This window comes from Nycticebus coucang, chromosome 1 (genome assembly GCF_027406575.1).
Source record: "Nycticebus coucang isolate mNycCou1 chromosome 1, mNycCou1.pri, whole genome shotgun sequence".
In the NCBI taxonomy this organism is placed as follows: Eukaryota; Metazoa; Chordata; class Mammalia; order Primates; family Lorisidae; genus Nycticebus; species Nycticebus coucang.
In genome coordinates this window covers 178,707,668-178,779,756 of record NC_069780.1, presented here as the reverse complement: position 1 = coordinate 178,779,756, position 72,089 = coordinate 178,707,668, and the positions used below count along the sequence as shown (strand labels likewise).

The following is a 72,089-nucleotide window of genomic DNA, read 5'->3' as shown; positions in this document are numbered from 1 at the left end:
TTAAGACAGTAAGAAAATCTTGAACAAATCCAATAAACACGAGAGAAAACTAATACATTAGGTCAGTTATGAACATAACTGCACATTAAAAGAATACTACTTTACAAATAGATCACATGGGGAAAATGGAAGTATTATCACTGTAGAAGCAGAAAAGTCATTCAATACCATTCAGCCTCCACATATAAACAAATACTACTGTAAAACCAAAGGGTGAAGTTCAGTTCCCCAAGCAATATCATCTTTTTTTTTTTTATTAAATCATAACTGTATACATTGATATGATCATGGGGCATCATACACTCGCTTCATAAACCATTTGACACATTTTTATCACAGTGGTTAACATAGCCTTTCTGGCGTTATCTCAGTTACTGTGCCAAAACATTTACATTCTACATTTACCAAGTTTCGCAAATACCCCTGTAAGATGCACCAAGGAAATACTAAAAACATTCATGTTAAAATTGGTGCCAAGGAAATACTAAAAATGTTCATGTTAAAATTGGTGTAAGATGTCTTTTTATCTCTATTTTAAAAACTGAAGAAATACAGGTCTATACTTAAATAGTTGCCTTTTGTTATATACAGATTTTTATATAAACTTGAAAATGGTGGCATCACCTTCTAGAAGCAGAAGTAGCAAGGATTTTGGTAATATTAGTGGTGTCCACAGTGTGAGCTATGTTTGGCCCAGCTACTGGGGACAGCAGGTCTCTACAGCTGAGCGCTCCACATGACTCTGGCCATGAGAGCTCCTCTCATTCTTGAATACAGAATGATCTTCAATAAAACTATGTATCTATATCTATTTATCTAATGGATTTTCCTCTTGAACCTGAAAACTCTGATTTTTAAAATGGGAATTTGTACCAAGATTCTTTTGAACAATAGATTCTAAAGGAAATGGAGATAATATTTAACTAGTATTTCCAGTTTTTAAAAATTGTTATCCCCTTTTAAATTTCAAAATTGACTTACCAATTTGTAGAAAATAGCATTTCAGATTTTGTTTATAGGATTTACTGTTACATACTAGTTTGGGCAATTTGGTTATAATATTAAATCTTTACATCCAAATTCTGTCTCAAGCTTCAAGCCAGGTAGACTTTCATAACCTCTACAGCTTTCTCTTCTCTGGAGAAGAGAAATTTCTTCTCTTTTAAAGGGCTAATGTGATTATATTAGAAAATCTGAGATAACCTCCCTTACAGAATTCAAAAACAATTAGTTGGTAGCCTTAACTACATCTGCGAAATTCCTTTTTCTACACAACCTAACTAAAATTTCAGTTTGATGAGTTCTGTTGGCAGTTCCGAGCGTTAACGTGGAAAAACTTGCCATCTTAGCCCTCTGCCTGCCGTGGTATTATACTTTGAATTGCCTGTCCGCAACATCAATTGAAGTCCTAACCCTTAGTACCTGTGAATGTGATGTGTTTTAGAAATAAGGTATTTGCAGATGATCAATTTAATATCAGGTGATTAGGATTGGCCCCAAACCAATATGATGGTATCATTAAAATGGATTATTTAGAATAAGCACGCACACAGGGAGGGTGTGATGTGCGCGTGTGAAGCTGAAGGCAGAGATCATGGTGATACATCTGCAAGACAAGCTCACCAAGATTGCCAAAAAGGCTCAGGAAGCTGGAATAGAGGCACAGACCAGGCTTTCCCCCACATCCCTTAGAAAGACCCCATGATCTTGACCTCACACTTCTAAACTCCAGCACTAATAGATGATAAATGTCTTTTCCTTTTAAACCACCCAAGTTCTGGTATTTTATTATGGCAACCTCAGAAAAACAATATCCACAGTAACAGAGTTTGGATTTGACCATCTTACTCAATTGATTTCTGGTATATTTTCCAGATATATCATGTAGATGACATTACACTTTCCAAAATGATTGTATTGTATGGAAATAACAGTCATGTACCTCCTTTATGATTTTATAAGTCTCAAACTTCCTTTTGTGTTGAGATGGCTCTGAGGATCAGGGATGAATTCAAAATCCTTCCTTTGTTTCTCTCTAGAATGTTGTCAGAGAATTAGTCTGTCCTTTGAGTCTCTGAACCAGGACTGACTTCTCTTCTCAAGCCATGAAAGCCCCAGATGCCATTGTTTCTAATGAAATCCATTTCCTAGATGCTGAATATCTGTTGTTTAGTGTAGTCAGCTTCTTCAAGGGTGTTAGCGAGATCTTTTGAATAACTTGATACAGTTTGTACATCAATACTCGGTGCTTCATCTCGCACTTCTATGCTATAAATACATCTTCTCCTAAAACTTCATAAACCAGAATCTGTTAGCTTCACACTTTTCCTCTGTGGCTTCCTCATGTCTCTCGGCTTCCATAGAATTAAAGCGAGTTCATGCCTTATTCTGGATTAGGCTTTGGCTCAGAGAAGCATTGCAGCTAATTAGATCTTCTATCCTGATCACTAAAATTTTCTCCGCATCAGCAATAAGGCTTTTTTCTCTCCTTATCCCTACATGGGTTCACTAGAGTGGCACTAGTAATTTCATTCAAGAGTTTTCTTTGTATTTGCAATTTGGATGATGGCTTGGCTATGGCAAATAAAACTAGCTTTTGAGCTATTTCAGCTGTCACCTTAACTTCCTCACTAAACTGAATCATTTCCAGATTTTGATTTAAAGTGAGAGGCACGTGACTCTTCTTTTCACATTAATACTTAGAGGCCATTGTAAGTTTATTGATTGTCCGAATTACAGTATAGTTGTATGTTGTACAGTGGGGAGGTCCCAGGAGAGGGAGGGGGATGGGGAATTGCCGGTAGTTGGAGCAGTGAGAACACACTTGACCTTCACCAAGTCTGTTGTTTCACGTTTTTCATGGCATCCTTGAACAATACTATAGTAACCTTAAAAATCCCACTGATCATACATCACTGAAACAGATATAATTATAATAAAAACATTTGAGACATTGAGAAAATGACCAAATACATTCTAGTGACATAAAGTCAGCGCATGTTACTAGAAAATTGGTATTGAAAGCTTGCTCGATGCAAGGTTGCCATAACCTTCAGTTTGCGAAACAATGCAATATCTGTAAAGCATAATAAAGGGAAGGTCGATAAAATAAGGTACTACTAGAATATAATCCCCTTCATTTAAAATAAATAAATTGGATAAAGTGTTATAATCCTTTTTTGGTTAATATTTATCAGGCTATATAACCTGTTGGTCAAATTGCATTTCCATTAGAAAACAGGAAAAAAATGTTTCAAGAAATACTTTCTTCTCTTTATCTTGAATTAAAAATAACTAGCCCTCCTCTCTCCTGAAAAGTTATTGTTTAGGTTCTAAAGAATAAAAATTTATATAAAAATTCTGCAGATTAGCTAGTGTTCTTATAAGAACAAGACAATTGTGGACGTCATGCATACATTTGTGAAATAAACAGAAGAACGTACATGTCATTCAGGCATTTGCACCCTGAGCAGTCTCTGAAGTTACCATTTGATTTTTGGCCATGCATGTGCCTGGTGTGCATTTCCATGTTTCCGTTATGAAGTTCAGAGCATAAGGAATGGCAGAGCCTAGCACCAGGGTCTGCTTATGATAATAATTGGAGTGCCGCACAAATCCCTTCTGCGGATAGCATCCTAGACCCTTGATTTGATGCACCCTTACTCATGCTTTCTTCATCTGTATCCTCTAACATTGCTTTATCTTCACCTTCCTCCGCATTACATACGTCTTTTGAATTTTATTGTCCAGCTAGCTTACTATTCCTTCTTTCATGTTTGGGAAGTTTCCTTTTCAGTTCAAACCGAGGCTCTCGTTCTCCCTCCTTAGACAGAATGTGACTATCCTTCTTCTCACTGCCTTTTTTATTCCTCAACAACTTGGGCTTCAGCTTTCATCAGTAGCTAATTTCTCAGTTAAGCAATCTGGAGTTACAGCTTCCATGGCTTTTGTGTAATTCAGTGCATCTTCATTATCACCTATCACACTATGGTGAGGAGAGTTAGGTTCCTTTATTCTCCTAAACATGGCCTTGCTGATGCTAGGTTGTAGGATATTCATTTGATCCCACTTCTCTGAATATTTACAGAGACCCCCATTGACACTTCAGTGGGGCTGCCCGAGGCTGCCACAGAGAAAATCCTGGAGCCCTTTTTCTTGGGGAGTGGCTGCACTGCTGTCTATCAGGCTCCTGCTGTGGCTCGGTGATGTGGCTGACACTGGAGTCAGAATGGGATGGGTGGGAGCAGCAGAGACACTGAGGTTAGCTGTGCAGACAGCTCAGGGCTGCAGCTGCTGTTCTTGGGGCTGCAACACTGGGGACTTGCTTGACTGAGTCTACACACTGACACAGATGCTACTGCTGATGCCAGTTCTGTGGGTATTATTTTTTGTAGAGACAGAGTCTTACTTTATGGCCCTCGGTAGAGTGCCGTGGCCTCACACAGCTCACAGCAACCTCCAACTCCTGGGCTTAAGCGATTCTCTTGCCTCAGCCTCCCGAGTAGCTGGGATTCTCTGGGTATTTTTAAATTATTATTATTATTTTGCAGTTTTTGGCCCGGGCTGGCTTTGAACCCGCCACCTCTGGCATATGGGGCTTCCATATGTATTTATATTTAATTCAATTCATTTTTTAATTGAATTAAAAAGTGATTACAGATGATGGACAGAAGGGAACAAAGTCAGGAGAGAAGTGGATTCGAGAGACTCTAAGCCCATTGCAAAAGAGATCTGTCATTTTGAGGTGGATATTTAATTTTACAGGTATTATTGTAGGTTTTTTTCTACTTAAAGGGCCCTCTGCGGACCCTTTAAGAAACTCAAACTGTCTTCCTGAAGCTGCACCCTTCCCCCAGTGTGACTGGCTGCAGAGGTCACTGAGCTGGCAAGGGGATGGGGCTGCCCTCTCAGGGAGAGTGCGCGCTTTGGGGAAGTTAGGGAATGAAGAATGTTTAAATCTTGATAAATACAGCCAGTGTTGCACTGGACCAGATAGAGAGAAAAATATGTTTTTTCTTCTGTCACCTTGGTGTGACCAGAAGCGTTCATCTGTCTGAGCACAAGGCTTCTAGAGTGGTAATTGTCACTTCTCTGATTTGTGCACATGGCCTAATTGGGGTCGGTGCTCACATTCTGCTTCTGGACTGTGTTCACTGTCCCACGTTCTGTCTGTGCTAAGATCATAAACACTTAGAACAATAAAAGTAAAAATAAATCTATCCAATTAACATCCTTAGTTAATGAAATAGTTTAGTTCAAATATTCAAGAGCAACAAGAACCATAACTGTAATTGTTTGCCTTTCCTTTATGAGATTTATGATTAAAGCAATGGTGTATGCAATAAAAACAGAGCTAACCCAGAACAAGGGGCTGTCCTCTGGTCCTCCCGCTTTGAAGGTGGTCAGCCACCTCAACTCAGCCCAGCTCTTCTCTCATCCTCTCATCTCCACCAGCTGGTGGGAGGGAACCCACAGCAGAGTTTGAGGCTGGTCCCTGACAAAAGTAACCAAAAATTATGATTTATAGCTGTTTACAATTTAAATAAAGAAAAACTCTCTAGATGAAAACTTGTATATTGCAGTGAGAGGCCTTCTAGAGTGGCTTATACAATACTAGAATGCCTTCTAGCATTCTTCTAGAGTCCTAGATACACAGGTGAATACACTCTGATAAGTCATTTTTACACTAGGCCATCTGTTCACTTCAGGTATGTACACTTTACTTAGTAGCAGCATGAGTTACTTATAGTTAAATAGAACAAAATACTACAAAATTTGTATACTGTGAATTATAAAAATTCTTAAGAGTGAAATTAAATAACTAAATTATGGAAAAAATAATGTTAATGCAGCAGAAGATCATTTTATAAAGTTACATTCCTTCCACATTGATATGCACATTAAATGTAACCCCAATCTAACTACAGCGGGAAATTTGGTAGAAACTGATAAGCTAATCTAATATTTATTTGAAAATTCAAAGAACTAAAGTAGCTAAATTATTTTGATAGATACGAACAAATCTGAGGGAATTATTTAGCCTCATTTCAATTTTTTAATATAAATGAGATACATGATAGAATAACAAAGAATCTGGGAATAGACCACAGATTATTTTTATGATAAAGCTATCAAAATTACGTTATGAAAATAGTGTCAAAATAAGTCAATTGAAGAAAAGATAGGATCTCTGCAATAATGCCAGTAAAATTAAATATCCACCACAAAATGATAGATCCCAACTGCTCTATAGAAATATGGATTTAAAAAAACTAAAAATGAATTATAGAAATAAACCAAAAACCATGGCTATAAAATTTTTCAAAAGAAACAACCAAAAACCAGAGAAAAACCTTTGCAACATTTGAAGTTAAGAGATGGCAAAAATAAAACATGAAGGAAAATATTTCAAAAATGGTCTTTTTTAAAATAAAAACTACCATTTCTCAAATATATTTGTGTGCATGTATGTAAGTGTGTGTAATATTGTATACACAAATATAAATATGTATATAAAGATTAATCAAAGACTCAGAGTATGTATTTTCAATATATTTCCTTAAAAGCATCTCTACTCAGCATGTAAAAATTATTCAACCCACTCTTAAAAATTGATAAAATATTTGAATTTATGATTCCAAAAATGTATGTACATGTATAAATGACAATTAAGTACAAAAGTGTGGTCTACATTGACACTATTGTTCAGCAGGAAAATGCAAATTAAAATCACAAGGGGATGCCACTTCATATTCACTAGAATGGTTGAAAATACTTGTAAAGGAAATCGTAATAAGAAATGTTGCAAAGGACACAATTGAAACTCTCATCCTTTTTCAGAAGGATTATAAGATCCTACACCACTTTATAAGTTCTTTACAGAGCAACAGCAATTATTTACAGCTTTATAAAGTTAAATATCAATCTCTTTTGGGACTCAGGAATTTCACTCTTAGATATTTCCCCAAGAGGTCTTTTTAAGAAGACCATAAAACATCTTATACAAAAATGCTTATAAGCATCCTGATTTATTTTACTTTCTTTATTTATTAATGTATTTATTTTACTACCTGAAACAAGAAACAATTGAACGTCCTCAGGAATAAATATAAGGCAATACAATCATACTATCGAGTAATATTTCATAATCCAAAAGAATAAACTACTGATACCATACACCCCCAAAAAATAATTGGATTTCAAACCATTTATGCTGAATGAAGAAAGCTTGACACTAAAGAATGATAATTTTCGATTCTATTTGTATAGAGCTATAGAAATGATAAACTTAATCTATTATGAAAAAAGAATAGACTTGGGAGTCACATGGGATTTTTGGGGGTGGGGACCATATTTGAATGAAAAGTAGTAGTGAGTAAAAACCGTGTACTGTACTTACTTTTGTAAGTACTATATTACATTTACCAAGAACAGGCTGTTTCTCACAAGACGCGGGAGAGTCCTACAGTCTCCTTCACTAGGCTGCCTCTCCAAATACCAATGACTGTTTTCCAGAATACTCCAGTCATGGTGGAGGGAAATTTCTATTTTGCTAGCAGAAGTGCCTGAAGTAAACAGCACATCAGTGAAATCAACCCTAAAACCCACTCCGAATTCAAGACTGAAAGTGCCTTGTGTATTCTGCTTTCCGTTCTGCGTTGTTGACTATCTATTGCCAAGTGCAAAAAAAGTGGTTCTCAATATTGAAATGGTGACATTAAGATTAAATGCAAGGATGCAGGAGAGAGAGAGAGAACCAATCCCTAACTTCACAGTGGCTCTTTCAGGCCGATGTTACCTTGCAGATGACAGTAGCAAGAAAGTATGGTTACAGTGAAGGGGCCATTGTCTTACCTAAGTGGCCCCCTGTTTATGTCCAGTGAAATTAGACTCAAATTGGGGGGGAGGAAGAGAAAAAAGAAAACTTCTACAAGAAGTTAATATTTGAATTCTGCATTCACTACACATATGTGGGGGGAAATTTTGTCTAAGCAGCCCATATTTATCTCTCAGCGAGTCCTGTTAGGAATGCTGTTGTCTAGCACAGTTTTAAAATTGTGGTCACCATCAGTTCTTTGTTGAGGAAAATGTCTTCCCTATTTTTCATCATCACACCCTCATCAATTCCATTTCCTCTTATATGCTAAGTTCCTGGGATCTAGAACCGCTCCACTCTGCCTCTAAGTAGTCGTGTTTCTCCACTATTTTATTATTATTTATTATTATTAAATCATAGCTGTGTCCATTAATGCGATCATGGGGCATCATACACTGGTTTTATAGACCGTTTGACACATTGTCATCACACTGGTTAACATAGCCTTCCTGGCATTTTCTTAGTTATTGTGTTAAGACATTTACCTTCTACATTTACTAAGTTTCCCATGTATCCTTGTAAGATTGTGCCCACCCCAGTGTTTCCACTGTTGTTCGCTGTGGAGTTGCTATGTCCGTAAAACCCAGGAAAGTTTCTTCCTTACCTTTACATTTATTTCTCCTGCAGAATTACACTCGGAAGATTTCTGAGCCTAAGTTGTAATCAATGCTTCTGAAACTTGAGTCCCAGTGGTCCCCCCGGTTTCTGAAATTGAATGACTGCATTCCTTCCTTTGCTCTTTCTTTTCTGTCTGATCCAGAGATTTGTATTTCTAACCATCTCTTCTTCTAGATTTGGCACTTTGGTGTCTCTCTTTGTAATAAATATTCAATCAACTCTATGTTTCTCTCACAATCATCTGTTATTCCTCACTCAGTACTTCCATCAATGACTTATTCAACAACTGGTCCAGCCAGGCAAACACTTAATGTATAGCTATTTTGCCAGAGTTTTCTTTAGTATCCTTTATCTAAAAGTGCCCATGTAAAAGATTTAACTCTGTACATTTCTCTGGCAACTCATAAAACTCAATCAATATTACAGTATCCACATCTTCGGTGATGCCATCACCTTAACAACATACAATATTGCTAGAATATTGTATACCATCCTCCATCTTAAACTTGTATATATTTTCTATAGCCATTTGAAACAGTTGTTCCCAGCATGGAAGGGTATTTTTTATATAGTAATGGAATTGTCTGTTTCTTATCTAATGTTCTCTTCAAGAGCAGTTTGACACATTCCCCTCCACCCCTTTTAGTTTTTTGGATTGTCATGTACAGCTTAAAGTAGAACTTTCATGTTTTTTACAAGTATCATTCTCCCTCTGATACTTCGAGGGCATGCAGATACTTCTTTGCTGTGCTCTAACACCTTGCCTTAGACAAGCAGGTTTAGGAAAATCCGTGCCTGAGGAATGAGCAGTGGAATTCTGCAAGCTGAGATCCTACCATTGGTTAGGACCTGTGGTTCCTGTCTGTGTCTTAAATTTTCTACCTCACTATAAAGAGAATCATTTAGGGGAAAAAAAAAAAAAAACTTCTTTGATCTGCAGTCAGCCCCTAATCATTAAAATACTCTTTGGTCAGGTTAAAGTCCTTGACCCTGGTATTGAAAAATTTCAAAAACATAAGAATCCCCTTCCTTATCAAAAGACCTAAATAATATAAGTGTGCAAAAATTAAAGTTCAGCCTCTGAAATGCCAGCAGCATGTGCCGGTCTGTACCGAATACTCTATATACGTACTGTGCTTTCATGAATTCCATTCTTTCAAATTTTATTTGTCAATATTCTTAGCCCCATTGTTAAGGATTCTAAGGAGTTCTAGAAATTAATACCAATCCTTTGTACCCAGCCTGTGTTATCAAAGAAAGGATCGAGATGATGCTAATTACATAAATTTGAGACTGACAGTCTAATGGAGAATTTGGGTAAAATTTCCCCTCCACTTCCCCCATCCCCCATGATGCCTGGGCTTGGTTGGTTCAAGTTTCTGGGAGTTCCTGTTATTTTCCCTAAATTTAATCATTGAGTTAGTTTCTCTCCCTTTGTAGGGTAAGTAAGTGTAATGGTGTAGATGGAGGTCTGGAATGTGTTCGGGAAAGAATTCCCTTTTTCTGATAAATCAAGAATGGGAGGGAAGCAGTAAAAATACCATGTAACTGCAAAAGATAGAAAGAGAGAGACCAGAAGTTAATATAATAATATCATGGACTAATAATGCAGGAGTACATATCACAAAACCTAAAATTTTGACAAGAGAGAATTAAATGATATGTGTGTAGATTATCATTGAAAATGAGGAAACATGGAGCCAATTTCATATTGCCGATAGAAGCATAAATGGTGATAGCCTCTCTTGAAAGACGTATGAAAGCACTTAATGTAATTAAGTCTGTATCCACTTTACAATACAACCGTTCTTTTCTTGAATATTTACTATAGAGAAACATACACTCCTGGTCATATGCGTCATGTACAGTGATGGTAGAGAAAATTAGCTTGCAAGCATAAGATGTGATAGAAGTCTATACTGCAGTTATAGGGAACATGGAAATAAAAAATCAGAGATGCCTATGGTAACATGCACTCCTCTTTAAAAATGTAGTGCTCAATGATATATGAGAGAAATAAAATCTGTAAAACCATATAGTTTATGTTGATTAGAACAAATAAACACCCCACAAGACAGCACTATCTATATTATGAGGATGTGTACACCCAAACGTACCTCAGATGGTGCAGTGTGAACGCCTAGGGGTGCAAACAAAACAGAAAAAAGAATAGTGTCATGATTGGGGGTAGTAATATGCCAGGAACCAGAAAAAGTGATTAATGACCTTCACTAAAAAATTTTCACAAAATAAATTGAAAAAACAAAAAGAAAACAAACGGCAAATACACAATAGAAAATGAACTATGCAATTAATACAAACAGGAAAGTAACAAGTAAAGAAAGCACATGCCAAGCAGGACATTAAGAAATTCTCAAAATCATTATTATTCAGAGCAATGCAAATAAAATCAATGAGATGTTAATTCATAGCTTTTCATTTGTTGACAGAATTCAAATTTTAATGTATTACATGTTTGGAAAAATGTACCGCAAAAAAGTGATTTTCTCTGTTCCCTGAAGTGTAAATTACTATACTCATTTTAGAGAAAAATAATGGAAGCATTTGTTAATACTTAAATGATACTGGTTATTCAATTCCAATACTTACTTATATGGTAAACACATGCATAATGGATAAAAATGACTATTAAATTTTTGATTGTAATAATACTCAGAAATAAATGTATGGTGATCAATATGGGAATAATAAAATAAATTGAAGTTTAGCTAATTTGAAATATGATAGGGTGGAAAAATGAACTTCGTCCATATATATGTCCTGAGAAAGTTTCATAAGATAAGTAATACGGCATTTTATACAGTTTATAAAACAAAACAATATAATATCCTAGGTATTTATGTGTATGCAAATGCATATTGCCTAAAAAGATACACACCATATTGGGAACATTTATTCTATCTAGCAAGGAGAATACAGTTGAGTCTGTTGCAAATAGGATTACATAGAAGTATTGAAACGCACGTGGATAAACTTGTAAAAAAAAAAAGAAGAAGAAAAGTATGATACAACTAAGATGAATTAAATTGAGAAATATGAAAAATATTTAATGCATTTATCCTTTTGTTTTATTGAGTTAACTAACTTATATGGCAACAATTTCACTCTTGTGTAGCTGTCTCAGGTCACATATAATATGTATGTTCGTTTTCTCCCTGGGGTACTGGTTATGCCTGGGGAAATATACACATATTATTCTCATACATAAACTTGTGTGGTATATTAATCAGGTTTGGCTAGGTTACAACTGCATGATAACTAACTCTCAAATCTTGGTGGCTTACAGAAAGCAAAGTGTATTTTTTTACTTATTCTCCATCTACCATAAGGCAGGTGCTCGTCGTCATGCCTTAAAAACTCATGCTGATGGGACAGTTTCTACAGCCTCAAGTAAAAAAAAAAAAAAAAAAACAAGTTTTCATGGAAAACTGTGCCCTGGCTCTTAAAATTCCTTCTCAGAAATGTCACATTTACACTCACATGTAATTGGCTAATGAAAGTTACATGGAAACCCTAAAACCAGTGAAGTGGGGCAGTACAATTTTTCCCCAGACAGAAGCCCTGATTTCGGCAAGAGTACAGTTTAACATAGCTGGTTTATGAAAGGAATCCGTACTAAATGGAAATAAATAGAATGCTGCAGCCTGATTTACTTAATTCAGCACTTTAAAAATTATTCTAAGCCTAGTTTAAAATGCCTATATAACACAAGTTATAACAAGTACTATACCAAGTTTACATTAAAGGCACTTGATATGTGAGTCATCAGCAACATCACTTGGAGCTAATGATGACAGTGCTTCATGGATGACACTGTCAGGTCTGGAATGATGCTGAAAATATGTCCAGTAATTTACTGTTCATTGGAGTTAATTGTGCTAACTGCTAATTCTTTTATTTTCTATTCTGAATGGTATTGGATAATAATGGATGATTGCACATTGAAGAGTTGTCTGCTGCATTCCAGGAAGAAAATAAACATTTTGGGGAATTTTTCCTAGAAGGGAAGATGATTTATTTCATAATCACATAATTGTTCTTCTCTAGTTTTCTCATAGAATATAAATTATTTAGGAAAGTTATATTTCCCTTTTCTAGTATCTGAGAATATTTTATTACTTTTTCTATTCATTACCTTTATTACATATTCATTTTATTCTTTTCTATGTATTCCTTTTTATTTTATTCCATATTTATTTTGTTCTCTTTTACATTTATTTATATATTTATTTTACTGCCTTTTATTATGTCCATTTTATAGCTCTCCAAGATTATCTATTCGTACATTTGTGTGCCTAATCAGTAATCCCCAGTGATAGATAAAAGTGCTCAGTTCGCCTTTGATCCACTTAGCCTGTATACAGTCCTATTATTTTAAGAGGTATTTATTGTAGTTTAGTTAATGGGCTAATAGGCATTATCTGTGCCATAACTAATAAAAAGGTGACTGCAGATAAATACTTTTGATTACAAGAAAGAAAGAAAGAGAGAGAGAGAGAGAGAGAACCAAATCTATCTCTGCCAAAATATATAGGAGAATTAGTATAATTTGGCTATTTTTATAAATATAAAAAGATCCCTGGATCAAAATTGGTCATAAGAACAAAATGAAACATATCAACAACAATGAAACAGCCATGAATTCTCTGTTATGTTTTCACTGAGCCCCGTGGTGCTAAGGAAGAGGAGATTCATGACACAATCACACAATCGTGCCATCCTAGGGAAACTGACACAACACTGACTTACTAGGTCAAGTGTCAACTCTTCCATGAAGTGAAGAAAATCTCTTTTCCTCCTCCCTGTAATAGTTCTTTTCCAGAAATTGAGTTTTCAGAAATCCGTCCATCCTGCATGTTCCTCTATGACCATTTAACTTCCTTGTTCCTCTGGTGGTCAAGGGTGAGCCCTGCATGTGTAATGTTAATGACCCTTTCCTTGGGTTTCTCCTTATGTGGTCAATAATGCTAAAAATTAGTTACACTTCAGCTTCAGTGAAAAGTAGAAAAAATAAGTATATTGAAATAAAATCATTGTATGGTTTACACTTTTCAGTAAGTTTTGAAAAGACATTTTTAACTCTGACCAGAAGGAAGGAAACCCAACATACAGCTATACTTTTTCCCTATGACTTTGAAAGTTAGATCTAGTGAAACTCGTTTAAAGGCAGAAATAGGAAATTAAGGTGAAAGGAGAGTGAGGGTTAAAATTTACCTGTCAAGTACAAGGTGCATTATTCTGGTGTACCTGAAAGCTCTGACTTCAGTGCAATACAATATGCATGTAACAGAGAACGCTTGTACTCTCTAAATAGCGTTATGTTCAAATAGTCTCTTGAGCACCATGTTAGATACTTCATAGAATTAAATCTGGCAAAATCAGTGATTTGTTATATCTCCTTCAAATTATATTTATTTAACAGATTATATACCTATTGAAATATGTTTTACGTAATCTAGGTTACATTTCCTAAGAGTAAGAAAACCAGGAATTTGAATTACTGGATTGCAAATCATTCTGGGATTGTTCTTATTCTACTGTTTCCTTTTTCTTTACTCCACTCCTTATCTTATTACACTCGCTCTAGAACTGTTCCTAACATGTTCATGTTTGTCTTACGTCTGAGTCACACACAACCCTACATAAACAAGGAGGGTACTAATGAAGAGAGATGTACTTACTAAGGGTGTGTGTGTGTCTCTCTCTGTGTGTGTGCCAACCAAAATTATTAATTATTTTCTTTACTTTCCAGCTATAAATCTAAGTCTTGGATGACAACTTACCAAAAGACATCGACACGAGTAATTGCAAAGCAGTTGTGGATTGTTTCATAAACCTGAGTGTCAGTAGAATGGAAACAATCTGAGAAAGATCCTGGATAGGGCTTAATTTCCGTGACAATTCAGTGGCTTTCCACTTGTTAACATGACCCAAAGGGTGTTGAGTGTTTCTTCCACATAGGTAAGATGTACTCTTTTCTTTCCTGGAACTCAAAATTATAATTATAAGTAAACTTATGAGCTCTTTTTCCCACAGTATTCTGGAGAGGGAGAATTATTAACATAATTTTATACATATCTTGTATTTTAAAGGATGCCATAAAGGATGCTTTTCTAAAATATATACCCAGATCACCATTGTCAAATATAACCAGAAGAAAATGTTAGGATTATAAGAAAAGAAAATGTGAAGAAGCTTTTTATTTTAAAATAAAGAATTAAAAACAGTTCAAAAATAAATTGTAGAAAATATATTTGGAAAATTTTTTGCTTGGGAACCATTTTCCTATAAAAATTACTGTATATCTTAGTTCGGCTCCATTTTATTACCCATTCTGTTATTTTAAAATTATTATTTATCACTTACTATTATGCCCTTGAATTGTAACTGAGGAAAGAAAAACATTTATCATAATTAAATTACCTTGTAAGCTTTTCTAATTATCTTAAGGTATTTGGTCAACAAACATAAATTTACTTGTTACTTAAATTTTCCATTACATTTCAAAAAAAGTCACTTCAGTGAAACAGATACAGGAAATTAAGACGTTAGTAGTTATTTAATTTCACATTTCATTAAGAAAGGAAATAATTTCTTCAATTTTACAGATTTGTTATTTCCTTTTTTGTCTCTTATCCTGACTTTGGTACCCTCTGTCATTTAATGAGCATCAAACATATCAATGCCTAAACAGGTCTCTTCTGCTGTAGCACACACAGTTTTACACATTTTTTCTATTCTGTTCTCAAGATCTTTCATTTTCATAACTTGCCATTACGTGTTAGAGTTGTTGTTAATTTGTTTTCACCAGGATATCAAACAGAGGTTTATACTAATTTTGTTCACTTTTGTTTTGTTTTTTTATTTCAAAATATCAATTAAGGGGTACAAGTGTTTATTCTATAAGGATATATGTATCTTCTATAAGGCTTAAGTCATGGACTTTGGTTTGCACATCACCAGAATAGTGTTTGCTGTCTCCAACAGTTAAGTTTTTATCCCACACCCACACTCCAACCCTCCGCCTTCTTAGTTTCTTACATCCTTTATGTCACTAGATATCTGCCTATAGCTACATATTAGCCTCTGCTCATTAGTGAGAACATACAGTTTTGGTTTTCCATTCCTAAGACTTCACTTAGCATAATACATACCAACTGCTTCCATATTGCTAGAAATTACATCATTTCACTTCTTTTTATGACCGAATACTATGTCATGGTATAAGCAATACATACGTTATTTTCTTTATCCACTCATGAATTGAAGGGCACTTAGGTTGATTTCAACATCTTTATAATGTGAATTGTGCTGCAATAAACATTTGAGTGCAAGTGTCTTTTTGATAAAATGACTTTATTTCCTTTGAGTAGATACCCATCAGGAGGGCTGCTGAATTGAGTGCTAGGTCTACATTTCTTTCTTTTTTTTTTTTTTTTTGTGATTTTTGGCCGGGGCTGGGTTAGAACCCGCCACCTCCGGCATATGGGACAGGCGCCCTACTCCGTGAGCTGCCCTACATTTATTTCTTTGAGGAATCTTCATAAAGGTTTTGATAGGGGGGTTGTTAATTTTCTCTCCCATCAACAGCATATAAGGATTTCTTTCTCTCTGCATTCATGTCAGCATGTGTTGTCTTTTGATTTTTTAATAATCATCATTTTGATTGGGGTAAGGTGGTATCTCATCGTAGCTTTTTTGATTTCTTTTGTTTGTTTGTTTTTTCAGATTAATGTGAAGGTACAAGCAACTAGGTTACAATATTTGCATTTGTTAGGTAGAGTCCCTCTTGTAGTTGTGTCCTGCACAATATACCCTTACATTGTGCTCGTTACCTGGAAACACACCCATCCCCCTTTCTCCTCCCCTCTCCCCTTCTCAACTTGAATAGAATTGAGATTTTCTCTTATGTGGGCATGTAAACAGGAGTCTTCAAACTTTTTAAGCAGGGGGCCAATTCACTGTCCCTCAGACCGTTGAAGGGCTGGACTATAGTTTAAAAAAAATAACTATGAACAAATTCCTATGCACACTGCACATATCTTATTTTTTTTTAAGGTCCATTTTTTATTATTATTAAATCATAGCTGTGTACATTAATGTGATCATGGGGCATCATACACTGGTTTTATAGACCATTTGACACATTTTCATCACACTGGTTAACATAGCCTTCCTGGCATTTTCTTATTGTATAAAGACACTTATATTCTACATTTACTAAGTTTCACATGTACCCTTGTAAGATGCACTGCAGGTGTAATCCCACCAATCACCCTCCCTCCACTCAGCCTCCCTCCTCCCTCCCTTCCCTCTCCCCTTTCCCCCTATTCTTATTTTGAAGTAAAAAAAAAAAAAAATGGAACCAAATTCAATCACACTGCCTCATGTGGCCCTCAGGCTGCAGTTTGAGGATCCCTGTGTCTAACGGCTTCATATTAGTAAATTATCACAAGAATGGAAGCAAGTATTCATTGTAGTTTTAATTTGCATTCCCTGATGATTGGTGGTATTCAGCATTTTTTCTTATTTGTTGATCATTTGTGTATCTGCTTTCAAAAAATTTCTGTTCATGTCTTTTGTCAACTTTTTGATGGTGTTATTTGTTTTTTGCATGTGATTTGTTGAGTTTTTCGTAGATTGTGGGTATCACTCTTTGTTGCATGGACAATGTGATCATTTATCCCCAATCCTTAGGCTGTGTCTTTTAATTCAGATATACTTTATTTTTTTTTTTCTGTTACCTGATTGCCCTGTCTAGGACAACCATTGCTATGTTGGATAACAGTGGTGACAGTGGGCAATTTCGCCTTGTTCCAGTTCTTAGGGGGAATGTTTTCAACTTTTTCCCATTCAGCATAATATTGGCTGTGGGTGTCATATGTGAGTTTTATAATTTTGAGATATATTCCTTCTATGCCTAGTTTGTTGAGTGCTTTTATCATGAAATTATGTGGGATATTGTCAATGCTTCTTTCAGCATCTATTGATATGTTCATATGGTCTCTGTATTGATATACGTATATTAAACCATCTTTGCATTCCTGGGATGAAACCCACTTGGTCATGGAGGATTATTTTTTTTTTTTTTTTTTTTTTGGCCGGGGCTAGGTTTGAACCTGCCACCTCCGGCATATGGGACCGGCACCCTACTCCTTGAGCCACAGGCGCCGCCCATGGATTATTTTTTTGATGAGCTATGGAATTCAGTTTTCATGCATTTTATTGCGAATTTTTGCATCTGTATTTATCAGGGATATTGGTGAATGGTTTGCTTTTTTTTTTGTAGTGCCCTTTCCTAGCTTTGGTATCAAGGTGATTCTGGCTTCATAGAATGAGAGGGGGAAATTTTCCCTCTTTCTTAAAGTTATGAAATAATGTCTGACAGAATTCAGCTGTGAATCTGTTTGGTTTGGGGGCTTTTTTTTTTTTTCAACTCGGAAGACTTTTTTTACTACTGCTTCAATTTTGCCACTTGCTATTCTTCTGTTCAGGAGCTGTATTTCTTCCTAATTGAGTCTTACTATGTTGTGTGTTTCTAGGAATTTGTCGATTTCCTATCCATTTTTTAGTTTATGCACTGCTGCTGACCCAGTGGCAGTAGTAGACTCTCAGGGGTGGGGTCTTGGGACCCAGGAGCAACTCTGTAATTTCAGAGGTGAAGTCCTATGCCCAGTGGGGGCCCTGGAGTTGTAGGAGCAAAGCTTCACACTTAGACACTGTGAAAGCTAGAGCTGAATCTGGGGATTATGGGGCAGAGCTGTGCAGATGGAGGGCTGATCTGTCCTCATGGAGACATGGGGCTAATTCCCAGTCATATAGGCAAGGGTTTTTCATAGCTCCCCAGGGACCACCTAGGGAGGCTGGAGTTGCTGGTTAGCCATGATTCTCTTTGTATCTTTATAGCTAATACACACACCCACATATAGTTTTGTTTGTTTGTTTCTTTGTTTTCAGAGAGAGTCTCACTGTGTGCCCTAGGTAGAGTGCTGCGGCATCCTAGGTCACAGTAACCTCAAATGCTTTGGCTCATGAGATCTTTTTGCCTCACCCTCCTGAGCAGCTGAGCCTATAGGTACCCTCCACTATCCTGGCTAGTTTTCCTATTTTTAGTAAGATGAGGTCTCTCTTTTGCTCAGGCTGGTCTTAAACTCCTGAGCTCAGGTAATCCACCTGCCTTTGCCTCACAGAGTGGTAGGATTGCAGGCATTAGCCACCATGCCCAGCCAATAGATATATATTTTCAGGACTGAACAGTTCTCTTTCAATCAGGGATAAGAGATTATTGAGATTGAACAGTTGATGTCTTTGGAGGGAAATTAAAGCAATATATATTTGAATCATCATCATCATAATCATCATTCTCTCTGGTTTTCTGCATAATTTCCACTTTCATTATGCATTATGTATCACTCATATCCTCCACTCTGTATTATTTTTGAGATTTATTTCTTTTTTTGTAAAATTTTCTTTTCCATTTCAAATATATTTCAAATCACATTCAATTGATCAATAATTCTTTTATTGAATACACACTTTTAGTTTTTGTATAGCAGAATGCTTTTTGTGTCATTATAATTGTAATTGTTGATATTTCTATCATAAAATTAAGTAAATGAAGAAACTGGAAATTAAAACATTCTATGAAGTAATGATATTGGGAAAATAATTAAGATAATTGATAAAACAAATCAAATCAAGTAAAAAATGATGTGTGGCAATTTTCAAGAAGTGTTTAACCTCACTGTTGGAAAAGTAACAATCTAAAGAATTTCACTCACTTTAACTTATACACTTTTGTTAAAAAATTGCAATCTGTGGTGAATTAAAGTAGATGAAATATCAAAAAGAAAACTTACACTTCCCCATAGAATGTCATAAAAACAAAAACACATAAATAAGGTGTATCCTTTATTAAATTTTCATTATGTCAAAAATTTGCATATTTTTATTGCAGTATATGCTAAAACTCTAGACGCTCAAATATTACCTTAATGTACAATTTTGTATTACAGTATTTCTCTACCATGTTCTATTTAAATACACTTGCCCCAGGACATAAAGGTAAATAGTAAGAATTTTTAAAAGTCTACAGATAAATTGTGGTGTGTCAAGTGAAAAGTGCACTAGCATTACTATTTGACCAATTTTATTTGTTCAGTGGTTTTTGCAAGATTATTGACATTTCTGAATTAACTAGCTTTGGGAATAAGCAAAAAGAAATGATATCTGAATATATTAATACAAATTGCCTTCTTTGAAAACAAAGATTATCATTGACTTTGAATATGTTTTATATTTTTTCTGTTTTCCTTTCTGTTTTTAAGTGCTGCCAAGTTTAGTTCTGGTATTACACTCATTACTAGCTAAAAATACATAGCTGGAAAATTTACCTATATTAAGTAGATTTAAAACTTGGCTAAAATATTTTTTAAGTCACAGTAATTCATTTCCATGTCATTGTGAATGCATCTGTAGTCACGGACTTGATGTTTATTGTCTTATCTGGCATAATAACATTTCTTGATTACCTGATATTTTCCTTTTTATTTATAAAAAGAAGCAGATTTATAAAATAAATCTCTCTCATCTGTACTTGGAATTTGTTTTAAAATCGGGCTTTCTTTAAATGTAATATACTCATCATGAATAATAATGTTATTTACAGATAAGAAAAATCAAGAAATTCTTTTATTAGTCATTTTTTTTTTGCTCCTCTATATAAAAGAGATTTGGTTTTATTACTCAAGCTGTGACAATATTTTTTTAAAGAAGTTATTGGCATGTAACCTATCTAAATATAACATATCAAATAATTTTGCAAATAATCAATAAAAGGTTTGCATAAATAATTATCTATAAATCTTATTCTGCATTTTAATTTAATAGAGAAATGAAACTGTGATTTGTTAGAGAATGAAACATCAAGGAACTGCACACTGTTTCTCTTTTAACGGAGTAAATTCTTGCCTGTAGCATTTATTTATTTATTTATTTATTTATTTATTTATTTATTTGAGACAGAGCTTCAAGCTGTCCCTCTGGGCAGAGTGCTGTAACATCACAGCTCACAGTAACCTCCAACTCCTGGGCTCAAGCGATTCTCCTCCCCAACCTCCCAAGTAGCTGAGTCTACAGGCACCCACCACAATGCCCGGCTATTTTTTGGTTACAGCCGTCATTGTTGTTCGGCCAGCTGGGGCTGGATTCGAACGCACCAGCTCAGGTGTATGTGGCTGGTGCCTTAGCTGCTTGAGTCACAAGTGTCTAGCCCCTGTAGTTTGTATTTTTATATAAAATATTTTTCTTTGTTATAAGTCGGCCATCTTGACCTTCTTTCCTGAATCTCCTCCTTATTAAAGGACTATCATCAAATACTAATCTCTTATGCATTCAGGTAAAATACTGCTGTGAGATCCATACTCTTTTAATCCATATAATTTTAAAATTTCATTTCCAAACACTGCCTTTTATTTGTACTAAAGTTAAATTAGCCATTATCAAAATAAGTACTTTTTAAGCTTTTCATCTGGAATGATCTGTCTATGTGATGACCTATTATAGAAGAGTAATACCTCTGACATTTTCAAATCATGACTTCCACATCTACAAAATGACTTCCATGTACAAAATTCAATAAAGACGGCTTTATATTCAATAGTCACCCCAACTTAATCCATGCAAATGATTATTGACATAAATATACTAAATCTTATTTTAACAATATGATGTGTTAATAATAGTATTGTATGTCATTTATTTGGTAAGATTTGATTAATTTTCTATATTTATTTAAGAAAACTTAAAACATTAATCTAGGCCTCCAGAATTTTTAGATCTATCTTTAATAAAAATAATTCTATAAGGCAAATTTGCTTATAAGTTAAAAAATGTTTGGTTGTTTGTATTTATGTATTCAAATCTCAACTCATCTAGCTATTAATAACAACAACAGTAAAAATAATAACAATATCTTGCTTAAAAAGCAAGGATAATTAGCTAAAGAAATAACAATATTATTTATTTCATCATGCTTACATACTGATTTTATTACTATAGAAGTTGTGGTTCACAAATAAAAAATTTCTCTCTTCTTAAATTTCACACAAAAAATTAAATTTTGTCTTTATGTTTGTCAATTCAATTAGCTTTCCTAGAAAATGTTGAGAGTATTACATTACGGTTTAATCTTGATGTTGGACATTATATGAATTTTGACAAATATGTAATTACATACGTCTCTTGTTACACTATCACACAGGGTATTTCTGTGCTCTACTAGCTCATGTAGCTCTCCCCTTTAACTGTGGCAGTTAATGATCATTTTACTGTCTCCACAGGTGTACTTTTTTCCTAAAGATCATATAGTTGGAATTATACAATGTGTAGCTTTTATAGATAGGCTTCCTTAGTAAAATGCATTTGAGTTTCCTCCATACCTTTTTATAGCTCAATAACTCATTTTCTGTATATGCCAGCAATTGATTTTTAAGAAAGAGCATATATATGTATATATATATATTCATTATTATTTCCTCCAAATTCTAATTTTTTGACATATGTATGTAATATTATTTACTTAAAATTGTGGATAAATATTAAAATTTTCACATGAACTTGAGAAAACACATTTTGCTTTGTCTCTTTTTGATATTATAATAAAGAAAATAGAACAAGGGTAAGAGACATTTTTATAATACATTTTATGATCACATTTAACTAGTATAGGAAGGCTTCATAAAATGATGATTAGTCTTCCTGGTTATTTTAATTCCGTATATCTCTCTCATTTTATTTCTAAATAATAATAAAAATCAGGTATATGAATATTTTGACATTTAAAATATTTATAAATATTGAAGCAATGCTCTATTTTATACTGTCTACATAGTATAAATTAAAAGTAAAAATATTGGAGAGATTTTTGAAAAGATATTTAGATTATAGTAAAACAGTTATGTGAATTTTAAATATTATTTATTCTATGAAATTAAAGTAGAACTTTAAATGATACAAATTTACAATTAGGTACCATTTTTTTCTGTTTTTTAAGGAGATACCACTATTAAATTGCATGTGAAATGATCTACATTATAAAATTTGATGGTGTCAACATACCACTGTTGATTTTTGTTTTATTAAGGAACATAGGAAAATAATGAGTTAATGAAAGTCATAAGGTACTGTTGATTTAAAAGTATTATTTTACACTCTGATCCAAATTCTATTATTTTAAAGGTCATCCTCTTATTAAAAGGCTGTGTATTTAAGAGAAAATATTTTAGCTAGTATATTAAGTCTAATTTGAAGTGAAAATAACACAACTATGACCGTAGATACTTCCTATTTGTAGGTATCATATATATTGACACACAGACAGATAGAAAAATGGAGAAACAAATAAATAGAATTTGTGAAAGAATGTGATCATTTCTTTATGTTAAGGTGATAATCCTCTATTTATATAAATACATAAATCAATACATAAAAATAATAAAATTTACTAGAAACTAAAACTGTCTCCAGTTTCTAGAAAAGGGAGTTAACACCCCCAAACCAAAAGAAAATCTTGCTGAGAATTTATTTTTTTTTTAAATATTAGCCTGTCTTATTCTTTGTTCATTGACTATGGTAAATATTTAAAAAATGAGAGGCATATTATTATTTCCTCAAAAATTACAGCCAGACTTTTGAGGTCTGAGACATGTACCATTGCCAGGATCAAAGTTGGAAAGAGAATTAAGGTAGACTTATTTGGTGAGATGGAGACTTTACTCTTTCATGTTTACATGGATGGAGCTGGAACATATTTTTCTTAGCAAAGTATCTCAAGAATGGAAGAAAAAGTATACAATGTACTCAGCCCTACTATGAAACTAATGTATAGTTTTCATATGAAAGCTATGCCCCTTTGTAGGACAAGAATATGTGGAAAGGGGCAACGGTGGGTGGAAGATTGGTGGGACTACATCTATGGTGCATCTTAGAAGGGTACAGGTGAAACTTACTAAATGTAGAATATAAACGTCTTAACACAATAACTAAGAAAATGCCAGGAAGGCTATGTTAACCAGTTCGATGAAAATATTTCAAATTGTATATAAAACTAGCACATTGTACCCCATGATTACATTAATGCACACAGCTATGATTTAATTAAAAAAAAAGTCTTGCATTTTAGTAACATCTGGAAACAGAGTCACTTTTGAATGATAGGAAGTCAAATCAAGGGAAAGATGCACAGGACACTGAGACGGCGGAGCTGCATGATATAAGAGAGAAACACCAAAGTTGAATGAAGTAAACTGAAAATAAGAAGAGTTTTATGGAAGAACAACAACAGGAAATTGCAGCTTGTTTTGACAGTTTGAGGGTAGTGATAACAGCAAGATTCTGGACTTAGAAGTCCCCAGACATAGTCCTGTTACAGAAATATAGATTTCATAGTTATAACAGATATATTGGCTTTGTGAGAATTCTAGAACCCAGGAGGGTGGTTAGAGTACCCTGACACAGCACAAAAATTGACAAAAAACACATTTAAAAAAGTGAAAACAGGCTAGGCACAGTGGCTCATGCCTGTAATCCTATCACTCTGGGAGGACGTGGAGGGTGGATCACTTGAGCTCAGGAGTTGGAGACCAGCATGAGCAAGAGTAAGATCCGTCAGCACTGAAATAGAAAAACCAGCAGGTGTGGGCTCTCATGCCTGTAGTTATAGCTACTTGGGAGGCTAAGGCAAAAGGATCACTTGAGCCCAAGAATTTGAAGTTGCTGTGAGTTATGATGTCATGACACTTTACCTAGGGTGACTGAGTGAGACTCTGTCTAAAAACGAAATGAAACAAAAAGTAAATAAAAACAAAAATTTGCTTGTCCACATCAACCCTCCCCAAGCTAAGTGCGCTCTTGAGAAGGATATCGTCTGCCTATAACTTCTCTAGTGAAGGAAAGAAGAACAATTATTTGGGGCATTTTCCTATAAGATCACTTCTTGACTCATGTAAAATACTTGGGGTATTGTCATGTGTAGACCACTTGGGAACAGCTAGGATCAAATAAAAGAGGTGGGAGTTAGCAGTAGACTGCCTAGGCCTCATCAGTCGCTTTGCCCAGTCAGTTTCCACAAGTGACCTTGTCCCAATAGCCATATTTTTCCTACACAGTGCCAAATCAGGTAACCCTACCAGGCCACAAATTTCTTCCAATCATAACCTTAGTCAGAGGTCCTACCCATCACAGAACAGATCCCAACAGCAAGCCTCTTCTACCCAGGGATAGTGCCAGCTGGCCCAGTTAGAACTTTACAGCAAGGCCTGGAAGCTGGACAGGCCCCTGGGCAAGCAAGGAGGTGGGGAGGAGGAGGACAGACCATTTGTTTGTGACTATGATGGCTGTGGTGAAGCCTTCTTCAGGCACTGCCATCATAGTCACCACAGCCTGACTTGTACTGGAAAAAAGTCATTCGTTGCTACAGCTATTGGCTGTGACCAAGAATTCACCACAAAATCAAACTGGAAGAACCATTATGAATGCAAATGTGAAAATCAATCAAAACAATACATATGCAATTCTGAAGGTCATAAGAAGAACATCAGCAGCTTAAAACCCCTCCGTGCCATCATACCAATAGACCTCTTTTCAGGTCTACCCAGAAAGGATGTGGGAAGCACTTTGCCTCACCCAGCAAGCTGAAATGACTCAGCAAGACCCGGCAGGGCTGTATTTGTCAAAAGGATGTTCTACTGTGGGAAAAACATGGACAGAACTTCTGATACACCTGAGAGAAACCCATAAAGAGGAAGTAACATATGAAGCATGTCAGAAACATTTAAACTCAAAGATTATCTGAAGCAACATTTGAAAACTCACGCCCCCCCAAAGACACTATGTCCAGCTGCCACAGGAGGCTGCGGAAGAACCTTCACACTGTGTCTGATCTCCAGAGCACAGCCCTCTCCTTTCACCAGGAAAGGGGCCCTTTTGTGTGCGAATGTGCTAAGTGTGGCAAAACATCTGCAATGAAATTTAAAGTCTCAGCAAGCATGCTGTTGTGCATGATCTTGAAGAGAAGAAAATGAAATTCAAAATAAAATATTTCATAAGAAATGGAGTTTGGCCTCTCAGTGGATCTATCTCTTCTAAAAGTAAACATGAAGTATGAGGCTTATTTTTGTCTAAAAAGGGAGGGGTGCTGAGCTGTGTGAAAGACCAGGTGCTCTTGACAGTCACAATACTTCCTCTCAAATATATCAGTGCTGTGTTTAAAGGGCTGCCGCCAAGTAAGCTCAGTTGTTTTCTTTCAGAAGCACATTTTTCTTTATTAGAATCGTGGATGTGGAATCCATAGAGAGATACATAAAAGGTAAAAATGAAGAAGAGGTTGATGGCCCTGTTGCACTACACTGTACGGAATTTCTTCTTCAGTAGGTCCTTGGTCTCAGGATAGGAAGAATGAATCCATGGACCACAGATCAGCGGTAAGACAGGGTTTATTTTACAGAAAAGAATATAGGAAAAGCACCAGAGCTTCTAACCAAGGGAAAAACTCATGTCAGAAAAAAATCTCCCACCTCTCTGCCTGGGATCTTTGTCTAGGAGTAAGCATAGTTGCCTGAATCCTTTGTGGTTACATCTGGCCAGGACTTGGTGACAGATGACTGGATACCGTCCCTTCTGCTGGGGTAAGTTGAATGCATGCCTTAATGGGATACAGGCCTTTCGTGAAATCGTCCAGGCCTGGGAAATGAGGGGTCTCTGTCTAGCTCTAAATGGGGGGAACCCTGTATCACACTTGGGCTGGTAAAATGCTCCCAGCAGAGTAGTGCAGCCAGAGGAGGTTCTGGGGTTGGCACTGGCAGCAGTGCGGGCTGTGCCACGTGGGCCCCCCCCAACTACCTAGGCAACCCCAGGATTGTGCCGTGCTCCCCTTCTCTGCAGCACTTGGTTCTCCAGCTCTCACCTCTCCTCAACTGCTGCACCAAGAGACCTAGCTAGATGCAGAAGGCTTGGCAGGTGGTCCAGACTGGCTGGCGCTGACCAAGCGGGTTGCACCCGCCCTGTATCACCATGGCCAAGGAAAAATCCATTGCATTCAGAGGACTAAGCCACTCATCTTCCAAAATATCATTCACTTATCAGCAAAGAACTCAGTAACCAGCATCATGGAATAAAAGAGATAGTTCTCCTCGCAGAAATTTCTTGTGCCATTCTAGAAAAAGAAATTGACCTCTAAATATGATCAGAGGGAATGCTACATCTTGGATATGAAGACCAACTGAATAGATTTAAATTAGAAAAACAAAATAAATATTTTAACCTACAAGCAATTCATAAATAGAAACATTTATTTGCAGTCATTTAAAGAATGACCTTATTCCTTATAACTTGAAATTGCAATGTTTTTAAAGGGCACTATAAATCATATTCAAAACGATCATAAAGTTGTTTATACTATTTGAGCCAAACATACCTAGAGGCATGAATTTTATGAAAAATGCAAAGGATTTCTTAAATTATGGTTTTTGAGAAAACACTAAAGAGTTATAACACTGTGATGTATGTTTTTTCATTGTGGAAAGTTTTGTGTTTGTACTTACTACCAAAAATGCCGGGATCCCCATAAAAAGCACTGGACTGCTTTTTCTTCTAATCGCATTCCAGGGCTACACATGGAGAATGGATGTCTACACACAGAGAAAATTTTAATTAGAATTTAGGTGACTGTGGTTTGTTACAGCTTCCGGCCACTTCGTGGATCTCAGTTTACAGAGTTGAAAAGAAGTAAACACAAAAAATTGTTTCTGGTCTAATCTGAAATATTATGTTGCATGATAATATTTACAACTTTCTTTCTCGGAAAATTGTACATTTCTGAAAAAGTAAATAGGCAATTTTTGGATACGTTTCATGGAATGGAGAGCACTTCTAGAAGGATACCCAAATTGAAGCAGCACATTTTGTATATTATTGAAATACTTTTTCCCACCTTGTTTATAATCTAATGGTAGTTATCTAAAGTTTCTATTTGTATACCTTCTTATGAAGAAAGCATCTTATAATTGGCCTCTAGAGTTCTCTTTTTGGTTGTTTGTTTGAAATAAAACTGTCGTTATTTATAGTTACTCAAAATTTTGAGTTTTTTTCTTTGATTTGAAGCAAGAGCAGTATTCACTAAAGCTCTAAGGAGCTGTGGCTAGAACTGGAACACAACGCAAACAGGAAAGGAAATTTGTAAACGTGGGTTCAAATTGTTACATCTTCTACTGAGATGATTATGTTGTATTACAAGAATTCTCTAGCCAATTTGGACACTTCCAAAACATATTTTCAGAGCATTGGATAAGCTAATATAAACTTAACTTATTAAAAATGAGACTATTTAGAAGTACTTTGGGCAATGTGTTATCTTCATTTTGATATTATAGTTTTATTATTTTAAAAATATTATCAATGTCCATGTGTCAGTTTTCTTGTGAATATATTTTTAAAAATCCTAATTATACCACGATTTATTAATCCATTTGTGGATCGATGGGCACTTGGGCTTTTTCCATGACTTAGCAATTATGTATAGGGCTGCAATAAATATTCTGATACAAATATCTTTGTTATGATGTGATTTTTTTGTCTTCTGGGTATATGCCCAGTAGAGGGATTATAGGATTGAATGGCAGATCTATTTTTAGATCATACACCATGGAATATTATGCAGCCTTAAAAAAGATAGAGACTTTACCTCTTTCATGTTTACATGAATGGAGCTGGAACATATTCTTCTTAGTAAAGTGTCTCAAGAATGGAAGAAAAAGTACCCAATGTCCTCACCCTTATTATGAAACTAATGTAGGACCTTCACATGAAAGCTATAACCCAGTTATAACCTAAGAATAGGGAGAAGGGGGAAAGGGAGGGGAGGGAGGGGGGAGGTTGGTGGAGAGAGGGGGATTAATGGGATTACATCTGCGGTGCATCTTACAAGGGTACATGTGAAACTTAGTAAATGTGGAATGTAAAGGTCTTAGCAAAATAACTAAGAAAATGCCACAAAAGCTATGTTAACTAGTGTGATGAAAATGTGTCAAACGGTCTATGAACCAAGTATATGGTGCCCCAAGATCATACTAATGTACACAGCTATGATTTAATAAAAAAAATAAATAAATAGAAATAAAAATCCTAATTAGTTTGCACACAAATAGAAAACTTGGATTCTTTAACCTTTGCTGTCTGTAATAAATAGTGGAAAATCCATTCTCAGCAGAGGCTATGCCTCACAGGTTGTTACCACAGTGGCGGGCCCTGAGGGTGGGCCTGTAGGTCATGTTGCTATTCTCAGAGAAATGACACAGCTGTTTTTTTAAATCATTTTCAGGGATGCCCAACCCTTTTTTATTCCTTTGTTGCACATTCTAAGAATAAGAGTTGTCTTGGGTTACACATTAAACATTAAATACACAAACATTAATGAAAGTTTATTAGGAAAAAAAAGGTCTGAATATATATTTTTGGTAATATCTGAGCACAGATAAGCAAAAAAAGTCCTCACAAAATCAGTGTGTGAGGCCCCAGCATGATCACACCCAAAATAGACATGAATCTTGTATTTGCTTATTGTCCAAGGATAGTATTTTTCATAAATAACTAATTATTTTGAAAGCTAATAACAGTAATCATTTTAAAAAGTTTAAAAAAAAATCCTCTCAGATTAACAATTATGGAACTCAAGGAAAAATAAAACAGAATTAAAATTATACATAAAAAACACTTTGTATAGGAAACCCTTTATGTCACATTATTTTATTTCTAAAAACAATATGTATATGTAACATTAAATGTTTTTAGAAGATGCTATCTTCAAAATTAATGTATCATATATGAAAATATTTTGGTAGCTGCATTCGTCCCAACTCTTTTACCAAATTATCAAATAATTTAATTATTTTCTCTTCGTAACTTAAAAAAGAACACAAATATATATTATATATGTTACATCTGTTCGTCCCCATCTATAGGCAGTTTTTATATATAACTGCATTATATATATATAATATATATAGACATTATATATGCTTTAGCTTGAAAATGTCTCAGGACAACTATATATGACTTACATTTGTTAGAATGAAAGAAAATGCTATTGACATTTTTAAACTGACAAAGCATTTTCTTTTCAATTAAGGTCGTTTCTATGCAAAGACAAATAGTCCTAGTTTTTCTGCATTTCTTTGTGTAACTCTTATTTGTTCATAGGATGAAACAAACTTGGTTTTTCCTTGTAGGTGAGAATAATAAGATATTTGCAAAGTACAGCTTGGATCTTCTTCTTTTTTTTTTTTTTTCCTAAGAGGTACGATGCATTTTCTCTATTGAGAATGGATTAGAAGAAAATCTTCAGCATATGTTTTTTCCAGATTGTTTTAATTTTTGTTTGGTTTGATTCTTAATTTTTTAAGGAGGCTTTTCTTTTTTCAGGGGAATTGATTTTCAGCAGGCACTTACTATAATAAAAGCCCCATAGGAGAAGGGTCTACTTGAATTCTTGTAAGTACTTAGGCAAACTTCCCTTTTGTTGTTGTTTTGCATGAGGGCAAGTAGTTGCTAGAAAGATCATTTCTATTTCTTTTTTTTTTTTTTTTGTAGAGACATAGTCTCACTTTATGGCCCTCGGGTAGAGTGCCGTGGCATCACACAGCTCACAGCAACCTCCAACTCCTGGGCCTAAGCGATTCTCTTGCCTCAGCCTCCCGAGTAGCTGGGACTACAGGCGCCCGCCACAACGCCCGGCTATTTTTTGGTTGCAGTTCAGCCGGGGCCGGGTTTGAACCCGCCACCCTCGGTATATGGGGCCGGCGCCTTACCGACTGAGCCACAGGCGCCGCCCCGATCATTTCTATTTCTATAGTTTTTATTTTCAATGAAATATTGGTAAAAGGAGTTGAGAAGAGGATTTTCCCCTTTTATATCCAAATAAAACAAAGAATTATGCTGTATAAAATCCTGTGAGATTTTATACGTGCCTTTTAATTTCCTTTAGATGCAATGTTGAATTTTAAGAGAACTCAAGAAAAAAATCAGAACTGAAATTACACTTAAAATGACTATCTCTTTATACAGAAAATCATTTATGTCACACTATTTTATTTCTAAAATCAATGTGTATGTGTAACGTTAAATATTCTTAAATATAAAATTGAATGAGTTTTTTTAAATATGAATGGGAAATTACTTTTCCTTGGGAATTAATAGTCACATCAAATAGGAAAAAATGTGCACTTTTCTTTGTGGAATTTTCTATAAGACTGAATGTTGTATGTGCTTTGAAAAGTTTATGATTGAAAAAACTTAAAGACCTTTTCATAGCTTTCATAAAAATTGCTTTATAAAAGTATAGCCATAAGGAGATATAAATATCATAAAAAAGTGAGGTAAATAGCACATTTTATAAATAGAACCAATAGTATCATACATTTATGGGATACTGCAAATCATCTGAATTTTAGCTCTCAGAGACAATAATCACTTCAATTTTTCAACTCAGTATTACACAGTAAAGTCGTTTTGTTGTATTTTTAAAATATGCTTCCGCTTATACACTTTTCAGCTTCTTTCAATATTTTCAAGGACATAGTCCTTCCACCTACAGAAAAAAAGTATGGACAAACAACATTTTCATGGATTTTATATAAAAATCATAACATTTCAATGGTTAACATTATTTTAGATGAATATTTTCTAGATTTACTATTAAATAATGACTCTCAGAGTAAAATTAGCCTTAATTACTAACATCCTATAGTTTGCAATCTGCACAACTGCATTAAAACGTGTACTCATTCTTCCATGACACTACAATTATAAATAGTAGTTGATCACTACAATTAAATAGTAATTACTAGGTTAATAAAATTCAGACTAACCCTTGGACAACCAAAAACTCATGCTAAATGAATTAGCAATAAGACTCTAAAGTCTTTGGATGTATAATGGTACCATGTGGTGACAGAAGATCCAGCTTTGTTATGGATGCTGGAGGAGAGAACTGGTATTCCTATGGGTACCATGAGTCCTGGAAAAAAAAAAAAAAATGATGTCATTAATCCTCAAATTTGGAATGTACGTCGAGAATTTTATTTAAAATATAAAAAAAATTGGCTGAAAAAACTCATTTCATTTGTCCATTCTTAATGGGTCTATTTTTGAGTAGAGTTCCTTGTAGACTCTGGATATCAGTCCTTTGTCACATGCATAATTTTCAAATATTTTCTCTCATTTTGTAGGCTGCTTTTCTGCTCCATTGATTATTTCTTTTGCTGTGCAGATGGTTTTTAATTTAATTAATTCTCATTTCTCTATTTTTGCTCTTGTGTTTACTTTTGAGGATTAGTAAAAAAATTCTTTCTGCATACAATTATCCAGAAGAGTTTTTTTTTCTGAGTTTTATTTTAGGATTGTTGTAGTTTCACATCTTACATTGAAGTTTCTAATGTATCTTCAGTTTATTTTTTGTATAAGGTGAGATATAGGGATCTAGTTTTATTCCTGTGACAATCCAATATTCCTCGCACCATTTATTGAACTGGGTGTCCTTTCCCCAATGTATACTTCTGTCAATGTTGTTGAAAACCCATTCGCTGTAAGGACATTGTTTTTATTTCTGGGTCCTCTGTTCTTCCCCCTCTATAGGCTATATTTATAGCAGTATCGTGTTGTTTTGAAAACCATAGATTTGCAGTAGAATTTGAAGTCAAATAATGTGCTATTTCCAGCTTTGCTCTTTTTGCTTGGGATTGCTTTATCTATTATGGAAGCTTTTTGGTTCCATGTGAATTTTAGGATTGTTGTTTCTAACTCTGGAAGTCATGATCTTTTGATCTTTTTGATGTAGGCATTTAATGTTATTAAGTTCCCTCTTAGCACTGCTTTTAATGTATACCAGAGGTTTTGTTAGGTTATGTCTCTATTTTTATTTGTTTCAAACAAAATTTTTAAAAAATATGCCTTTCGTTTATTCAAAGAACTTTCAGGCAGGTTGTTTGATTTTCATGTATATTTGTATAATTTTGACAATTCATCTAGGTTTTGATTTATAGATTTGTTCTCTGTAATCAAAGACACTTGACATATTTTCAAATTTTCTGAATTATTGGGACCCTGTGGTGAAGCATATGGTCTTTTTTTGAATAATGTTCCATGTGCAGATGAGAAGAATGTAAATTCTGTGGTAGTCAAGTGGAAAGTTCTGTTAATATCTGTTAGGTCAGTTTAGTTTACAATTCAGTAAAAGTCCTGAGTTTCTTTGTTAATTTTCTACCTTTATAATCAGTCTCCTACTGTCAGAGGGGTGTTGAATTTCCCCACTAAGATTGCATTTTACCTAGTGGTATTTGTTTTATGAATGTGAATGTTTTGGTATTGCATGCCTGTACATTTAGGACTTTTATAACTTCTTGTTGAATTTATTCCTTCACCATTATATAATTATATCTTTGCATATATATATATCTCCACATAATGATATCTTTGCCCTTTTTTTCCTGTTTTTAAAGTCTGTTTTATCCAATATAAAAATAGTTGTCCCTGCTTGCTTTTCTTTTTTGTTTGCATGGAATATCTTTTCCCACCCTTTTTTACTTTGATGCTATAAATATCTTTACCAGTCAGGTGGGTTGTTTGATTTTCATGTATATTTGTATAATTTTGAGAGTTCATCTAGGTTTTGATTACATATGATGCTTATAAGCATCATATGTTTTGAATGTTTTTAACCCATTCTACTATTATATAAATTTAAGTGGAGCATTTTAATCCATTTATGCTCAGCGTTAATATTGAGAGGTTCTGTTCCATTTATAATGTTAATTGTTACCTAGTTGCTCTGTAGCCTCAATTGTATAATTGCTTTATAGGATCTGTGGATTTTATAATTTTGTGTGATTTAGCATTTCTTATAGAGCAGAATTGGTGATGATCAATTTCCTTAGCATTTGCTCATCTAGGAACTACTTTATTTTTCCTTAATTTATGAAGCTTACTTTAGTAAAACCAAAAATTCTTGACTGGCAGTTTTTTTTTTTTTCCTTTAAGAAGACTAAAAGTAAGATTTCAATCTTTTCTGACTTATAATGTTTCTACTGAAAAGTCTCCTTTTAGTATCATGGGATTTTATTTGTGGGCAATTAGACACATTTTTCCTTGCTGCTTTTGGGATATTTTCCTTCATCTTGACGTAGGATAGACTGATGACTGTTCATCTTGTAATGTGTCTCCCAGGAGTTCTCTGACTCCTTGTATGTGGGTGTCTAAATCTCTAGGCAAACCAGGGGAATAGTCCTCAATTTTTTTCCTCTAACAGTTTTTCTAAACTTCGTATCTCAGTCTCCCTGCTCCCTCCTTGGCCCTATGGCAGCAGCAGCCCCAGGGCAGGATGGAGACCTCTGGGAGCTGATCTTTCTAAATGACACCCAGCTGTAACTGTTCAGAACACAAATGCATGTGGGATTCACACAAGTTTGAGTAATGTCTTTGTGCAAACAGTAGGCTGCTCTCTATATTAGTCTGGGGATCTGTGAACATAGTGGGGATACCCTGTAACTAGAGGTTGTATTTTATTTTCCTTTACTTTTTATTATTTTATTTTATGTTTTGTTTTAGATTAATGTGGGGGTAAAAACAGTTAGATAGGCTCTAACTGGCTGCATCTAATTGACTATCTTGAAATGAAACTACTTTGTTGCTAAAATGATGTCTTCCTAGCATTTTGATTGGAATTTCATAGAGTCTGTTGCTTTTTAGAGATTAGATATCTCACCAGCACTGATCTATTGTTTATTGGTATTGTAAATAACATTGTTTTTTGCCCTTCAGTTTCCAATTTTTGTTAATTATACATAATAGGGGAACTTGGCAGACTATGTAGTCTCTGTTTCAGTTACTCTTTGCGACCACTACAGCCACACACTATGTATGAATGTGTGAGGCTAGTTTCTGCATCAAAAATATAATCATTTTTATGATTTTATTTTCAAAATATAAAATAAATTGTAAGCCATACAAAAAGAGGTAATGCGCCAACTCACTTCTGTATATTGGTGATGTAGACAACCATGTGAAACTCACTTATTGGTAACAGTGGCTTTTTTTTTCCTTTGGGATTATTTTTAAATTAGGTTTTGTTCTTTCTTTCCAATGTGTATGTGATTGGTACATTTTCATTCCTTATTTCAGAGACTAGATCCTCTGATAGGAAGTTAAATCAGTGTAAATGTCACTGATATATTTCTTATCAACAATTATCAAGGCTAAAGTCTTAAACCATTAAATATGACATTAATGATAGTTTTTTTTTTTTTTCTGTTCTTGTTTTTGTTCCTCTTTATTCATCTACATCTGGATTAAGATTTCTTAGTAACTTCCCAAGGGACATTTATTGAAAGGATTTGTTTTGTAAAATTTGACTTTGGTCAAAAAGCCACACTCCAGAATCCAGAAGGCCACACGATCCCCACCCTTGGATTTTAAATAATACATATCATACATTTTATGTACTTTCTAAAAATATTTCATCACGGTATCTCTAAATTCTTTTATAAATCTCTTTGTTACAGTCACTGTATATTTTAAGATTTACATATTCTATAACACCAGAGTACAATGTGATGATTTTTTTCACTAGACAATTATTTTTAGAGAAATTAAAATAAAATCTGTAAACATTTTTTGTTTACTTTCATTTTATCAAGTCTGTGTATCTCTATTTTTGTGTATACATTGTGTCTCTCTGCTATTTTATATCTAACTTTCTTTAACATTTTTATAGATTACTTGTGCTAGTAATAAATTCATCTTTGGTTTTCATGAAAAAGTCTTTTACTTCCATATTTTGGAAAATATATTTTGTTTGGTAGAAAATTCTAGTTTTATTATGTTCATTTGGAACTTTAAAGTTGAGATTCAACTATATTCTGCCTTTAATAATTTTTGATGAGAAGTCTACTGAAATTTTTAATTATGTTTTTTATGTTTTATAATGTATCTTTTATCCATGGCTGCCTTCCAGATATTTTTTCTCAACTGTAACTTTAAGCAGTTTGAAAATATATGCATAGGTGTTGTGATTAAAAAACAATAGTTAGACTTTGTTTTCTAATAGTCTATTTTCAAAAGTTTTAGATGTGTGTTAAATAATCTTATGTAAATAAATCTATAACTTGTAATATATGTGGCACTGTCACCATATAAATAGTCCCAAAAATAATACAAGAAGAAATTGTTCCCAGAACAAAGACGAATGTTATACAATGTAAGCCAGATTGAGACATCCAGAAACTATAGGGTATAGAAAATGTTAATGCAATTTATACATGTTCATGTCTGATCTTCTTGAGTGAAGAACTTCCTCTGTGTAGACACAAATTACACATCTTAGCCCCAAAACTACTGACTGGAGGGTAGTAAACAGAAAATTCTCCATGTTATACAACAAATATATGGACTTCTCCCACATATGCAAATGCTTTCTTTCTTTGAAGTTAACATAAGAGCTGTTGCAGTTCAGGTTTTCTAAGGAACTGGACACAAGGTAAAGAATATTACATATGGAATTTTGAAAAGGTGAGGTAGATTAGGCAGAGGGAGACTTTTCAAAGTAATTGTCACAGAGGCTTTCATCAATCCTACAGAGAATTCTGAAGCTTGAATCACCTCTTAGGGATGGCTTGTATAGTAGCAAGAGGACCAGGGGTTAATATTCCAGCTGGAACCAGCCATTGGACACTGGCTACTTCTCAGAGAGACAGCATTTTTTTGAGTCTTCACCCTTACCTCAGCTAAAGCTATTTCTGGAAAGGGACACTGCAACTGAGCTGTTGGCCATCAAAACTCCCAGCAGCAGGGGCAAGGAAGGACTGTGTCCTGAAAGGAGAGAACCTGGTGGTGTACTGCAGCCGACCCTATCTGTGCTTTTGATAAAGCAGTAGTAAGTATTTCTAAAATAACTTTTAAAAAAAAATTATGTCTCTTAATTGTTTTAAGTTTAATGTTTATTAAATCATAGCTGTAACATTCATGGAGTACAATGTGATGGTTTGTTATACAATTTGGAGTGTTTATATCTAATTGATTAACATAACTATTACCTTACTTATTTTTTGTGGTAAGACATTTATAATATACTGTTAGTTGTTTTGAAATGTACCCTTGCATTGTGCACGTTAGGTGAGATCCCACCAAATACCCTCCCGCCACTTACCTTCCCCCCTCCCCTCCCACTTCCTCCTCCCTCCTCCTTCTTTCTGGACTATATTTGTGTTTTATCATGCATATACATGTGTAACTGATTGTATATTGGTTTCATAGTAGTATTGAGTACATTGGATACTTTTTTCCCCATCTCGAGATACTTTACTAAGAAGAATATGTTCCAGCTCCATCCAGGTAAACATAAAAGATGTAAAATCTCCATCATTTTTATAGCTGCATAGTAGTCCATGGTATACATATACCACAGTTTGTTAATTCATTCATGTGTTTATGGGCATTTGGGCTGCCTCCACAACTTGTCAATTATGAATTGGGCTGTAATAAACATCTGGTGTTTGTTTATATAACATGTCTTTGTTATAAAATGATTTTTATTCATCTGATTAGATACCTAGTAATGGGATTACAGGATCAAACAGTAGGTCAACTTTTAGTTCCTTGAGAATTCTCCATACTTCCTTCTAAAAAGACTATTAGTTTGTAATCCTACCAGCAGTGTAGAAGTGCTCCCTTCTTTCCGCATCCATACCAACATCCCCAGATATCACCTAACTCCAGTAAGATTAGCCCAGTTGAATTTTGTAAAGTGGGCCGATCTTACTGGAGTTAGGTGATATCTGGAGATGTTGGCGTGGATGCGGAGAGAAGTGTTTCCTTCTTCTTTGTCACAGAGGCACTTCTCTGTGACACAAACACTTCTCTCCACATCCCAGTTGAATTTTGTAAGGTGGGCTAATCTTACTGGAGTTAGGTGACATCTCAAAGTGGTTTTGATTTTCATTTCTCTGATGATTAAAGAAGTTGAGCACTTTTTCATGTGTTTGTTTGGCCATTTACCTGCCATCTTCAGAGAAGTTTTTGTTCAAGTCTCTTGCCTACAATCTGTAAATATATATTTTAAATTTTTATGAAACATTGTGGGCAAAGATTAGAATTTGTTGTGACAATTAAATGCCATGATGTGAGCCTTTTGAGTTAGATATTACTGTAGACAGAAAATTACAGCAGTAAGTCTATCATCTGGTGTATATTTTTTCTGAATAAGGTGTTGTCCTCTATGTAGCACTTTGAGTATGTAAGCAAGTGCAGTGTGACTCTCAGCAGGAAGTAAGATAAGCATCTTAGAGTGTGTACTATGCCCAGATGCTTGCCAAAGCACTAATCTGAGCATACTGGTAGAACTCTGTGTGTTATTTTTCTCCTTTGTATTGAAAGCATCAGTGGCACAAAACCTGCCATCTACCTTAATTTGCCCCATTTTTAATGCTGTTTTCAATAATCACATGCATCTTAATAAATGTAGTCTTCATCATATTAGGAATGTACTTAGCAAAACATATGCCTGGGTTTTCAATTTTTCAGAAGTTACTCAAACATTAGCAGTTATAATGCAAAATTGTTTTCATTTGTTAAAGGATTTCATTGTTTCTATAAAACCAAATCCCCTGCTTTATATTTAAATTAGTAGTTGCAGCTTTTTCTTTATGTATTTCCAATTGAAATTAAAGCTATTTATTTTTCTGGTTATCTATCACTATGTACAACAACCAAAAACTTAGTTATTTAAAATGACTTTTTTTAAACATCATACAGTTTTGTGCTTATGATAAGTGTAAGTGGCAACTTGACTGGGCCACTGCATGATGAAATATTTGGTTCACATCATTTCAGGGTATGCCTATGAGGACATTTCTGGATAAGATTCAAATTTGAACTACAGACTTGAGTGAAACAAGTCACCTTCCCCAGTGGGAGTGGATCTCATTCAATCCATGGAATGTCTGATTAGAATAAAAAGATTAATAACAAATAATTATTTCCTTCTACCTGAATGTCTTTAAGGTAGGACATCAGTTTTCTCCTGTCTTTGAACTTGCAGTAAGATTGGAATTTAAACCACTAGCTGGCTTGGTTCTGAAGCTTTCAGACTCAAATCTAAATTATTCCGTAAGTTCTTCTATGTCCCCAGCTTTCTGACTGGAGGTCTTTGACTTCTTGCTCTCCATAAATTGTGTCAACTAATTTCTTATAGTAAGTCTTCTGTGTCTGTGTGTATCTATACAGATTATCTGTCTGTTTATCTATCATCTAAATATATAAGTTCTGTTTCTCCAGAGAAACCAGACTAATAAAGTGATTTAATACAAAGAATCAGATTGTCAAATCGCAATCAGAATTCTAGATGTTAATTTAACTTGAGATGATTGCCTTACTAATAATTTAGGCAATGAAGAAACTCGGGCAGAGAAGAGACAGCCCAGAGACATCAAGAACTGTTGTCCTGGTCCATTATTCCCACCAACTGCCACCAACTGTGCCACCATTGATTACTGGAAGAAGAAGCAGTTGAGAAATGAAATATCTCCAATTCATATCCAGCAGGGTTGTCTGTCTTATTTGATATTCTCTAGAGATATGTGCCACATAAATCCAAAGATGCTGATTTTATTTACTATAAATAACATTGCTACCAGGATGATCCATCTAAGGGCGTTCTATATGTAGCATCTCTTCCTCTTAATAGATAGATTCACTGCTGCATTTGAATTGTCTTTTCTGTACAGGGAGAGAATAGATTACATGCTAAATGCTTTATATATGTCCTTTAGGTTCAGGGTACTAGGCCTAGAATGAGCATGATGTCCTTTTTGTTATATTCTACTGGTCAGAATAGTCATTGTCAGCCCAGATTCAGAGTAAGAAAAAATTGACCACACAAGTGAATGATAAAAGTCTCAATAAGTGACTTCCTTAAATCAGCACAGTTACAATGAAAATGGGATGGAATTAAATATTTGAATAACATCTTATGCAGGATTCTTGCTATATTCAGTCCTGCCAAGTCTTTTCTTTACATGCTAATGGTAGGTCAACATAAGATGTGTTACTTTTTAGAGCAAAAGCTTTACAAGTACAGATTATGGGGGTCATAACAGTTAGATTCATTTCCAGGGAAGGCAAATCATTATTTGTAACACATTCTTTCATACTCCTGCATTTATTAAAACAGTACTTCATGACCCCCTTCTTTGTAACAAGAATTATTCTGGGCCATGAAAATATATTCTAAAATGAACCAGACTTTGCTTTTACTGTTTGGTATCCTGTAATAGAAAGATTATGAAGTGAATAAGCATTTGCAATGCTGTGTGACCGATATTATAATAGGAAGAGGCATAGGATTTCAGTATACTGCAGTGATGTCTAACCTAACTTGCTTTGGAAAAGGCTTTTCAATGGAAATTGAAGCAATTAAGTTTTCTTTTTTTTTTTTTTGAGACAGAGTCTCACTTTATGGCCCTCGGTAGAGTGCCATGGCCTCACACAGCTCACAGCAACCTCCAATTCCTGGGCTTAAGCGATTCTCTTGCCTCAGCCTCCCAAGTAGCTGGGACTACAGGCGCCCACCACAATGCCCGGCTATTTTTTGGTTGCAGTTTGGCCGGGGCCGGGTTTGAACCCGCCACCCTCGGTATATGGGGCCGGCGCCTTACCGACTGAGCCACAGGTGCCGCCCAGCAATTAAGTTTTCTAATTTAAAAGAACTGGAGTACTAGTATATACGTGCAGGAAACAGTATATACTTGATTCAGTATGGATGGGACAGAATGGAGGAGGATGCAAAGGAATGTAGCTCTGTGTATGCGATGGGAGAGACTAATGATGAGGAATGATGAAGGCATATTTGGCATCTGTATTAAAGGAGTTTACATACCTTGAGTCAAAAAGACTCATAGAAGCAGAGAGAATCACAGAAGTGACTTTGTTAAAGTTATGTGCAAATATTTCTTGAAGTTCAGCTTGGAGAATGGACAGATTAGAAAAATGAATTGGGTAAAAATGGGAGAAAGAAAGAGAGGGAGTTGAGGATACATTTTCTGGTAATTCTGGTGAGAAACAACAGTTATAGGAATTATGTAGATTTTTTTTTCAGAGATACAGACTTGAATGTGTTAGAGTTTAAGTAGGTAGACTTGACCAGTTCAGTCTTTCATTATAGATTGGATAGAATGATAATGGAAAAAATTGTTCCTAGGATTGTAGCTGGGATTTTGAGTCATTTGTGATGGTTAATTCATGGTGATATTTTCCTCTAGCTGCTTTATGATATAAATTACATTTGTAATTATTAGTATTGCAGTATTTGGATAATATCCAGTAAGAAATAGTATAAATATTTAGGATAGAAGAAAAATAATCAGATTGGAGTTCAGAGGAACCATCAGCAAAGTGAGGGAATGAAGAGGGAAGAGTAGCTGGGAATGCATACAGTGAGGACTCAGAAAAAAGAGGAAAAAGATACAAGAGATCTGAGGGTTTAGGAAAAGTCTATGCCTAGAAAGGGCAGCAAGAAGAAGGTTGAGGAGTAGGGTGGAAGCCAGAAGTATAAAGTGTCCTGGAAATCAAAGAAGACACCCTTTGAATTTTATTTTTATTCTTGAATTGGGAGATACTTTGCATATTTAAATATTGATGAAAGAGTTATCAGAAGAATAAAAGGGCAATTTTATATCTGAATGGATTTTTACTAAATGGTAAGCCCTTCACCAGCAGAACAAATATTTGCCATTAAACAAAGCATATCTTAAAATGGGAGCAGTAACTATTACGTTAATATCAATTTTGAAAAAAATACGTAATTAACTCATTGCTTAACAGCTCAGCTACTGTAATATTGCATAAACAGCTTAAAGATTATAACACGGAGTATGAACAAGGAGGGAGAATCCTTCTCTAGTTATTTCAAAAGGCAATTTCAGATTCTATATGATTTGGACAAAAGACATTTTCATACAGACTTTTATACAAACCTATACTTTTTATGTTTTCCTATATTTATATCATTGAAATATGACTATAAAAATGTTTAGAAAAATTGCCTTTATTTAATCCATACAGAAGAGATTATGGATATATTAGCATATTAATTTCTAACTCCTAATTAAGTTAGCTTCAACATAGAGGTAAGATAATCTAACTAGCCATTTCTCTATTGGTAAGAATAATCCAATTTGATTATTATAAACAAAACAAAAATGAATTTTTTATATATGTATTGCATTGCATTGCACATATGTGCAGGTAGCTATAGTGTCAAATTTTGATTTAAGTAGTATTTCTTAGTAAAAAAAGTATGTGAGGAAAGTGTGTACCAATTAATAGCAATAGTATATCCATATATATCCTTATGTATACAAATACACTGTTGGATATACTCTTTATATATATGTAAAACTGATCAAAATAATATATATGTCAAAAAATGAGAATTCAATCATTACATGTATCACAAGAACGGAATAAAACCCAAACTAACTGGGTATGTTTTATAACTGAAAGAGAGAGAAAAAGAAAAACAGAGGGCAAAATCTGCTGTCTTAAACTTTACATTGATTTAAGTCAAGTTACAGAAACTTGACTTATCTAAGAAGACCCAAATAGGCATAAAATTAATATATAATAGCACAGATAGAGAAAAATACATTCTGGAGGTGATCACTCTCATATAAAGCTATGAAATAAAAAACTCAATTTTGAACATTGGCTAGGAGGCTTCTCTCAGGACAGAAACACACATTGCACTGCAATTTTGAACAAAGTTATTTTCTGCTCACCTCATAGCTAACAGAGTTGGAAATTAAATGAATTTCAGGTGAAATCAGGTGAAGTCATTCCATATTCATGACTCAATGTCTCCCAGACAGAAATAGGATTATTTAAATGAGGATTTTGAAGAGTGTAATAGAGAACTGTATTAATGATTTGTGAAAAGTCACCCAACAGCCTAAAAATGACGGGAGTAAATAAAGTCTGGTCAAAATTTGGTTCTTATGGATATTTTTACAGAGAATTATACTGCCTGAAATTATAACCTGTGCTTAAACAAAAGATTCATCCAGAAATGTAAGGAAAAAAGTTAATTAACCCATGCCAGCCAATTTATTTTAATTGCATTCATCTATTCCAGTTATAAATAAAAGCTTCTGAAATGCTTTTTTCATTTTAAATTGAAAGCATTGGGCATGTAGTCTTAAAAGTCACCTACTTTGCATTATTAACAGCTCAGTGGTTTTATTTTATTTTTTCCTATTTTAATCCTAGGTGCATAAAGCATGAGACATTATATCTGAAAAAAATCCCAGGCATGCATTTATTGAGAGCTAAATTTTACATTTATACATACATACATCCTCAAAGAAATTGTGTTTCTATTTATGTAATAAAGTGAAGGTCAATTATATCAGTCCCAATATTTATTAAATCACCATTTCTCTTATAATGAGAAACCACAAGATTTAACACTTTTATTCCTGAAACATTAAAGCAATTATTCTCAGGTAATCGCATTCTATTTCCCCCACTAAAATTTTAGATTTGTTATGAAAGAAAACTGGGCTCCTTTGGTCAAGTCAAATTGTATATGATTATATATGTTTTTTTCTTTAAATAAAGTATTTAATGATGTCATTATTGAGAATTTGACAAATGTTATTAATATTTATTTTTCATAGCATCATTATAATGCAATCAATTTGATGCATCCTTGTCAATCACTGTTTTAGAGACTGTGTAAATGTGTACATGTAATAAATTAAATGGAATTTCAGTCATTTTGAGAAAATAATTTATATCCAATTTTATTGCTTTCCATTATATTCATCATATCTTTTTCTAACTTCAAATGTTGACTGAAAACATACTTTCTTTTTTTTTTCTTTTTTTTGAGACAAAGTCTCACTGTGTCGCCTTTGGTAGAGTGCTGTGATGTCACAGCTCACAGCAACCTCCAACTCTTGGGCTTAAGCGATTCTCATGCCTCAGCCTCCCAAGTAACTGGGATTACAGGTGCCCACCACAATGCCTGGCCATTTTTTGTTGCAGTTGTCATTGTTGGTTAGCTGGTCCAGGCTGGGTTCAAACTCACCAACTTCAGTTATGTGGCTGGTGCCATAACCACTGTGCTACCAGCACCAAGCCTGAAAACATACTTTCAATGGTTGCAAAATATTCTAGTGTACATACAGGTCACAGAGTATATAGCATGATTCAATTTGCAATATTTAAATTATTTAGATTTCATGGAAACAGAATAAGATAGTTGTGCAGGAGAGAAACCTTGTTGTGAAGAATCACATGTATGCCATTTAATGGTTGTTTGGTTTGGAATACTTTGTTTTGTTTTTCTATAAAGAATTATATTATTCACTGGTAATTATCTGTATGTTGATATTTCTAGAAAATGGTGAACCCTGAATGGTAGAGACAATCTCTCCATGTTGGTTTCCTTATCAAAGCACAGGATTCAATACAATGGTCACATAATTGTCATCCTTTCAATGATTTTATACGAATTAATTGAAAATCTATAAATCAATCACTGATGAGGATAAGATTCTTAGTACATGCACCATTGAGGTTGCCTATAACTTAGTCCAATATTTATTACATATTTGGACCAAATTATTTTGAACAAAAGAGATGGACCAAAAATTGATGAATTTTCTATGCTGATAATGAAGATTTTATACAAATGGTAAGATGTAGGTTTACATATAGCTATGATTTTTTTGTCTGATATAAAAGATAGCACAATGAATTCTCTTATGCCTCTTGTACGATGTTTTATAAGTCAGATTAATTTTATTTTAATTATAAAATTAGGTTCAGTGCCGATAGCACAGTGGTTATGATGCCAGATACATACACCGAGGCTGGCAGGTTTCATCCCAGCCTGGGCCAGCTAAGCAACAGTGACAACTGCAACACAAAAATAGTCGGGCATTGTGGTGGGTGCCTATAGTCCTAACTACTTGAGCAGCTGAGGCAAAATAATTGCTTAAGCCCAAGAGTTTGAGGTTGCTGTGAGCTGTTTCGCTATGGCACTAAAACCCAGGGCGACAAAGTGAGACTGTCTCAATAAAAAAAAAAAAATATATATATATATATAATCAATTCGTTATTAAAAAATTCATCAACCACTGTAAAGAGCATGATAGAATATTATATTAAAAAACTAAACAACTTGAACTTTACTTTAGAATTGAAAACAATGTAACCTAAACATCTGCAACCTCATATTAATTTGCAATAAAAAAATTTAAGAAACTAAACAAAAGAGCAAATAGACAACCCATAGAATGGGATAAAAATATTTAGATGCTCTATGTGTGATAAAGGACTGATAACCAGAATCTACAAAGAACTCCAGAAAATCAGCAAGGAACAACCTCATTAAAAAGTGGGCAAAAGACATGAACAAACACTTTTTAAAAGAAGATACAATAATGGCCAACAAACTCATGAAAAACTGTTCAACTCTAATCATTAGGTAAATGCAAATCACAACCACAACAAGAAATAACCTAACTCCAATGAGAACACATGCAGTAGAAAGTCCCAAAATAATAGATGCTAGTGTGGATGCAAAGAGAAAGAAATTCTTATACACTGTTTGTGGGACTGGAAACCAATACAATCTCTACGGAAGTTGTAAGGAGTGTCCTCAGAGAATGTAAAGTAGAGCTACCATTTGATCCAGAAATTCCACTGTTGGGTTTATACCCAAAGGAAAAAAAGCTCATTTTTTATCTATCTATCTATCTATCTATCTATCTATCTATCTATCTATCTATCTATCTATCTATCTATCGGCGCTTGCATTTGAGTGTTTATAGCAGCATATTTGTAAAGATATGGAAACAGCGTAAGTGCCCACCAATACATAAATGGATTAATGTTTTATATGCATATCATGGAGTACTACTCTGCTACAAAGTAAATAAAATGGTAATTTAGTACCTTTTGTGACAATCTAGAACTGGAAACTTTTTTCTATGTGAAACATCCCAAGAATGGAGAAACAACCATATATACTCAATTCCAAATTGGAATTAGTCAATCAACACTTAAATGCACACCTCCAAGTAAATTTAAATGAAAATCAAGGTGGAGGGAGGAGATTGGTAAATTCACACCTATTGGCGACAGTGCACACCATGTGGGTAAAGGACACAGTTATAACATTGACTCAATCTGTACCAAAAAAAAGTATGTAAACAAAACATATGTACTCCCTAATATTCTGAAATTAAAAAACAATATTTCTGACCACTCTAATAATCACAATTATACGGCAAATGCTTTGTATTTAAGATGGACGATAATAACATTGTAAAATGTTGTTGCAGGAAAACTTTCACATCCCATACCTCCCCTTCTCATTTTATGAAGTGAAATTTTTTTCAGCTTTCATTTCCACCCAGTGCAAATTCATCAAACACATTGGAACCAAGGACATTGAGGCCCCATAAATAAATACCACACGTAATCACTCTGAGTGGTTGATTGCATTTTGGTGTGTTCGCTACAGTTAGTTTATCGTGTCCTTGCCACAATTACCAGATTTTTTTAGACAGAAGATTTCGTAAAAGGTATTAGGAGTGTTATTTTCCCAGTTACTAAAAAGCAAACAAATAAACAAAACAGCATGCCACCATTGGCAAATGCTTGCTACAGCCTTTAACACTCAGCGATGTTAGAAAACAAACTTTCAAATGAAGGTTTTAAAAGACTTCGTATCCCTAATGAGAAAAACCTTTTAGACTTTGTTACGTATGTCAGCATTTATTAAGTGAAAATATAAAAGGCTAGACAACTCTGGCATCTAGGAAATTGTGCACTGTGAGTCTGCGGCACTTCTTGTTCATTTCTTGAGAGAAACTGACATTGCTAAAATTGAGCTAAAGATAGAAATCAGTGAGGTTAGCAGTGTTGATGAGTATGACCTTGTTAACAACTTGAAAGTAATTATGTTTTGACATAATAAGTATATGTGTCCATGCAAGTTTTTATGTCCAGGGTGATTAGATTGACATTTCCTAATGAGACAGGTGATCCTGAAAGAGGGCCTCACCGAACCCCTCCTGTACTGTCCAGTAATTAAAGAGTTTCTTTCATTCTTAGACATTAGCTCTAACATGATGATGATGATTATCTTGAAGGAAATAGTGATTTACCAAATACCCTGAAATAACCAGAGGTTGCATATGTAGAATAACAGCTTAGCGTAAAATTTATTAAAAACTGCTTTTGGAAGTACCATATACTACTAATGATAATCTATAATTATTCCACATTTTAGAAATAAATTTAAGACTCTAAAAATAAATAAAATAAACTTTCATTCCATTAATAGTCTTTTAAAATCACCTTAATGCAGCTACAAGTATTAATGTCATTGATTCTAACTAATGCCCCAGAATTCGTGTGAGCTTCCTGTAATACATGAAATAATGCACTGTATTGAATATTTGAATGAAAAAATTAATTTTGAAATACATCATGTCCTAAATATTTTGAATAATGATGTGGACCATAATTACATAATTAGCCAATTCACACAAAATTAATATTTGTTCCATAATAATTTTCTACAATTATTTCACATAGTAATATATATTTCACATGACAAACAAAAAATGCTAAACTTGTTGGATAATGGGCAATACAAACAGAAAATATTTGCCAAGCTATTATGTTATCATTCAATTTGGATTTTTTTAATAAATAAATTTTTTCTTTTCAACGTGTTTTTAAACTTAAATCTCTTTTTGGATGAACAGATTATGAATTATAAATTCCTAGATATTTGAATAGTAGTGTTTTAATAGTGGTGAGACTATAGAATTATATTTGTTTCTTCATATTTCAAAAACATTATTCATTTAATTATTTATGGATTTGTATGAAGGTCATCTAAGAGGAGTAGAGATGTATGTACAGAATGTAGTGATATTACGGCTTCCATAGATCAGAATGCTGTAAAATCATGTAAGAACATATTACACACGTGTAATCTCATATCTCATCTCATGAGAACATTATAAGAATGTTACTAATTTCTCTTCACCTCTTAGCAATACTCCTTAAAATACAATATAATGAAAATCTGGATTGTATATGTCTTTGAAAATATCTCACTTGGTAGCATTATCTGAATTACAATCAAATTTCATTCCTGTGAAATTTAATGATTTTAAATGGCCACACACAAGAAAATAAAATTAAGTGTTTTTATATCTAAATATACTTTTTATTTATTTATTTGGAGACAGAGTCGCCAGCTGACACCCTGGGTAGAGTGCTGTGTCATCATAGCTCACAGCAACCAACAACTCTTTGACTCACGTGGTCTTCTTGCCTCAGTTTTTCTGCTTTTAGTAGAGACGGGGGTCTTGCTTTTGCTCAGGCGGGTCTCGAACTTGTGAGCTTAGGCAATCCACCTGCCTGGGCTTGCCAGAGTGCTAGGGTTACAGGTGTGAACCACTGTGCCCAGCCTACTTTTTATGTTTAATATTAAGACTTCAAGAGATTTAATGAATAACTTATATTAACCAGAAGTTCTTTATTCTTGCTTAAGTGTTCCAGTGCTCTGTAGAAGGCAATTTTCCCTTGTAGAATTCAAAACATTATCTTTATAGAGATAGTAATTCACCTTTTTAAACTAATCTTTATTAAATATCATTTTGTGTCATTTCTATTATGTGGGTGGCCTGTCTTGTAAGAGGGCTAATTATTTTCTTATATTCTCTAGAACTTACTCTATGTTCTTGTTTTCAAGGATCTTAGACCATTAGGGAAATGCGGAGAAAATTGATTATACATATTAAAAGGTAACATCAACAAAAGTAAGATAACATTTCAGAGCAAAAAGACTATCATCAACTTAAGATTGGTGTGTAGAGGAAAAAGAGAGAAGCAATTAGAAATACCTCTCCTCAGTGTATGCACCAATTTTAGCACAACTGTTTTATACCACAAGAGAGCCTATGACTGTGCACACCTCAGTGCCACAGTGTCAAAGTTCCAGGATCCCTCAGGGCAGAGAAAGGACAATACTATATACTGCAGTGAATTCATTTCAAAAGGAGAAGGGGGAAAAAAAAGAGAAAGTTACATTTGAAAAAAAGATTTCAAATTCATTGAAAAAAATGAAATCACCTTATTAGGACAGAAGAACAAAAGAAAGTGGAAGACTTAAGACTTGTAACGAGGTCAAGAGGTTCCACGCACTTTTCTTTCTGTCCCTCCTGTGAGTTTATAAAAAATATAACCTTATATTATGGAAATTTATAAAAGCCATGCCATAAATTTATTTTATTGGGAAATTACTTTAATAATTATTTTTATGATTTACTTTTAGGTTTTGATTTTTGCCATTCTTGCACTGAAACAGGTGTGAAAATAAATCATAGGTCACCTCTAGAAATTCAGAAATTATATGACTATATCTGAAATCTATGTATGACAAAATTAGTCTAACTGATTATACATAGGTCAAATGTATATGCCCATTTTATATTGCATATAAATTATGCATAAAATATGCTAATGAACTTAATTTCATCAGGTTATTTATATTTCATTTTACATTATCCTGAAAAAGAGATAATAATTCGTTAGTACACGGAACTACACCTAACCTTTATAGCTTGTATATGAAGATGATTATTTGACTATATGGTTTGATTAGTCAGTACTTCCGCAGTATTGATTGGTAACTATTGTGTCTATGTGACAGCTTAAAATAGTTGTCTAAAAGTATCTGCTCCTTGCTGGGCATGATGGCTCACACCTGTAATCCTAGCACTTTGGGTGGCTGAGGCAGGTGGATTGCTTGAGCCCAGAAGTAAGAGACCAGCTTGAGTAAGAGCAAGATCCTGTCTCTATTACAAATAGAAAAACTAGCCAGGCATTGTGGCATCTCTATGTAGTCCCAGCTACTAAGGAGGCTGAGGCAAGAGGATGTCTTAAATGCAAGTCTTTGAGGTTGCTGTGAGCTATGACACCACAACACGCTACCCAGGGCAACAAAGTGAGGCTCTGTCTCAAAAACAAACAAACAAAAATAAAAGTATCTGCTTCACATCTTATTAAAGATAGTTACATTCTTTGCCTTCATGATACCAAAATTTTTGTGAACATACAGAAATACACACACACCACACCCAATTTATTTAAAATATTTTATTTCCCCAAACACTTTCACCCCCAAAATTTTGAGGTGTTTCACATTCAGGTGATCATCTGTCTCGTATTCACAATAAAAGTATGGTTAAAATTTTCCTGTTAAATTAATTAGAATTAAAATTTGAATTTTTCGTTTTTCAAAATAGAAATATCTCTTTAATATCTCTTGTTCTTCACAATAAAAAATTTAGATCTATAAAATATTTCATTCTCATTCAAATATTTGCACTGAGAGTACACAGACTGAAACAAAGTATTTGATAAAATATTTATTTCAAGAATTATTCATAGCTTAAGCAAATTCTTTTCATTGCTACTTATAATGCTATCGATGTGTTACACATAGAAATACTTTATTTTAAATGATTCAAGAAAACTGTTGTCATATAATTTGAATTACTGATTTCATACCTTGCTCTAGTATGCATTCTCATTCAGATTAGGAAAAGTCTATAGAATAGCCAGGAGTGAACACCTTCATAAATCTGTTTTGTAAATCCTTATAGAACTTACTGTTTTACTAAGAAAGAAGACAATGAAAATTTTTATGGCCTTGCATCAGAAATAGCACTATTTTCTTTATACATGTTTTGATTGTTTACTCCCAGAGGTCAAAAGGGGAAAATGAGCCAATTATTTCTGTCAGCAATTCTCGTCATACAACATAATTCTATGGTATATCATTCCGAAATGGAGGTAATGTAATGATTTAACAAAATTTCTTATGTTAAACAGTTAAGAGAACAATCAGAGATTCTAAAATATAGAAGCATAAGATTTGAAAGCAGTAAATACTGTACTTTAATGTAGATAATTGGGGTCATTTTTATCTACCTTTTTATATTTGAAATACTAAACCTTTCTGCAATTATATTACAACTTTTCACATATAAGACATTGCAGAGATTTTAGTTAAGAAACATTAAACGTTTTTGTTTTACTGGGTAGTTTTGTTTTACTATGCCTTTAACTATAATTGGGGGAAAAAATCTGTTTGCATATGATGTATCATATTCAGCAAGACCTCATAGGAGTCTCATAATATTTCTAGAGCAAGAAAAAAATGCATTGATATCTAAATAGAAAATATGTACAGTGATTATGGTAGTAGACTGGATTTTAGATTTTTAAATAAATGTCAGGGTAGAATAATTATGAAAATAATCATGTTATAAAAAACAATTGTTTTAAAAATAACTAACTGAAGTGTATATATACAAGTGTATGTATACACACGTACATATGTTTTAAATAACTTATTTGTATTGCCCCATGCCTAAAATAGAATGACATGCATTCCTGCATAAGTAGTTTAGGTTGATAAAAATGAAATAGAGAACTTTAAAAAGCTGAAGGGATTTCTGCTTCTGACAGTCTGATGTCTTGGTAAACTGAAAAATCTTCATGTTGCAAACAAGTAAATGTTATACAAAGTATTAGTATATTCATTTTTAAACATTTTGCAAATTATAGAAAGTAAAGGAAATTCTTCAAAGGCTAAATAACAGCAATAAAAATATGTATGAGCTGGAAAGAGATGGGTGAGCACAATGTGGAAGCATGGAACTGAACTCCACCACTGGGCACATGATGAACGTTCACAGCTATGCTGAGGGATGGGTCCTGGGCTTTGAGTCACCACAACAAGAGCAACAGAAATTGAGAAAACCTAGTCCTAGACAAAGGTTGGGACCCTGTCAGAGGAATCATATAAATAAAAAGGAGATTTGCAAGCAACATTGTTTTTTCAGAAAAAGCGTTCCAAAATAAAAAAAAAATTTATTATCTAGAATTTTGAGAAGTGAGATAAAAAGAACAATAATCATATTTCCTGAGAAAACCCAGGACATAAAGTAAATACACTGTCTCTCCACATGTGTAACTAATGGTTTACTCATAGGATGGAATATTATATAGCCACGAGCCTCAAAATTGTTGCCTTACACAATAGCATGACTGAATGTGGAGAAAAGAATCTTAAATGAAAGAAGACAATCACAAGATCTTATACTCTGCAGTATCCAGTTTTTTGAAATTGTCAAAACGTTGTCGTATATAATCAGAGGGAGGGCTGGCTTAGGAATAACGTCTAAGGTTCCTTGTAATGAGATATTCTACTTTACCACTTTCATTGGTCCAAGGGCAGCACAAATATTTACCAATGCAACAGAACCCTCCTGCTGTGGTCAGCCAGAAATCAAGTAGTATGCAATTACTAACACTGGTTGGCCAAGGTGTTAGGGTGACTTGTTGTGCCTTCAAATCTGAAGTAGTATCATTAATAGCTGAAATGAGTTTCACAAACAGGCTGCATACAATCTTTTCTAGTTGGAGGACCTTTAGTGTATAGATGAGCAGAGATTTGGTAATGCCATTTAATAACTCAACACTAAGCAAATCTTACCACTTTCTATTCTTTTTCTCCATTCTAATTTACATTTTTTCTTATGACTTGAGCTACAGGGTCTTTCAGGATATCTAATGGTGGTATATGCATCACGTAAAATACATTAGAATGCACGGATTTGTGCTTCTTATATAAAAACCTGGATCTGCAAAGGTAGTGTCTTAGTGCACACTATCTATGGAAAATCTCTTATGTCTCTGAACAAGTTACTTCTCAAATTTAACTATTGGTTCATGCCTTCTATTTTGGTCCTCATTAATTATTCATGCTCAGCTAGTAATTCCCAATATTTAACACTTCACTTATTTCTCTGAGAAGAAATACATGAAGTTATCATTACAATTAATCAATTTAATTTTGTTGATAATTATATAGAAATATGTTTACAGAATTGTAATTGATTATATTTGAGATTTCAGACACCCTGAGTGGGAGGATTGAAATATACATCACAATATTATGTGTATACAAGTGAGTTTTCTTTTCTTTTCTTTTTTTCCACTTTCAATGATAGAATAATATAGAAAGCATCAATCTGGTCTATATAAGCATACTAATCCTGTAGACCATGGGACTGAACAGCTTGCCTTATGTCTAGCAATATAGAGGGTAAAATGCATGAATTTTCCTAGCCACAGTATTCATGAGCCATTTAGTTTTGTCATAGGCCCATCAGAACTAAAGTAACACGATGGGGGGGATACATACCACATGCCTAATATTTAGCACTTATAGCTGACATTTCTCGTCCTTGTAGAATATAGTGCTATTTAGCATTCACTATGAAGTAGATTTGGAAAAATTTTAAATATTACTTACTATGTGTGTGGCTGAATAAAACTGGGAAATGTGCACACTTGTCCAAGTTCTAACCAGGCAATCATGATTATTCATTCTGGAGTAAGTGACTCCAGGATGAGATATATTTTTATTCCTCATTTTCCATTTTTTTAAATTCCATTATAAATTTATGTAGATGTAATATTGTCTGCTCCCAAAACACACTGTATAAAAAAATTCATATTAATTAAAACTGCTATATTTATAACCAGAGCATCACCTACCAGAGCAGCACTTTACCCACCGTGATCTCCATTTGGCTGCTGATTGATGATCATCTCTCATTCTGTTGCAGGTATTAACATGCATTGTTCACTGGACTGCAATAATCAACACCTTCAGGCCACTTGGTTTAGACCACAGTGAATAGTCCTTAATCTTCTGTTAGGTAACAGGGAAGAAATGGCGGACCTCGACTCGATTCAATCATCTTTCTTACCACAGCAAAATGAGGTAGAATACAACTAAAGCCTCCAACACCGTCTTCACCATCCCCGTAAGCATCACTGGATAGAGATAATTTATAGAGTACTGGGCCACAATTCAGATTTCAAATTGGTTTAAATCTGAGTCCGCCTTAATTTTCCCACAACAATTGTCCTAGTAAATTCATCATCAATGACTTTCATACAGCTCATTTTTTTTCTTTATTCTCATGTTGCTTGAGCTCAGTTCACCTTTCATTCCTTCCTTAAAACTTACTTCCTTGTACTCTGGAAATATTTACCCACATGGCTAGTATTTTCATCCTTATATTCTGCACAACCGTCTAGATCTTCTGTTTGGATTCTTGTCCTCTCCCTTATTTTTTAAATTGTCAACCTAAATAATCAACAGAGTCAGAATCTAGTTTTTAAAAAAGTATGTTCAAGCACAAAGTTGGAGGATCGCTCACCCAGAAACACCAACTTCAATGGAATGGAGTTGGTGTTCTGGAGCCTTGCAGTTAAGGTTTCTTCATGTTGGCAGAGACAGAGGAGATCTTGGCAGGATTATATTTTCATATAAGGTTGGGTCATCAGTGGAGCAGTTTGCTTGGTTATAAGCAGTGTTGCTTTTTCAGAAGAATACATTTAACCTGTTTTACAGAGGGAGAAATAGTCATGGGTTTTCTGTCATCTAGTTTAAGCAAAGCCATATAAGAAAGGGGAAGTCAATTGACACCAAGCTCATTCATTAAGCAGGCAAGAGAGTTTGGTCCCCGACATTGTTTGATTCCTTCTAGTCATTGTATGGAATAAGTGAAGAAAAAAAGTTAATCTATATTCTGAGAAATGGAACTATATGTGGTTCAGATCACAATTACGTCTCTTTCAAGGCTTAAAATGTTTTGGGGTCCCAGCACATTTAAGTTGTATTTATTTTTATAAAATGCAGAATATTCTTAGCACTCTAGCTTACTCTGTCTTCCTGTATGTGAGATTGTAAAATACATACTTGTTCTTGGTTGCAATGAAGCAGAATGGGGAGAGATTTCATCACGCTATTTAGAATAGTGCATACTTTTAATTTTTTGAATTGTATACTTCTGAAATGTTCCATTTAACAATTTTGGACTTTGGCTGACTGCTGGTAACTGAATCAGTGGAAAGCAAAATTTGGGATAATTTCATACTGTGTATTAAATTATATATATATATATATTTTTTAGAGACAGAGTCTCATTTTATCACCGTTGGTAGAGTGCTGCTGGCGTCACAGCTCACAGTAACCTCCAACTCCTGTGCTTAGGTGATTCTCTTGCCTCAGCCTCCCAAGTAGCTAGGACTACAGACACCCACCACTCGCCTGGCTGTTTTTTTGTTGCAGTTTGGTCGGGGCCAGGTTTGAACCTGCCACCCTTGGTATATGGGGCCAGTGCCCTACTCACTGAGCCACAGGTGCCGCCCTGTGTATTAAATTCTAAGGGGTAAATCATGTAGTATTAAAAACAAAAGCAAAAAACATCAGTGGTTGTATGAGACCAGAACAGAGGAGTGATTCAATCACCAAGGCATTGGAGCGAATCCATTTGAGAAACTTTATGTTTGATATCTCCTTGTGTTCATAGCTTCATGACTATACAAAGTTGTCAAAACGTATAAACCTGAATACTTTAGAAAGAAATTTGTTGGTAATTGTACCACAACAAATTTGTGAAAGCAGAAAAGCAAAATGTACTCTGTTTTGTTGAAAACACTTTCCTGACTTTTGAATATAGTATGGAGGGACATGACCCATGTTACACTTCTTGTTTTGATATCTAATAGATTTGAAATAACTCCTTAAGGGAAAAATTCCATTATAAATTTATGTAGATGTAATATTGTCTGCTCCCAAAACACACTGTATAAAAAATTTCATATTAATTAAAACTGCTATATTTATGCAGTATTTACCTTTCCCACTCTAATTAGACATTAACATTTATTTTTCAGAGGTGATGTCATGTTTGTTCATTAGTTTTACACGGTAGAGAACTCAGTGGAAAGTCAATTCTCAAGTTCTCAGATTATGTGTTAAGCAAATGTATACACTAAAAGACATAGGTAATAACCTGGTGTATTACTCTGCTGGGCCTTCCATAACAAAACACTGAGAGGCTTAAATGAGAGAAATTTTCAATAAGAGAAAATGATTTTCTCAAGATACTAGAGGGCAGAAGTTTGAAAGGAAAGTTTTGATTTCTCCTACAGCACTCTACTTAGCTTATAAAAGACCACCATCCGCCGCCTCTTCTCAGTGTGGCCTTTCTTCTGAGTGTGCCTATCCCTGGCATCTGTTTTGTGCCCAAAATTCTTTGGAGGACAAAAGTCAGATTGGACAAGAACCTACCATAATAGCCTTATTTTAAATTAATTAACCCTATCTTCAAATATTGGGTATTAGGGTTTCAGCATATAAATTTGAAGTGAGCATAAATTCAGAACATAACATCCAAGAAATGGAGTCAAATTCAGATAGTAACACGCACATTTGCTGTGTGTGTATGTATATGGGTGTGTGGGTGTGTGAGTGTGTGTGTGTCTAACAATTGAGAGACAGTTCTCAAGGACACGTATTATACTTCATTTCTTTTTCTGTCAATCTGAACCTCATAGCTTGGTGCTAGATAAAGAATGAAAAAAATATTCATTATATTTAGTTGTATTAAACTGTACTGAACACAAGGATACAAAATGAGCTACTTTACCTCTGAACCATAGATGTTAACGGACCATATACAAATTCTCGATGCATTAGTTATGTAAAATATTCACAGAGCTTGAGAACAAGTGCCCTATGATCGTCCTTCCTTTTGTTCTTTAAAATTTGCCATTCATCTTCTACCCAATGCTGTCTGTAGCTATTCAGAACTTACAGGTTTGAGTATTTTTAATTTTCCAGCTTGGATCCTGCTATGAAATAATGAGGAAAGCTAAAAACACCAGCATTGCCACGGAGAAGTGATCAAACCGACTTTATTTTTTAAGATTCACTTTTAAAAATTAATCAAGTCTTAGGTAATTCATTATATGTTTGCTCAGCAGTGCTGAGGCTGAAAGTTCTTAGCATAAGTTGCTTATTTTGTTCTTTCCTCAAAACCCTGAATATATATTTATGTCAAACTATTTCAACTGTGGGAGAAATAAAAGTGTGTTACATGTGTAGGTTTTACCTACTAGTAGTCTTTATACAACTTGAAAATGTTTAAGTTTTAGTGACACATACAGGATGAAATTAAATCAGGCTTTCTAGAACATTTACATCTCCCAGAAGCTATTTGATTATTTTTGGAATATAAAATTATGGTGAAAGTTGATGCGATGTGGTTACAAATATGTATTCACAATATGAATAAATAAACCGAAAACATTTACTACACTACGTGAATAAGGCCACAAATTACAAATTTTGTCACATTTTTAAAAATTTTAAACGTTAAGAAGTATAAAAACTAGATTTATATTTTGAAAGTATTAGTTTATGTGTCTGTGATAACAACTGAGTAACAATGAATAATTTCCTACTCAGGAAAGGACGACAGACTTGTGTTTTGTGTGTGTGTGTTAGTTTTTTTTTTTTTTTAAGTGCTAAGATTGGTTGAAAAACTTTTACTGTTTTACCCTTCTATTTAATCAACTTTTTCTTCAGCCAGCATGAGTAGATTATTATTTCACAATGTAAATGATAAAAACATACTTATTTATACCATCGTCTATTTTATTTCTGTTTTCTTTTCCCACCAAGACAAATGAATTAGATAACCTGAGCCATCATTTTTTTTTAATTTTATTAATATTAAATCATAGCTGTGTACATCAATGCGATCATGGGGGACCATACACTGGTTTTATAAACAGTTTGACACATTTTCATCACACTAGTTAACATAGCCTTCATGGCATTCTCTTAGTTATTGTGTTAAGACAATTATATTCTACATTTACTAAGTTTCACATGTACCCTTGTAAGATGTACCGCAGGTGTAATCCCACCAATCACCCTCCCTCTGCCCATCCTCCCCCTCCTTCTCCTCCCTCTCCCCTTCCCCATATTCTTAGGTTATAACTGGGTTATAGCTTTCATATGAAAGACATAAATTAGTTTCATAGTAGGGCTGAGTACATTGGATACTTTTTCTTCCATTCTTGAGATACTTTACTAAGAAGAATATGTTCCATCACCATCCATGTAGACATAAAAGAGGTAAAGTCTCCATCTTTCTTTAAAGTCTCCATCGATCCACAAATGGATTAATAAATTGTGGCATATGTACACCATGGAATATTATGCAGCCTTAAAGAAAGACTGAGCCATCTTTTGTGTAATGTGGAGGGACTGAGAGCTCTTAACAAACTGAAGTTTTAGGATCCTTCCTAGGTCATAAAATCATTTGCTGTCTGCAGACTCCACGGCCCTGGCATTTAAATGGCATCCTCCACACACCCACTTCCTTGCTTTGGGTGTGTACCTCAAGAGATTTACAGAGTAAGCTGTTAGGGATGATAATTGTGAGGCATAGTATGGAAGGACAAATAAATAAATAATTCTTCAACATGTAAAAAGATATTAGATACAAAACCAATGATTAGAACAGAAATGAAATAAAAAGTCCTTAGGTCAGTGAGGCTGTTCTGGTATGATGGAATTCCATGTCCCTGTTCCTTAATCAAAAAATTGTCATAGAACAAGAGCCAGGGCTATCCCAAGACTCACCTCATCAGTTTTGCTTGTCCCACAGACCTCATGTACCTTTAGGGTGAGGTGGTGAGGTACTTTTTTACTTACTCCATGAATCAATACAAGTCTCGCCTTATCACTGATTAGTAGTATCACTAATTACTGTGCTTTCAATGTCCTGTTTAGAGAATGTTTTATGTCAAAGTGAGAAAGACACTCTCCTGTTGTTGTACCTTATTTGTTTTGTATTTTGAAGTCAGGCTTGTATCTATCTGTAGTCTGTTTTTGTTTATAATGAGATAAAGGTAAAAGTTTCTTTCTTAAGAGCCAGACTTCCTTCACTGCACCTTTTTGTAAATCTGTCATAAAGGTGATGGTATATGTGAGATTGTTTTCTTCATTCTTTATTCTTTTCCACTAGTTGGCTGTTTTATACCAATTTCATATTGTTTTAATTACCATTACTTTCTATGAAGGATGGACAGCTGGTATAGTAAGCCTACGAACTTTATTATTTTTCAAGATTTTTTTATTTTTGACTATTTTGCCACTTAGACCTGTGGAAATATACACCTCCCGATATCGATTAAAAATTTATTGTTTGTTCAAACATCATAGAGAAGGACAGGTGATAGAAGAGCTAAAGACAAATATTAATTTTATCTATGTGTACCAAGAAATACTATGGTATATATTATATCACTTGTAATTAAAAGAATAAGAAGATAATAAATATTATTATGCATAAGTTTTTATGAAAACTATTATAAATCCTAGTGAAACACATTAATTAAAATGCAAAAAAAGTTACCTATACAAGTATTTAAGTGTAATAGAATGCACTCAAATTCCCCTAGTTCTACCAAGACTGCTTTTGTTAAACCCTGAAAGAACTCTTAACTGGAACGTGAAATGAACAGCTCTACATCCTTTCTAATTGTCCCCATCGATGGCATGTGACATCATTGACTATTTCCCCTCTCTTTAAATTCTATGCTTCCTTGACTTCTGAGTTTCCATGTGCTTTTTCTATTTCCTGTCCAATTTATACTATCACATTTTAGTTTGCATAAATTTTGCACTTTTAGGGGCTTATCCTTAATCCCTTCTTCTCGTAACATACATTCTTACATCATCTTACCACTTTTAACACTGACCTACACTTTTTTATTAGCTTCTGGAATTCTTCACCTAAATACACCATAGACACTCTCACTTCAGTCATTAAACTCAATACACTATCCATCCTCATCTATATGCGCTTAAAGAAAAAATCAGCTTGCTTGTAATTTGCCATTTTGGTAATAACATGTCCATTCACCCTGAGCTATTCTTGAGTTTCTCTATATTCTTTCATAACCAAGTCATATGACAGCCACGTCTTAGCCGTTTCACTCTCTGTACTAACTTTCCCTTGTTTACTCCTATGTAACCTCTTCAGTTTTGACTCTACTTCATTTTAAATTTATTTATATGTTATGTGTTTCCAGAAAAACATTATTAGATGCAAATCTCATTTTGTCACTTCTCCCATTGTGACCTATCAATGGGTCTTTATGTCCTTCAACAGAAATTTAAAATCTTTACTGAGATACTTAAGACCCTCTCCAAAATGATTCCCCAAATAATTTTCAAGTCAAATATCCTCCTCATACTCTTAAATGCAGTGACCAGCCACATTTATTTTTATATATGTTGATGTGCTTAGTGGAAATTCTTTTTACTCATTAGAAGATCACTTGTTTATATTTAATACTACTTTGAAAGCCTTAAACATTATCTTACCTCATAAATGAAACAGGCATAAATAAAATTGCTGGTTCTTTTCCAGTGTTTTTTGCTTGTTTTCTTTTTTCCTCTTTCCCATCACAGAAAAGTGCTACCTTCATTTGTTTCCTCATCTCTAAGCATCAGTGACAAATCTGTTGCTGTATTTATCGCTTTGATTTTTAGTCCTCCTTCCTCTCTTAACATTTTGAATGAAATTGGAAAAATTGGAAAGGATTGCTATAATAAGTATAATTTTCAGGTACCATGTTGTAAAAATAAGACATAAAATATTCTACAGTAGTGGGAAAATGACATTTGATCCAGGACTTTTGGGTGTGGGAGGAGGAAACCAAGTCAATCCCAGTGAAACTTAGCACCAGGCTTAGTTGATCGTGTTTATTTTTCCTTAGAAATTGGAAGAGCTCACTTCCAGGAATAAAGTGACTTAAAGGAGATTCTCGCCTTCCTGTTAATTAAAAATCGGAAGTAAACTCAAACTGAGTAAAGAAATAGCAATTGCTTTTCTAACACAGGGGAAGCACCAGAAAAAGCTTTGTGGCATTTAATTTCTATACGTAAACTTGAGTTAATAGTATTTCACCATAATAATTTATCATTCTGCACGAAAAAGGCCTCATAAGTATTTATCACTCGCTGGGTTTGAGTATCAAAATATTTTTTTCAGGTCAAAAATTGCTTTTACTGCTTTGTTATTTTTTGATTAATTTTATACAAAATAAAGAAATGATTTTTCTCTAAACATGAAGGTACGAATATTAAGTAAGTTCATTCCAAAATTATAAATAAAATATTGTTGGATACTTTATATTCACAATATTATATTGAAATATTTCTCATTGAGAGGACAATTAATGACAATTAAGGTTATGGGGGGGAAGCAGAAAGAGGGACGGAGAGAGGGGGTAGGGCCTTGGTGTGTGTCACACTTTATGGGGACATGACACGATTGCAAGAGGGACTTTACCTAACAATTGCAATCAGTGTAACCTGGCTTATTGTACCCTCAATGAATACCCAACAATAAAAAAAAAAAAATTTTTTTTTCAAAAAAAAAATGTACATTATTCTATAAAATTCTAACTACTATGTATTTAATAATTTCAAAAATGGAAACTGTTAGTTTTAAAGCTAACTAATGTTTAAAAAAAAAGAAATATTTCTCATTGAAATAATAAAATCCACTTCACTATAGATTCAAATAGGATTAGTAATATAATTTTAATATATTTTTATTTAGAATGAGGTGACACATTGCAAACTTTGAAAAGAAGAAAACAAAACTTTGATATAAAAATATTTTTATATCATAAAAAAGTAAACAAGAGTTATCTTAGTAAACTACTTTGAAAAATGAAATAAATTTCTAATTCCAAAGCAGAATTTTTAATAGAAATTCGATTTAACTTATAACTATAAGAAATATTTTACATTAAGAACCAAATATTTAAAAAATAACTACACAGCACTCATGCATATATAATTTTCAAAATGTAAACAGATCTATTTTTAAGGAAGTAAACATAGGTCAAATGAAGCAAAATTGTTTCCAGTTTCTATTTTTCCATTTCTGAAATAAAACAATTACAAATCAACAAACTGAGGCAGATTATATAAAATATGTTATAGAAAAGATAGTTGATTTTCAGATAAGAAGCTTAAAATTTAGATCTGGTACAGGTGCAATCTTTGTTAAAGCATTGATTAAAGAGATCATATAGAAAACATATGTTAAAACTTGGCTTTTGCCTTCATTGTTCTCATATAGAATAATTAGTATAAAGTCCTAAATTTAGGACAAGAATTTTAAAGACCAAGTTGATAAAATGAGTCTATAGTTTGAAATGATAAAATTTGCAAAAGTCTAGTTTCATGCATCTTCATTGCAACATTATGCATATAAATAATGGAATCCGAAGTTTCAATCACAATGGTTTATGTATATGATTATTTAAAAATACTACAGTATAGGTGATTTTTATTACAACTACAATGTATAATCAGCTACCAACTTTATTATATCAATAATGTTAAAAAATAAAATCATAAAGTCTAGGGGCTTGGTGGGAACCTTAAATTAGTGAAGTGGGAACAGTGCATGACAATAAAGAACAAGAATCTGCTCCTCTTCAATAAAATGTGCCTCAAAAGTTAAAATTGAATTTTATTAAATGTAATTTTGTCGTATAAAATTCAGTTTATGTTTAACCATGAGGCATCATTTCTTATACATACACAATGCAGATAATATGGTTTGCCCACATTATAATCTACTCCTATGGTACAATATAAGGTCACCAATTTTTCTAAGTACAAAATATGCTCTCATCCTTTCTGAAGAAAACAGATATATTCCACTTAACCAAAGAGTCACCTTCCAGCTATTCTTAAGTTATACTTTCCTGGAAAACTTAGGGGAATATAAAAACAAACATAAAATCTCTGTTGCCTCAGCTTTTTCAAACATGTATTAGTTATTCATCATCTCTCAGCCATGATATGTACTCACATGATTGACTGATTTACTTTGCGTAGCTTGTGGGGATACGGAGGCCACCAGTCAGCAAAAGGGCTGAACTCCTAAATTCTTATCACTTTCTGAATTTTGATTTTTTAATTTCCTAGTGACAATTATATGTTATGGAAACACTAAAGGCACTCAAATAAATTCCTTGAATTTGCCTTTGTTACGTAAAAATCTTTAGTTTTTCCTAGAAAAGAGTATTGATTATTTTAGACAGTAAACTATTTTCTTTTCTTTACTTGCTTTACTACCATCATTAAAAGCCCCAAGTAGTCAAGTGCTATACATTTTTCAATTAATAAATCACTTAATTTGTCCCATTATGAAATGTTTCCTTAATGTTCCTTTCTTCCATGTACTAGGACCCGTAAGCCTGTGGACTCCACGTTAGTGAAGAGGGGCAAGGGACTAACCTCACAATTTTTTTTTTTTTTTGTATATTTGTTTATTCAGGACAGTAGAACACAGAAGAAAATATTGGTGGGGTCAATACTTGACATCCATTGGTGTGCAACTGTTGAATGAGTGGTCCAGATTGCACAGGTAACTGGGTTTGACAGTGTACTAAGCTAGACATTCCTACTCTCTTAGGCGTAGAGGATCATCTGTAATGTCTATTGGAGACATGATGTAATACCTTGGTTGTAAGTCTAGTGCATCTTTATCATTCTAGAAGACAGCAAAGCTCAAACTTCTAGGAACCACCCACCTGAGTCTTCGCCTGCCTGTACATATCCAGATTGCTGTATATAGGCAGAACTCTATAACAAAAAGTCTATTACCATTCTTCCTTTGATATAAAATGTCTTTTTCGTCCTGAGAAAATTTTTTGTCATACTGTGTTGAGAGATAAGGCACTCCACAACACTGCAGCCAGCAGTGTTGGTAAACGCAAATTCTACTATACTATATATTGATTCCAGTTAGGAAGAAACACTACCATATCCGTAGTGCTACCATTTTAATGGTACCACTATGGAAAGAGGCCTCCATGTTTTTCTCAGTTTCTGATCAGCTAGTCACTCAGCAAAGGCAATATGGGTTGGCAAAAAAGAGCCCATATGCTTTAACCCAAGTAGATCCTCTAGCCTGATGGTTAGAGTCTCTTTATCATCAGTTCATTGCAATCTTACTGAGGTGGGAAATGAGAGCCTGACTATCTGGCACCAACCTGCCTGTTGAGTGCGACCTCTGCAATGATTGGAGCCATGAACATTACTACTTATTATATGATAGACTCAGAGCTCTAACCACATACATGCCTTTTCCCCAGAACCCCTTGACTGTAGCTAGATCAGTTTTGATGAAAGTGTGCCTATATCATTTATTTACTCCCTCTACTTTAACATTTCTTAAGTAATGTTTTTGTTTGTTTGCTTGTTTTTGGATTTGCCACTAGATGAGAACCACAAATACAATTCTATTATGTTATTATTCACAGGCCACTGGGTTTGAGTATGCAACATGTTTTCCCTGGCAAACTATGGGCAATACAATTATCATTGAAAATTTTCTCATTTAGTGTCACAAACAAAGCTAGAAGTTCTACATCATGTGTATTATCACAGCCCTCTGACATTCTCAGCATACACATAGTTTTCTTTTAATTTTTCTCTGTAAATATCATGTTCTAGTTATAAAAATTTAATATTATTAGACCATGCTAAAGTTTCAATTGAAATAACTTGACATGAGAATCATCTACAGGTTCAAGCTGAATGAACTATTATGACTTTTGAGTCATGAATAATCAATTCTAAACTGGTACCTGCTGAACATTTTAATACTGAAAATATACTCCTAACTAGTTTTTTCATGGCTAAAAGACACTAATAAGGGAGATTTTAATAAAGGAATTGTTTACATTTAATTTTAATAATAAATCACCACATGTAGAAGACTAAATACTTCTCTGGGTCTTCAATCCACTAGAGTTTATCAATCGTTGATCACTACCTCATCTGAGCAGAACTTTCTTCACTGCCCTCAAAATGTATATTATTCCAAAACACCACTTTTATAGATATTTTTGAAATGCAACAGAAATCTAAATAAAGTGGTTTCTTGAAAAGCCTACTTTCTACAAAAGAAAGCAATCCACTCAAAACCCATGTATTCTGGTGGGTTCATGGGAGGGATGTTAGACCTCAACATAGCTAGAAATTATGCATTAAATCTACAGGATAAACTCATATTCACTCAAAAATATTGGATTTTTATAAGAAAGAGTGGCAAATGAAGGACCTATATAAATTCATATATAGAATCAGTAACGATAAGGCCAACTAACATGAATTTCAGGCCAATATGATAATTGATACTTATAAGATGATTTGAGTCATTAAAAAGTACTACAGTGTGGGTCACACTAATATATCAAATTATGAAAATATTGTCTTTTTAACTTAAACACTGTGAACCTAGAAATCCATTACAATAAAATTTTAATATATATAGAATTACCTTTTGCTTGCTATAGAGTTTATCTCTATGAAATTTAAAAATTATCTGGTGATACTAGTCGAATGAAAAATGTCTATGTTTGATTCATAATGAGTTTGATAAAAAGTAATGATATTAAATGAAAATAGCTAAATTTAATGTAACAGGAAAAGTTTAAATTCATCATTGTTAATAATTTTATAAATTCAGTTATTGCATAAAGACCAAAACTAAAATCCCTAGTTAGTCAAGATTTAAATTCTTTTTGTAATACATGTGTTTCAGGTAAGAATATGTCAAATAGGGAGTGACTTGCATTCAATCAGTATACGAATGCATATACGTCTTCTAAGGAAATAAATTTGAAATTAATTTACAGAAACTAAAAAGAGAGACTACATGAAATCAAAATGAACCTAGAAACGCCGCTGATCCAGAATGATAGATTAATACATTCAGCTGACTTTGCAGAAGTCAAGTCATCAGGAATAAATATATTATAAGGAGAGCCTTGAACAGCATAATAAAAATCCTTAAATCAATCACAACCTCAACTCCATCTACCCTGTCAGCAACAGCAGAGACAGATGTATTGGCAAATGTGATCAGGCTTAAACTCTAATAAGAAAAAGACTGAAAAAGATTAAAACCCAGAGTACTTAGATTTCCCTGTGTAAAGTTTTAAAGCCTAACTTATACATACAAACATTTATTCCTCCTTATAATGCAATATATGCAATCTTTGACATTAAAAAGTTAATCGTTTTCAAGATGTTTTCTTCAGAATTTCTAAAAGTATATGTTCTCACTCTCTGAGTAACGTCATATATTTATTCATTCATATTCAAATTTGATCAGATATTTTGATATTAGTTTGGTTGCCCTGATATTGTGACCCTAAAGGAGTTTTGAGCTGTGAAGAAGACTTACAATAATCATGTACATATTTGTGGGATAAATGTCTGAATTAATAACAAATTAATAAAAAATATAAAAGTAAAAAATCTTTTGCAGAGAATTTTTGGCTGTAACTTTTTATAGTACATGTTATTCAGAAACTTCCAATAACATATTAGTTATACAGTTTTGTTTCCATTTTTCACTCCTTTTAAATTTACCATTTTCATGAACTCCTCGGGGATTATCCAGAATCAAGGGGACACATAGGTGTCTTCATCTCCACTTTAACTAGAACACCTTTACTTTTATCTAATTAAAATTGGGTTTCCATAGTATTCTATTAATTTTATTAAAAAAAATTGCCTCTACTGTAAAAAAAAGAGTTTCTATAGAATTTTGAATTTCCTCTCAACATATATATTTATTTATTGCTTCTCTGTTCTAGATAAATGCTCTTTATTACTGAAGATGACATATAAGTTTTGTCAGCTCCTTTCTTGAACATTTCAGTAGGTCATTTTGAATTTTCTTAACTTTTTTTTTTTTTGAAACAGAGTCTCATTCTTTTGCCCCAGCCTAGAGTGCCATGGCGTCAGCCTAGCTCACAGCAACCTCAAATTCGTGGGTTCAAGTGATCCTCCTCCTCAGCCTCCCCAGTCACTGGACGACAAGCTACTGCCACCATTCCTACCTATTTTTTTCTTTCTTTTTTTTTTTCTTCTATTTTTAGTACAGATGGGGTTTTACGCTTTCTCAGGCTGGTCTCTAACTCCTAAGTTCAAGAGATTCTCTGGCCTCAGTCTCCCAAAGTGCTAGGATTACAGGCATGAGCCATCTTTCCCAGGCCTAAATCTGATTTTTAAAACAATGAAATCCATCCAAGTATACAGCTAGTAAAGCTAAAGAGATAATGTAAGTTAGGGCTGAAGTGGTTAGTAAGAAGACTTGAATTACATCTGGAAGTTAAAAAACAGTTTTAAAACTCTTATCCTTGGATTTTTAAAAAAGAATATAAATATGCTGCAAATAAACGGAACATTATTAATGATAGAAAATGTTATGTCAGAAGCTTTGCAACAAGTAAGTACTCAATTTAAAAATGACCTACTGGGCAGAGTGCAGGAGTTGGGGACCAGCCTCAACAAAAGTGAGACCCCATCTCTACTAAAAATAGAAAAAAATTAGTTGTGTACTGTAGTGGTGCCTATAGACCCAGCTACTCAGGAGGCTGAGGTAGGGGGATCCCTTGAGCCCAGAAGTGTGAATTTGCTGTGAGCTAAGCTGATGCCATGGAACTTTAGTCTGGGGTGATATTTCCAAATATAGTTTTAATTTCTGCTTTATTAACATGACTTTAGTGGAGAAGGTACAAGGCTAAATTTACCTATCTGGAGTTGACTTACATTCCTAAGATTACAATGAAAACCCATATATAGCCATTGATATAAAAGATGAGGAACATCTAGAAAATCTTTCCTAATAAAGTTACCCCTGCCTGATTCACCTTCTTCTTCTTAACAAATTTACAACAGTCATATTGTGACTACTGAACCACAAGCACATAGGCTAAGGTGTACATTCAAAACCATCACACTCGAAATATGGAAAGTCTCAGGGTTTCTGATCTTATCATTGAACAACTATTCAGTTTATTTACTTCATTTACTATAACTGGATAAATTCAAATCTTCACCTGTGTATGCCACTGTAAGATGTATGCATATATATAAGCATTTCATGCAAAAGAAAACATCAGCATATCTAGTTAAAGCTATGTAATAATAAAAAGGAATAATATGGTTAAAAAGACAATAAATTCCATAGACTAAGGTGGTAGAAATATATTCTAATGAAGTACGGTATATAGCAATTTGAAAGTTCTCAACTTACCAAACCTAAATAAATGAAGGAAGGAAGGGAGGTGGGGAGGGAAAGAAAAGAAGGCACCAATTTTATAATTGACCCATAACTATGTATAGTAAAAAAATAAAATCATTTCAAAACCCCATGATGATCTAGCAATTCATTTTCTATGAGAGAACCACTTTAATGGTTAAATGAAGAAGTATATAAATATATATAAAACCAGAACATATAAATATATAGATAGATACAGATACAGTTGAAAATATGGAATAAAAATGACTGATATAAAAAGCAGAGTGAAAATCTAATGAAATTGGATTTTAACAGAAGCACGTTTATAGATATATTCAAGTATTTACTCAGCAACAAAAGTGTTTTTAATCATTTGTATGGTCCTGTGTTGTTCTGGGTCCTGAGGATACAAATATAAAAGTTAAAACAAGTACCATCCCCATTGCATTTGCATTTTATGTTAACTTTATATATACTGATACATGGCGTGCATATATGGAATAGTCACTTGTTCACTGGTCCCATCCACTTTCCAAGGGCTTTTCACCCGTAAGCTTTTCCAAATGCTGCCTCTTCATTGTTCCCTCTCCAGAAAATCATTATCACAGAAATGATATAAACCATTATCGTGGGGAGGATGTTGACCCTCGGAGACAGAAATTATTTCAATTTCTACCTCCTTCTAGTTTCACTTCCAGAACTGAGGAGGGTGGGATGTTAATAATTTTATTTCCCAGTGCTGCTTGTGATTAGAGTTTTCGATATCAGGTAAATTCTACCAATTAGCTGCGCATGTGAAATTTGGAAGCATCAGTGGTTGTGTTTTCTTATTCTTTTAGCTGTTTCTATCAGGCAAGCAAAATCACAGATTAATTGCAGGTTTTGGAGTAGAGAGTTTCCTGTGTGTATATTACCTCCGGCAGTGTTACGTCTCTTTACGCTCCCTGAGGTAAGGACACATATAAACCTTCCCTGAGTCTAGAACATGTATACAACAGCTGTCCTGAGTCTAGAGCTGGTAATGACATGTATAAAACTTTCCTGAGTCTAGAAACATGTATGCAACAGCTTTCCTAGTCTAGAACCGGCTTCATTGGTGGCAAGTGGCACGTGAGACAGTGGCAGCAGCTTCCTGATCCTTGAATTACAGTCATGTTGGTGACAATAGTTCCCTTGGGAGATTCCTGATTCCCTGCATCAATTATGGGACTGTCTTGGAAGAGAATTCAACTCCAGTATTTCAAGTGAACAACTGTTAATGGACTTACAGAAGTGTGCTCAGGGTGCACATAAGGCAATGTTGAAGCGTATGGTAGGACTTACCATTCCTAGGGCTGAGGAATAAGGCAAGTAAAAAAAAGTTTCTGGAGCCAAAAAAGAGCTCAAACTGTAGGCAAATACTTCCTGGAAAGACCTAATGAGAGACACAACTACTACAGGTTAATATTGTAGGTTTTTTTTTTTTTTTAACTCAAGCTGTTGCCCTGGGTCGAGTGCCGTAGCATCACAGCTCACAGCAACCTCCAACTCCTGGGCTCAAGAGATTCTCCTGCCTCCACCTCCCAAGTAGCTGGGACTACAGGCATCCACCACAATGCCCGGCTATTTTTGGTTGCAGCCGTCATTGTTGTTTGGGCGGCCCAGGCTGGATTTGAACCCACCAGCTCAGGTGTATGTGGCTGGCGCCTTAGCCGCTTGAGCAACAGGCACTGAGTCAAATATTGCAGTTTTACTATCTAAGTATTTGGTATCTATTCTTAAAGCAGTTAAATAGTACTGCAGTTTTCACTTCCTGAATGATTGGAGGACCAGAGTTTTATACATGTCATTACCTTAGTGAATATAAAGAGTGAAGAGGTGGCGACAGTGTCCGGACACAGGGTTCCCTGAAGACATTCTTGAATCTTGAATTACAAAGTTGTCACTCTGACTCCAAACCATTACTATGCCGTTTATAACACACGCAACTCTGAAACCAAAAGGAACTTTTCCCTCGAGTCCATTTCTTCTCTAATTTTCCATTTGACGCACACTGGAGAGGTTTTCATCCTCCAACTTCAGATCAAGTTCTTGTTAAAACCACTAATGGCTTTCCTTTCATCAGAGCCAATGATCAATTTTCAGTCCTCATCTTCCTTCACTTTCCATGATGCTCTGCTTTGTCCTCCCACTATTCCGTACTTTATACTACCCATCATCCAATCACTTTTATCATTCCAGACTCTTAATACCTGAGAGATTTCTATTCCATACTTTATACTACCCATCATCCAATCACTTTCATCATTCCAGACTCTTAATACCTGAGAGATTTCCAGCCTTACTTGTAGACCTCTCTTTTTCCACATCTTTGCTTCTTTAGCCAATCCGATTTAGTTCTATAGTTTATTTACTACAATATATATTCTGACCACTCCTACATTGATATCTACCAACTTCTTTCCTTTGAATTCTAGAGTTATTTAAAAATGCTTCCTCAAGATCTATGTCTTTATATCTAATAAATATTTGAAATGAAACTAACTTTATCCAACTTAATCTTTCTATGATTCTTCTCAATAAATGGCGATTCCATCCTTTCTGATGTTCAGGCTGAAATATTTGCAATCATCTATGTCCTTTTTGGTTTCTAGTATTTGATATTAAATCTGGTAAGAACTGTTGCTGAATATGGGTCTAAAGACATCCAGAGACTCTACATCTCTCACCACCTTCGCTTATCCATAAGAGTTTATTATAATTACTCCCCAGTTTTACCAGTTTTATCCTTACTTTAATCTCCATGCATATTTCAGAATCATCCTGTAAACATTATAGTTGATTAGTTGGTTAGTGTCTACCCTCTCTGCAGCAAAGACTAAATGGTTCATGTCTCACTAAGGGAGGAGTATCAAAGTTATTCTACAGCCTGGAAGGCCTCTATACCACTGACTCATTTTTCATTTCATTTCCCCCACACTCATCCTTCCTCAACCACAAGCCTCTCTTTGTCCTTACATATTAACGATGCCATCCAAGGGCCTTACCCATTATCTTTGCTGGAATATTCTTCTAGAGATCTGCATGATTTAATGCCTCCCATGTTTCTCAATTTACTATACAAAGTAGCATTTTGCTTACATCTTTCTTTAATCACACATACCACCACTTGGTGTATGCCGCATGTACATGAGCTATGGTTATGTTATTGGAATGTCAATTGCCTTGGAGAAGATACTTGATCTTGTTCAGTGCATGTGGTAAGCAGTTGTTTTCATTTATATTTGAATTGATTTCAATCATTTATACTGCTTATGGATGTAAAACCATAACTTTATATTAAATAACTTTAAGTCTGCTGCAGTTTTTTTTTTGTTTTTTGTTTTATTTTATTTTATTTTATTTTATTTTTTGGCTTTTTTAAAACTTTATTTCGTTGCTTATTTTTTTATTTCTTTACTTTTTTTTTGTTTTTGTTGTTGAGACAGGGTCCCACCCTATGCCCCTGAGCAGAGTGCAGTGGGCGTGGTAGCTCACCGCAACCTCAGATTCGGGCTGCGGGCACCCCACTGCCTCAGCCTCCGGAAGCCACTGGGATTACAGGCGCTCACTGTGGCGCTCAGCTGGGTTTTTTCATTTTTTTCATGAGTCGGGGCCTCACTGTCGCTCTGCAGTTTTAAAAACACTTTCGCATCTTACAAGAAAGATTCACGTACAATTTTCATCGCACGCCAATGTTGTGAGTTGGCGGTTACAGCACTCTAATACATGTCTTGATGTTCTAGGATGAAAGTTAAAATAACCCCTACCTGAGCTGTGTCATACTTTTATCAGAGAGAAAGAGCATGAAAGCTGGGAAAATCTGACTCAGAATATTTGTTCAGAATTGCTCTCTGTCACATCTGCTCTACGTTAGTTGATGAAAGTAAAATGCATACTCAAGACTCTTCCTTTACGGAAGCACCCTATGTGCCAAGATAGGGATGTATAATCCTGCTTCTCAAAAGGGAGGAGCAAGTAATTGGGGGAAATAAATCTGTACAAGGAAAAAATTAATAATGAAAAAAGAGAATAATGTCTGGGTGCAGTAACTTGCACTGGTAATCTTAGCACTCTGGGAGGTGGTAGGCTAAGATGGGAGAATTGTTTGGGTCAGCAGTTCAGGACCAATCTGAGCAGGATCAAGATCCCATCTCTACTGAAAATAGAAATAATTAACAGGGCATTGTGGTGTGCACCTCTAGTCCCAGCTACTGGCTTCCAGTTTTAAAAAAAAAGAAAAGCGAAGATTTTTGTAGGGTCCTGTATAATTCATTCAGTGACACTAATAAGCACAACTTGGAACGCCACTCAACAGAAGTATTGAGGGAACAATTATGCAATAA

At 34.2% G+C, this 72,089-nt stretch overlaps 1 long non-coding RNA gene across 1 annotated transcript; it reads left to right on the top strand.

The window, feature by feature from the left end:
- Positions 1-25,853: 25,853 nt before the first annotated feature.
- On the top strand, positions 25,854-27,074 carry LOC128589833 (uncharacterized). Its single transcript, XR_008381135.1, has 3 exons — positions 25,854-25,995; positions 26,114-26,199; positions 26,418-27,074. It is a non-coding gene; the product is annotated as an uncharacterized LOC128589833 (long non-coding RNA).
- Positions 27,075-72,089: the final 45,015 nt, after the last annotated feature.